Source organism: Dermacentor variabilis, chromosome 3, assembly GCF_050947875.1.
Source record: "Dermacentor variabilis isolate Ectoservices chromosome 3, ASM5094787v1, whole genome shotgun sequence".
NCBI lineage: Eukaryota > Metazoa > Arthropoda > Arachnida > Ixodida > Ixodidae > Dermacentor > Dermacentor variabilis.
Window position 1 is genome coordinate 150,724,370 of NC_134570.1, and position 72,089 is coordinate 150,796,458.

A 72,089-nucleotide genomic window follows, 5' to 3' on the forward strand; every position below is an offset into this window, starting at 1 on the left:
AATCTAGTGACCTAGATGATTTAATTTCTGCTGGAAGATCTTGCACTTTCTGGCGTTGACCTTTACATCGTGCTTCTTTATCTATAGACGCATGAGCACTAGCTCAACTCGCTCTCTCGGCACTGTTCGTAGTTCTCGGCAGATATGCCGACATCGTCCAAGTAGCAGGCGTTTACAGGTAAGCCGCCCAGGATCTCATCCATTACTGCTTGGAATGCGGCAGACACGCACCCGAAGCTATAAGGCAGACACTCGAACCTAAAAAGGACCAGGTGCGTGTACACAGTCAGCAGTTCTTGTACTAGCTCGTCTAATTCAAGCTGTAGATACGCCTATGACAGGTCAATGATCGAGAGCATGGTTTCACCTTGCAATGTCTCGAAAATATCCTCTCGTAAGGGCAGAGGGTAGTGGTAAACTTCTATTGCAGTATTGACAGTGACGCGATAGTCACCGCACAGAGCGAACCCTCTATCTTTCGTAGGCATGACAAAAGGAGGCGTCGAGCAAGCTTTGTGCCTTATTCTGTACATGACTCCTGCCTTTTCAAAGCTCACGAATTTCTGCTCAACCCGCTCACGAAGAGTATACGGCACAGGCGGCGCTTTAACTGGCTGGCATCAACGCCCTTGATAGAGCCATAACCAGGTTAAAACACTTCTTGTACATTTCAGTTAGCGGAACTGCTTTATTCAGTCTTCATGTTCATGGCTTCACGCCACCGCATTTTAATTTTGTTTCGACCAAACAATGTTGGCATCCCAGCTCCTTCGGCATCCTCTGCTATGACCAGCGGCAATGCATAGCATTGATCACGATATCGGGCATCAACATGTAGCACGCCTATGATCCCGACAAATGTGCCATTGTAAGTGATTAAGTTCACATTAGCTTGTGTGAAACAAACTGAGAGGAAAAAGAACTTCACAAACTCAGATTCGGACATACCCGACGCAGCAGCTCCCTTATCCAACTACATGGTCAAATCCTTTTCATTTAGTTCTAACATAACTGTAATAGACGGCGTGCCCTAACTTTTGTCGGTGTGAGACCACGTGAGTAACTCATTTCCCGCGACAGCATAGTCTAGCTGTTTGAGTACGTTGGTTTTACACACTTTAGCTAAATGTCCTTTTTTCTGACATTTGTAGCAAGTATACTTAACGAATGGGCAACTTACTGGCGCATGGTGTCCCGCACAGCGATGAAAGAAAGCTTTAGTCCCATGTGACGCTGTTTCTTTAGCCTTCACGAATGCACTTCTCCTGGCGTTCTTGGCGTTCTTGCCAGTACTTGCTTGTTGACGCCGTCCTGTTGCTTCTAATTGCCAGTGAATGTCGGGGACGCCCGCTAAGAGAACTTCGCTTCTCGTCGAGACCATTTGCTGAGTGTCTCTCGTCGCGGCTTCCATAGCCACAGCGATGGTGCAGGTGCGCTCCCAGGTCAGTTCAGCGTCGGGCGTGGCTAACAGTCAGCAACGTCCGGTTTGAACGCCGCCTATTAGTCGGTCCTGCAGAGCTTCCTCCAGAAACGCGCCGAACGCGCATTTGCTGCTGATTTCTTGAGATCCACGATGAAGCCTGTCACAATTTCATGCTTCTCTTGTTTTTGTTGGTGGAAGCGATAACTCTGCGTCACCACGGAACTCTTGGGCGTGTAGTGCTTTTGCATTGCATCAACAGCGTCGTCGTATGTGAGCTTGGCAGGCGTCCTTGGAAGAAGCAAGCTCCTAAACGTCCGGTAAGACTTTTCGCCAACAGCAATCAAGAAGATATGCAGTTTTTTTTCTACTGCAATGCCGTTGGTGTTGATGAAGCACTCGAGTCGCTCGAAGTATACTACGAAGCCCTCGGTGTGCAGGTTGAACCTCGACACCTTGCTAAGTGTAACGCCTGGCGTAGCCATCTCCAGTGCATTTTGCAGTATCCCATCCTCGTCGATAGTTTGTCGTAACAGACGCCGAGACGTACTTGCATAACGTACTTGCCCAGAAACTCACATCACATCGTATCACGTAAGTATGTATCAAATGAACAGCCTTGCACATTCGGAAGAAAAAGCTCTCGAGTTCAGCAACCACAACTGCAACGCAGTCTTGCGCCGCGTTCGAAGCAACGCTGCCGCGCGTTCGATGCAACACGTGACGCTTTGTCTTTAGCCAACTCTAATGATAACTATAATAATAGATAATTAATAAAAAGAAGGTATAGTGTGAAGGGAGGACGACCGACCTAACATAGCAGTCGACTGGTTTCATAAGGTAATTTCGGATTGCCAAGCAAACATTTCTGTGACTAAACCAAATAATGAAGTGTCCAAAAGATAGGATCAGAGGCACTGGTAAATTTGTGAAGCGGGATTTTGAGTAGTCGTTTTCTTATAACAGAAAAACGCCTGCAAGACAACAAGAAATTGTCTATTGTCTCCCCTTCGCCGCAGAATGAGCATAATAGTGAGGGAACCAGACCACACCTGTGTAGATCGAAAATCAACGTAGGTATACTGCAGCGCAGCTTCGTGATGGACAGTTCAATTTTTCGTGTTTGGCAAAAATCTCTGTGCCAAGAGTATAGAAGATATTGATAATCCAGAGAGTTGGTAATTGCGGAACCTGACACCACCTGCATAATGACACTCCTGCGAAATTGAGCAGCAGTAACATGAGGAGTCAAAGGGAAATAAAGGAGAATCGGGCCACTTATCGATGCCTTGGCTAGAGAATATGCAATTTCATTTATAATTAATCCTTTATGGCCTTGCACCCAAATCAAACGCACGCTTCTTAAGTACCGAGGTACCAATAAATGAAATGTCCTCATTACGCTAGAATCACGAGAAGCAGTAAGGGATGAGCCCAATGATAACGAATTCGTTGAGTAAATTCTTGATTGCTAAGTTTCTTTCTGACGTCTTTTGTGCGCGCTGCAGTTGCCCATGAATAATTACCTACTGGTCCAACTTTCAGTTATTTAGCATTCTAAACTTCATCTACTGTATTAATTGGCGGACGCCCGCACCAACCACGGGTATATAAGAAATGCTTTTGTGAAAGCTTGTGCTTCAGGATGCGGAGCCTATTTCTCTACCGATTCAAATGACAAGATTAGGAAATATATCTGTTCTGCCAGTTCATACAATTAAAGCGTGCCAGAACTGTGTAATGCACAGTGTGCTTTTGGAAAATATATAATTTCGCTGTGCAGGGTTAACCAGAAACAGCGACGTTGGAACCTTATATTTTTTTATCTAGAAGGCCACAATGGCTATGAATGACTTCGTTTTAAAATGAGCCCTCACAGCGGTGAAGGTACCCTTCGCAAAATTGTATACACTATTTCGACGAGCCCCACCACAGCTAAATCGATAGGGCCCATTTTTATTCCATCGCATGGTATGTACACAGAGTGTTGCTAGTCAGTGGATGGGGGCGGGTCATATCAGTGTGGCGCAGATTAACATTAACAACCTCAAAACGTGTCGTTGTTCCTTTATCTGTGGCCGATAAAATGACATATACTTAAAACTTTAATCTCGCTCCCACTGGGCTACGCCACTGGTCGCTTCGCCCCCCTTGGCAGGAGCCCTCTACATCAAACGTGGTACTGAAGTATACGAAACAAGTACAAGTACTACAGAAGTAAAAAATATAATGCAGCCTTAAAAATGCTTTCCCACATCAAGACCGCAAAACCAGGAGCGAGAGGCTTTTCCGCAGTGCCATGAAAGCAGAAGAAAAAGTTCGCTATTAAATAGATTCTGCATCTCCTACTGTTATCCGTTAGTATAGTGTTATGGTTATTGTAGAATGTTCCCTCAATATATACAAGTAATCAAGTGTAAGCAACTCGCCAACCAGCACGTGTCAGTGCCCAAACTAAAGTCGGTTAAAAAATGAAAATGAAGGTCAGTCTCGAATATCGACGGCTAGCCATTTTGGTATAGTAGCAACTAGAGCTAATTAATAATTAACGTTAGCAGCGTAAGGAGCAAGGTTCAAGCTTTTTTGCTTATGTTACTTATTGATGAAACGTGAAATAGTTCGAATAGCTTCACTATAAACAAATGCTCCATCTTGCTTCAATATCCTGCCCTAATTTCATTGAGATAACTCGAAACATAGCTTAAAGAATGCCGTTATTGACGTAGCAGGTGCGTTCTGTAGTTGACGATAACCATGAAACTGTTCACGGCGCATCATGGGCTGTTTATTCACACCTGCCAGAATGTTGGCTTATCTTCCTTGGCGGGTACGCGCCCTAAATGTGTAACATCATCATCATGTCAAAGCTGCAGGCCTTCCTTCCGAGGAAGTGCGTGGTTTACCACGAAGGGGCCCTGCGGTTACTCGCCGGTACTGGAATCACGTATGGGCGACGGTACAACAACAGGACGTCCACTGACGCGACCGCCCAAAACTGTCTCGTTTGGCAAGGTTACCATCTACGAGTTTCCACGGGTGCAAGGCTTTGCCTCCGTTCCCACGGAGGGTGGAATGACTCTTGGTAAGGGCTTCTTTTCAATAATGCGCAACGTCAACGTTTAAACCAGTGCACACTGCGAACAACCTATACATAAACCCAGTCATAATCCGCCAAATTGTAATTCCTACTTTAGTTACTCGCACTTCTCCCATATGTAACGCATATACAAAAAAGCGACGTTAGCTCCTCTTCTCTTCATACCCTTTCCGAGACGTGTCAGATATTCTCGCGAATAAGTACTGCGCTGTATTTAAGCATGTGTGTGTTTGTGTTCACTATTGCACATTTGTTTGTCCGGCTATGTTTTTAATGCGAGCTCTGGCTCCACTTGCTATTATGCATCCAAACCAACTATACCGTTTGTCACCTGCTGTGGACGCATAGTGAATCTGGCGTCGCCTGCTAAGTTTGAGGTCGTTGGTTCGGTCGGGGCCGCGGCGGCCTTATGTCTATGGAGGCGAAATTCAAAAAAAAGGAAAGGACGCGCCTTGGCTTAGATTTTTGTGCCCGTGCAAAAACTCGAGGGGCTCGAAATTAATTCCTACACCCCACTACTGTGTGTGCTTCACATTGAAATGCTGTTTTTGGCCGGTTAAATGCCAGAGTTTATTATCTTTCTCCCACTTTTCTCTTGTTACGAACTCGACCTCGCCGCCATTATTGCATGTCTAGACATGAGTGTAAACCTCTGACACCTCCTGTTGCAGTGAAATGTGCGCCGAATTACACTGACATGTGCCACCGTGCCTTGTACTACTTTATGAGCTTGTGGCTTAGACGGCGATTCTGCCCCATTGCGAACGCGGGTGCCGAGTTCTATGCCGGATTATGGGCCCAGCGTTGCGCGCTGAACGCTGGAGCGCTGGACTGGTGCAACATACAGGAAAGCACAGGTTACTGGTACAAAAAGTAGCTCAAGAGCAAGAAAGACGCGATGCCGGGCTGCCGTATGTGCTTTTAAAGAAAGCAATAGAGCAGTCAAAAGAAAAAAAACAGCAAGAAGTACTCTTCATACTGGTATTAGCCATACTTTACGTGAACATACGCGAAGTATAAGCTTGCGCGGTTGCTGAGCAATGAGCCCTAATTGATGTTTCCGAATGTGTAAAAAAAGAAAAGAAAAGAAATACGAACTAGAAAAAACAAGGCGCTAATGCGTTTGCGTGTTTTCGTTCAAGAGCATAGCTCTCCACACAATCAACAGGTACAGACAGACAGACAAAAGTTTGTTGACAAGGTCCTGCGAAGCCCCGCCCTAGGGCAGAGCTGCGGGTCACTCCCCCGTGGGGCGGGCAGGCCGAGCTTAACCGCCGCATCGTGGGCTCTCTGGATAGCCCAAGTTTGTCGTGAAAGTTCTGATCTCTGGATGGCAGAGCTTCATTCTTCCTCGTGATGCGATTGGGTCCCTGTAACGAGGGGCATCGAAAGAGCCTGTTTTCTATATTGCTAACATCCGCACAGTCGTGGCAAGTAGAGCATAAAGCCTCCGAAGTGATTGTATACATATAAGAAAAAGGACGAGTTCCTATAGGACTTTGTCTGAAGCATGCGTAAAGTGCACGCCAGAGATCTAGCCAGTTCGCTATGAGTGGTAAAATAAGTCCTCCTACCCAGATGATTGTGCTTAGTGATTTCGTTGAAAGTAGTGAGAGTGTCCCGAAACTCGAGAACTGCGGACTCCGAGCTCGTCCCTGCTCCCGCGGGGTGCGGGCGCTTGGGAATGGGCGATGTCATTGAGATTGGGCAAGGAGTCAAGGTGGGGGTCGAGGTGCGCCGGAAACAACGTGATGGTGTGCAGAGGTCATCTTGCCCTTGAGAATCTTGTGAGTCTCCTCGGCGATCGAACCTGAAGCAAAAGCCCTGACCGCTGATCTCGAGTCAGTGAATATTTGTGTTCTGCTGTTATTTGAGTGCTACAGCAAGTGCGACCTGCTCGTCTCTAGATGATATTAAATGCTTCAGGGAAGCCGCTTAAACAATTTGTGCGCTGTGATCAATGAGCGCAATGGCGTCGTTAGACGACTGTTCATATTGGGCTGCGTTGACAAAACATACCGACTGGGGATCGTCTTTGGTACTCTTGAGGAGGGCGAGGGGCTCTTGCCCTGCGTCTGCCTACGTTGTGTTGAGGATAAACATTGCGGAGAAACGGAGCGACTCGAATGTTGTCCCTTTCATTTTCTGTGATTTGATATTTCCTTTCTTCCATGAGGATAGGGTTGATCCCAAGAACCACCAAGATCTTCTTTCAAGACTGGGTACAGGACAGACGGGCCACTTGGACCGACTCTCCAGTGCCTCGATTATCTCGTCCAATGTGTTATGCACTCTAATTGCATAGGAAGGTCAGTGCTAGCCCGTAACGAAATGCCTAGTACACTTTTCATTCTTTCTGATGAACATGTTACATTTTTTCTTATTTTTTTTCTTAGAGGTACACCAATTGTGCACGCCTGCCACATAAACTGTATAACTCATGACGTAGGCGTGGAATAATCTGAGGAGCTTATCTTCCTGAAGCCCTCCACACCTATTCAAGACTGTCGATGAGCCTGATCATGTTCTCGGTCTTGCCTGTGAGCTTGTTGAGCGTCGTACTGTACTGCCATTGGATTCGAGGAACATGCCCTGGACCCGAATGGTGTCTGCTCTGGGGATGGTACAAGCACTTGTAGTATAGAGTTTGACGTCTATTTTAGATAAGTTTCCAGCCTCTAGGTGGGGGACCTCTCCTGAATGGCCTGTAGAGGAGGAGCTCAGACTTGCTCGTTTGAAATACAGCCTCCTGTAAGCCTAATTCCACATCTACTTTCCATTATGCAGTGCACCAGATTGTGATGTCATCAACGTAAAGCTAGAGCAGATCAGCGTAGAGCGTATGATTGATCGCTTCTATGTTCGATATCCTTTGCGATAGTTTCTTCATGGAATATGAAAAAACAGTGGTGAGACTACCACTCTTTGTGATGTGCCTCTCAGACCAAAACTGAAATTGTCGGACTTGAGGTCACCGATTTTGAGTGCGTTCATGCGACCGCTGAAGGACGAGCTTATCTATCTGTGGAAGGCCTTTCCCAAACTGAGCTCCGAGATGAAGTTCAGAATGTGAGCAAAGCACACATTGCCAAACGCCTTCTCAAGTTCTAGGTTGAAGATGCCTCTTATATCTCTTGTGGTGCTGTCAACGAATTGACACTTTATGAGCTTCATCACGTCATGCGTTGACAGGGCCGCACGAAAGCCGATCATGTATGGAAACAATCCTTGTTTCTAGATGGGTTTGGAGATGCGATTGTGCATGAAATGTTCTGCCACCTTCCCCACGCACGACATGAGTGAAGTGGATCTGAGGTTTGCGAGACTCGAGGGTCTTCCAGGCTTTGGAATGAGGATGACCGAGGCCATTTTTAGGACTCCTGGACAATCCCTCACTCTCACATTCAATTGATCTCCTCTGTCAACCATTCTATGGAGCCTTCATCATAGTTTCAGAGGGCCCGGTTGGGGCTGCCATCAGGACCAAGGGCCGACCTGCCATTTAGATTTGGGAGTGCTTCCCATTCATCGTAAGACTTGAAGCGGTTATCTATTTCGGGGCTAGATGGGTCTATGTAGGACGGATAGTCTTCGACACTCGAGTAGCCCACTGGCTGATACTTGCGAGCGAGTCTTTCGAGTACGGTCTTTACTGTATCTGATTGCGATGCACCGTGTAGAACCTTTGCTATCTCTTGTGTTTGGTTTGACTTGGTGTTGATATGAAGCAGATGCTTGAGTAGGTTCCACTGAGCTCCAAATCTCATCTGGCTATCCACCGAATTGCAGACCTCATCCCACTGTTGTCTTCTCATGGTTTGATAGTGATCTTCTATAGTTTTGTTGAGCGGCACGATATTTTTTCGGAGCCTTCGGTTTTGTTTCCGCCCTTTCCATCTGTTTAACAGTTGTGTTTTAGCTTCTAGAAGATTAGCGAGGCGGCCATTCATCCTGTCCACCTAAAGTTCAGTCTGCACTTTCTTTGTCGCCGTCCTGATATTGTCTTTTAACTGTTCAGCCCCCTACTCCAGACCTGTGTTTGTGCTCGCACCCTAATCTTGCGAAAGTAGTCACAGTCTGTAATAGTGAACTCTTTGAGGTCCCCGCTTCTCGCGCTGACGGAGGTGGCCAGCATATTGTTGTCGCTGCCTACGTCCACGTGGAGGTTAGACCAAAAGGCCGACTCTACATTCCGTATGAAAAAAGAGGTCAGGCATGGTATCCCTAGAGGAGGAATTGCCGATCTTGGTCGCAAAAGCCGGATCTGCAATAATTGGGAGGTTATTATTGACTGCGACTTGCCGTAGGTCAAAAGCCGTGCGGTTAGCTAGTGAGTACCTTCATGCTTGATGCGGAGCGTTGGTGTCTACGGCCACCAGGAATGGGAATGTCCTCGCCTTGCTAGTGCCCCTGTTGATGATTGCCGCGAATCTTTGCCTGAGGTGTTGGGGTGTGCTGTATATGTTAAATATCAGTATACTGCTCTAGAAATGTCCACTGGGGATGATTTCAACGAGCAAGTGTTCAATTTTATTGGATTCGAGATTGAGATCGTGGACTCTGAACGTACATTTGCTTGTGACTGACGTGCTGATGCGCCTTTTTGTATCACCATGCTGAGTATGTGATTTATTGCTCGCTAGGGTGACGGTATCTGTGAGCGTTTCTTGTAAAAGGATGATATGTGGCTTTTCCGGGTGGGTGCGAAAGAGCTGTTGGAGGACATTCCTTCTAAGATCGAGTCCCCTACAGTTCCACTGCCAGAGATTATTTACCCTGTGTCAAGAGTTACAAGCGTAAAGAAAGAAAGAAGACGAGAAAGATGGAGTGAAGCGAGCGCGTGGAGCCGCCATCTTGGAGTAGCGGCGCGCGCAAGGAAGGACGTGGTGGCCACGGTGCAGCGTTCGAGAATACTGCCGTACATCGCTTCTCTGGGTCCTGCCCCAGTTGCTAGGCGACGCATCGACGTCCCGCCCGAGTACCAGGCTCGGCGAGCAGATGTCCGACGTGCCCGGAACTACCGGTGGCCTGGACCTACCTGCCAGGACACGTCAGCGTTTACGCCGCTGAGCGTAGACGTGCGGAGGCTGGCTGCAGCCAGTCATCGTCCCGTCTAGGGAACTAAGCTGGGCCGGCGCGCTCCGGGAGCGCCAGCCGGCGCGAGACCCGCTCTGCCGGAGCGCGACAGCTCCTCAGCGACTGTGCCTTCGTCACGTTGGCCGGGGCATCGGTGACGCCGGACACCAGCGACGACTGAAGACGACCAGACTGCAACGACGGACCACAGAACGGAGGACGCCGATATACAGACCGAACAGAGCCGGTACTCTAAGCGCCCATACTGTAGGGTATAGACGATCGCCGCACAGACGTTAGTAAACGCGGTAGTGCGAGCGTAAAGCTTGGCAAGGGAGGACGCATTCCCTGTACAATAAGTGTCGAATGTTACCGTGTGCTACTGCTGCTAAAATAGCCAATTGAATGAATGTTGTGTGTGCTGCACCTTGCGTACATGTGCTCCTTGCGCCCGCTCAAGCTTGCGTACCAGGCGTTAACATATGCGTGACAACATTGGCGAGCCTGCCAGGATCCCTTTAACTTCGTCACGTGCCTCGGGGTGTCTTGAGCAGCGGAATGAACCTTGAACGTTTGATGACGGCTGGAAGTGCCGCGGGCATGTCGGCCGAAGCTATAATAGCGCTGTATCACGAGGAACAGAAGTGATTAAGAGAAGAACGCGCACAGGCGCGAGAGGTTGCGAAGGAAGCGGAGGAGAGAGCGAAAGCTGCGGACGGAGCGTGCATAAAGGAACTTGATGTAAGAAAAAGAGCTTACGGAAAAGAAATTGCAGCTTCGCATGAGTAACAGTGGAGAACAGGTAAGAAATAGGAGCTTAGACGTGGTACCTCAGAGAATAGCGACAGTGTTTCCCCAAAAGCTAATCGCCCGAACGGCGAGATGACCTAGATGCCTATATACAGTGTTTAGAGCAAATAGCAACTGGACGACGCTGGCGGAAGAGTGACTGGGCGATGGGATTGAGTATGTGTCTTGTGGGGGAAGCGTTGGCCGTGTACAGCCGGATGTCAGCTACTGACGCACTAGATTACAAGCTGAAGAAGGCTCTCCTACAACGCTTCAGACTAACGGCCGAAGGTTTCAGGGATAGATTCCGTAACTCCAAGTCACACGAAAGCGAGACGGGTCAGCGATTCGCCGCTCGAATCTCTAACTACTTTGATCGTCGGTTGGAAATGGCCAACAAAGAGAAGACCTTTGAAGTCTTGAGGGACAACATGATTGCGGAACAGTTCCTAGCATCATGTCATCAGGGCGTGGGAATATTCCTGAAAGAGTGCAACTTGAGGACGGTGGCGGAACTATCTGAACACGCCAACCGCTATTTAGAATCCCAAGGCCAAACGAACTTGGGAAAGGGGAAGGAAGATAAGAAGATACCAGATGAGAGACAAGAAACTTGGAGCAACATCAAATGTTTTGTTTGTGACAGGTTAGGGCATCGGGCTGTGAATTTTCCCTTGGGTCGCACTCACAGTTCGACGTTTAAGTGCGAGGGGTGTGGACGGCATGGACATACAATACAGACCTGCCGAACTAAGCCAGAAAATAAGGCTGCCTGCATTCTTGCGAGCGATAGTCCCATTGATGTTGACACCACGCAAATGGAACAGAATGAGTCTAGCTACATGGCAAGCGCTGTCATGATGGCTCCGTGGTCGGAAGACACGGAAACCTCGATGCCAGTAGTAGTGGGAGTGCTGCAGGGACGAAAAGTGTCGGTACTAAGAGACCAACAAAGAGAAGTCTGTGTTTTTTTTTCTTACTATTATGCTGTGTTTTTTCTGTTTATGCTTTGTCCACAAACTCATGCAGATACGAGATATTATTGCCCTTGTTAAATAGCCAGAGTGTTACTATGACTTTTACACTTTACGTTTTCGCTGTATTGTATGCCTTGTACAGGGGGGCTCGGGCGTCCCTCAAGTGATTGTGTTCACTTTTTGCCCGGGCCTACCCGTATGGTTGATTTTTTGGCGATATAAATAAACTTCAACTTCAACTTCAACACTGGGTCAACGTTGTTCTAGTAAGGCAATCCATGGTGCCGGAAAGAGATATCACCCGCACAGAAACACCAGTTCGATTGGCAAATGGTACAGTACGGCGAATCCCTGTGGCTCGCGTATTGCTGTTGACACCTCATTACTGCGGTTGGATTGAAGCCCGGTGTGTAAAACAACCGCTTTACGATGTCCTTCTTGTGAATGTGCCAGGAGTTGGAAGAGCGGATGATCCAGATCCCCTTTGGAGTTTTCCCAATAGCCTAATTACAGGTAGGGCGGAGCCTGAATACACCGAAGCCGGTGGCAGAGACAAAGAAAGAAGTTCGGATCCGTATACCGGAGCACTTACCATATTGTTAGTGGAGGAAAGCACAAGGAACAAGGATAGGAGGGATGTCCATATAAAAAATACTTTAGGCTCCGCCATGGATATAGCCGCGACGGAAATGAAAAAAGGCATGAGGCGGACAGTACGCTGCGATATTATTTTGAAATGTCAGGGGAATGGGTCCAGTGTAAGAAGATCCGGGTCGTACATGAGTTTGAGAAGGTTGAAGAATTACTTTACCGAGTAGTCAGAACCCACGACGGAAGAGAAACACGACAGTTAGTAGTGCCAATGAGTTTACGAAGAGCTGTCCTCGAGGTCGCGCACGACACTATAATGGTTGGCCATCAAGGAGTATGGAAGACGACCAGCCGAGTATCCGAACAATTCTTTTGAACGTGCACGCAAAATGACATCAAACGGTTTGTGAGATCTTGCGGGATATGTCAGAGAGCCACACCAAAAGGGTTAATATCAAACATACCTCTAGGGACTACGCCTATTATTGAGAAATCGTTTCAAAAGGACACAGGAATGGTCATCACAGAGTTGGTTGCTGAAAGTCCATACCAAGCAGACATCCCAACAACAGAAATGATCCCTCAGATTGCGAAGGTGACAAGCATGATGTCTAAATTGAGCGTTTGTGAGAAAAGACGGGCTCAAGAATTGAAGAGCAATGGACGTGTCATCGCTGTGTCCGACAACTTTGAGAAGTCCTTGGCATGCATGGCTGGGTCCCGCGCCAACTCCTGGTGTCATCCAAATCATGAGGTCATGTCTCGATGAGGCGCCGGAGTCGAGAGCCAGGACCAGTGCACAGCTTCCTGTCTGGCTGTATTCATGTGAGACAATAACCGGTAGGCAGGAGTTCGCGGACCTCGTGAGTGAACGTGCCACGAAGGATATCACTGACATTGTTGAGTATGTTCGTTTTAGGTAATAACACTGAAGAAGTATACAATCATACTTGGAAAGAGGTTGCTGCGCGTGCAAATAGTGTTTAGAGCTTCCGAGGAGTCTTGCTCAAATACTCGCGGAATACAACGCTGTGTGAATGGTGCTGTCGTTGACATTGACGTATTGTTAAGACTCGGCAGAAACTTACGTGATGTGCGCGTGGGTGCAGGAAGTGCGGTGAAGTGCAGTGATGTGTGAATGAAGATACGGCGAAGTGAAGTTATATGTGGTGTAGTGCAGTGATGGGCGAACGAAGGAGCGGCGAAGTTATGTGTGGTGTGGTGAAGTGAGGTGCAGTGTCCGTGCAAACCCAAGAGGGGACAAAGGGTGAGTGAAGTTTTCGTGGAGCGAAAACTCGGAAAACAGGGGGGGGGGGCATTGTCAAAAGTGACAAGCGTAAAGAAAGAAAGAAGACGAGGAAGAACGATGGAAGCGAGCGCGTGGAGCCGCCATCTTGGAGAAGGGGCACGCGCAAGGAAGGACGTGGTGGCCAGGGCGCAGCGTTCCAGGAGAAGACGGGCGGAGATCGCCTCTCTGGGTCCTGCCACAGTTCCTAGGCGACGCATCAACGTCCCGCCCGAGTACCAGGCTCGGCGAACAGATGTCCGACGTCCCCGGAACTACCACTGATCCGGACCTACCTGCCAGGACACGTCAGCGTTTACGCCGCTGAACGTAGACGTGCGGATGCTGGCTGCAGCCAGTCATCGTCCCGTCTAGGGAACTAAGCTGGGCCGGCGCGCTCCGAGAGCGCCAGCCGGCACGAGACCCGCTCTGCCGGAGCGCGACAGCTCCTCAGCGACTGTGCCTTCGTCACGTCGGCCGGGGCATCGGTGACGCCGGACACCAGCGACGACTGAAGACGACCGGACTGCAACGACGGACCACACAACGGAGGACGCCGATATCCAGACCGAACAGAACCGGTACTCTAAGCGCCCCTACTGTAGGGTACAGACGATCGCCGCACAGACGTTAGTAAACGCGGTAGTGCGAGCGTAAAGCTTGGCAAGGGAGGACGCATTCCGTGTACAATAAGTGTCGAATGTTACCGTGTGCTACTGCTGCTAAAATAGCCAATTGAATTAATGTTGTGTGTGCTGCACCTTGCGTTCATGTGCTCCTTCCGCGTGCTCAAGCTAGCGTACCAGGCGTTAACATATGCGTGACACCCTCTCATGTGCTGCCATGGTGGGACGCAGTATTTAGCTTGTATTATAGAATGGTATGGAGTGCAGCTGCTGCAGACCTTTCAGTGCCGGTACTATTCAGTTTGTCCAGCGGCGTAATTGAAGCCGTTGCATAAATGTGGCGCTCCATATTAATGCATCTGACCCCTAGTTCTTTGACATCTTTCCGCGAGTATGTTGATTACATTTTGAACGTTTTCGAGGGATTCGTCAATTTTATCTATCATTTTTTTGCAATTTACGAACACTGGCGCTCCTGTCTGGGGCGTGAACCACCAACGCCCTCTTTTTGTGCAGATCATTGGCAATCAGTTCGGCTACTTGGATCTCCATGAGAGTTTCTGCCACAGGGGCCTGAGGGGGTTGAACTGTATCTCGCTTGCTAGCCTTTATGAATTCTGTAAGTTCTGCTGTAAGCTGCCCCACTACGTATTTTAACGAAGTGCTTTCTCTTTGCAACTGTGCTATCCATTATGCTCTGGCGATTGACCTCCTGTTACATTTTTCGGCAATTCCTTGACCCGGTCAGCTCATGTGGCACGATGATCAGCTGGTTCCTGGATCTGAACTACTGGTCCACTAAAACGAGTGTGGTCGTTGAGGCGGGAGCGTGTACTGGAGGTTTTGGGGCCCCTGGAAAACGAGCGTTCCGTGGAGCGTCCTCTAGAAGAAGCACAGTGCTGGCAGCCGCCATCCTCGCCGCCAAAGAATTGGGATCGGCTCGTGGATCTGTGAGAGCTGCTGAGGGCCGGCTTGAGAGGGTTGACGACCCAGTTGGTTGGTTGGATTGTTCGCGGTGGCACCGTTCTCTTCTCCATTGTCTCACTGCAAACAGAATCTGAAACCTTTGCTTACAGATTCGGTCAGTCGTGAGATGAGGGCCTCTGCACAGGTTGCAATTCGATGTGCGTTCGTGTTTGTCATCCGGGTTGCTCGCACCACAGCCGCGGTAAATTGCAATTTCAGACGTTGGGCAAACTTCGGCTCTGGGACCGAGCCTTCCACATGCATAGCAAATGTCAGGTTGTCTGCGATGCCGTGAGCATTTGATCAAACTGGGAGCGCATTTTACGTAGTCCGCGACTTTGAGTCCATCGAGCAGGATGACTGCCATGCTTGTGTTCTTGATTTTTCTCACCTCGAGAGCTCTTAGATTCTTGGGATGAATGATGAAGCGTTGGAGCTCCTCTCGCTCGCTGGTCGGATCAATGTCGCGAATAACTCCCCTGCATAAATTTTCAGGGGATACGAAATATGCACTAAGTTCTTAGCTTTCTTGCACAATAAGTACCCCTTTCACATCGGCGTAGGCCATGGTGTCGCGCTTTGATGCTGTGCTTGCCACTAATATATTTTGCACCGTGTTCAGACATATAATATGCTCCGCCATATCCACCTCCGTAAGCTTAGCGGCGGTACTGAGGACCTGGGCAACTCTCAGGTGGCCCATCTTCCTGATGTCCGGTCCTCCACGGGGACGGATTGACTCGAAAGTGCTGTTTCAGTAGGCGAGGCAGTCCGGAAGCAGTGGTTAGCCGTTCTTTAACACTCGCCGGAGCCTGGCTTTTATTGCCATCACTTGGCGCGTCGGTGGCTCGGCTGCCCTGCTGGAGCGGATCCTTCCGGAAGCGTTTTCGCTTGTATAATGCAGTGGTCAACCCAGCGATTTCAACGACTTTGTCGGGAGAGATATCCTCACCCTCAATTGCGATTTACGTAGCCGTAACCATGTGGCTTGAGCGTGCGGAACCGCTCCGAGCTTGCCTGCCGAGCCTCTCCCGGGGTGTGGTCGCACAGAAATGTCCTCCAAAGATAAAAAAAATGTCCCCGCGATGTTATAAACTTAGTATCAGCGTAATCGTTGCGACTTTAGGCGTCGATTGGTGCCAACATGTTCAAGATCGAACCAAATTTTTGAACGTAATCATGTAGAAAGCAGCAGAAGCAGATGTTGACATTACACTCTGCGAAGGTCGATGACCAGCGAAGGTCTGTATAGTGATTAGTATATTGATTGAATAAATACACATACACGTGACTTTGTAGTTCTATTGTAGTTATTTTATGTTGTTACCATAGTGATAACAGCTTTATGGTCACTATGCTAGATGGCCACGGGCTGAAGGATGATGCTGGAATTTTTTAAAGGAAATGTCATGTCTGTACGTGACCGAGGACGCGTAGCTGGTACATTGACATCTGTACAGCAACGAATGCATACCTATCCTCCTAGTGATATCCATGGTCCGGATGGGCATTGCGCGTACGCTTGGCGTTGGCGGCCGGTCGTCGTCGGCGGTCTCCTGCTGCCGCCGCCGTGCCCATCCTTGCTTCTCTTCGCGAAGGCAATCTTCACCGACACGCTGCTCTTCTTCGTCGGACGGAAGGCGGCTAGCTGACTATCCAGGCCCGTCGACCAACGCGCGCTCGGCGTTTGCAGCTTCTTGCCGCCTTCTCGCCGATTCCCGCTTCTGCTCCCGCCGTCGCTCTTGGAGGGCACGCTTCTCTTCCTCTGTGCGCAGAATACGCGTCCTACCCATAGCACGGCCCGAACGCGACTGCTGATAACATCGATAGGCAATGTTGATGTCAGAACAGAGAGGCGCACACATTCTTGTTCGGCACAGCTAAACAGACGCACGGAATTTCAACGTAATAGCGTTTAGGGCCCCATGCCGCAAAAATTGCGAGCCAAATTTTGCAAGCCAAAGAATTTGATGCAAGCGAAATTTTGAACCACGCATCTCTAACCACTATTTCACCAACAAAGTTGCTCGTACCTTATATTTCATTCTTTACAGTTATTCCTCGGAATTTTGAGAAAGGCAGCCTACAGACAAATGTAAGGGAAAAAAAGACTGACAGCGCATATCTTTTATGTTAGCTTTTCTCAGACTAAACTTTTGAAATTGCGGAACATTAACAGGAGATCGACACGCACAAGAGGAGGCGCTTCTACCAGAAATCTTGTCTTCGTGTATATTGCTCACCGCCAGCGTTTTCCGGTAAACCTTAAGGTTACATAAGCTGCAGTTGCAGGGAAGTGTGAAAAGCAGTCAGTAGTCTTTGAATGCTATCGTGTTCCATTCTGAAAGGCAATGCTTAAGCGTCCTGCAATTTTTTTCCCAGACCATAGTCATATGCAGCGTTGCTGTAAAAAAAGAGAAAAAAAAACAAGAAAGAGGGATCTTCAATCTTACATATGCGTGCACAAGCGGAGTTGCTCACGCACCTTTATTCCAAGCTGCGACATGAAAAAAAAAACGACTCTAAAATAGTGTATTACTTAGGAGAGGAGATTAGCATCTGACGACAAATCGTATCCAGCGTTTATTATTCAACACCAACTTCACTCCTTGCATACTGAGACCAGTGTGGCAAAAGCGCAGCCATCGCAGTTTCCAGTACACGAGTCAGCAAACTCCAGCGTGAATCAGTGCGTGTGCAACACACGCCAGTGCGTCGTAGCCGTGAAACCAGCGTCTCATCCAGTGTGATCTAGCTTTCTTTCAGTGATCTCATCGGTGTCCCAGTGATTTGCAACGAGCTTCAGCATCGTCAGGGTGATCCAATCTGAAAAAGACCCGCCGGTTTCACACTTGAAACTTACTGCAATAGGAGCTCTTTTCCCCAGTCTCGGTGTGGATCGGCGTGTGTGTGCGAACCTAATGAATTTTCCAGAGGGGTCAAAGGCCTGGTAACCGGACTGACAGAGATGCACGTGCATCAGTGGTTTTGACTGTTTTATTTGTCTATCTATCTAGTGTACCCTATGCTTTTATCTTTCTCACAAAAGGGAAGGAGCAGCGAGAAAACTGCTCATGATAAATGATTCAAACATTCGTTTTAGGGAATCAGCATCACTAGTTTTTGGCAAGCTTTCTTTTTTCACCCAGACATTCTTACGGGGTCCATAAATTCCCCTTGTTTTTCCAATAAGTGATTGGATCAGCTTCTGTCAAGGGAAATATAATTTCAGTGAGATATAAAATAACTATACGGTCTTTCAGAAGCACGACTGGACGACGGCAGCGGTCAGGCAGCTTATAGTTACTGCTGATTCTCCATTTGCCATGACACTGAGACGACGAGTAAGCATTAGTTGCAAGCTTGATCGAGTGATCTGCTTTAAATATTTGAGGTTTCCTCAATTTGCAGATCTCGCTGCGGTTGCTCATTGGCTTTAATGCCTGGGCTGAGGCTAGCAAGGATGATATCACAAGTTCATAGTCCATCGGTGGAAGACACGTTCTGAATTTGTGGAATGGGAACACGCTCGTGTGCTTTTCTATAGTAGCAGCTTGAAGAAACTGCAGGGGGTGAACATGATAGAAGTTCCCCATGCAATGCGGTAAACTTCGTAACCTAGCCAAGCGTTTGGTTGAGATATCGAATCTCACAGTTGCATGAACTATGTGTCGTCTTCGCAGGAATGGACTTCAGGCATACAGAGGAATACACTTGTAGTCTTGGGCGATATACCGACCAGCCATGTCGACCGACCAGCGAATTCATGTCCAGTGAAACGTGCCTCTCGTACTGTGGAAAAGCGACACCACCTGTCTCTGCTGCAATGGGATGTAACCGCGAAATTCCACAGGTACAGTGCGACCCTTCTGAAAACGTGTATGCAAGGTTTTCATTTACGTATGCACTTGGCATCGTCAGTCGAATTTAAAAAAAATAGAAGTTATATAGTTTTATGTGCCAGAACCACTTTCTGATTATGAGGCACGTCGTAGTGGGGACTCTGAAAATTTGGACCACCTGGGGTTCTTTAACGTGCACCTAAATCTAAGTACACGGGTGGTTTTTCATTTCGCCCCCATCGAAATGCGGCCGCCATGGCCGGGATTCGATCCCGCGACCTCGAGCTCAGCAGCCCAACACCACAGCCACTGAGCAACCACGGTGGGCATAGTCGGTCGAATAACGATTTCCTTAGGGCCCACTAAAAATCGCAGTTTTGCCCAAAAGCGGAACATTGATTACACACCTATACGCAGTACGGGTAGTATGTTTATCAGCGCTGAAACTGCTGTTAAGATTAGCTTATTAACTACGCTAACGAATATGGTGTCACGTGCGCACATGCATATATGCACACACCTCACCCGATCACCACGGACACGCTCTCAGAACGATGGCGGGTTGAAGGGCGGCAGCAGCGGCGAGGGAATTCCCCTTCGTTCTGCCTGTCGCTTCACCGCAAAGTAGGCTTGCGAGAACAGAGCGCACATGAATTTATCGGCTATCTTGGGCCGCTTAGCCGTCGAGTGGATTGCCTCCAAAATTGGACGTGCGCGGCCACTCCCAGCCGCCCCCGGCTAAGGCGCGGCCAGATTTTAAGCGTAGACGCATCATGCTACGCTGTCCCTGACCCTCGGCGCCCCCCCCCCTCCCCCAACACTCCTGCCTGCCTAATATGTACGCGCGCATCCTCGCCACTTCCCTTCCTTGCGCGCGCGAGAAGACGCCACCGCACCTAGCCACAATCCTTCTCGGCTTCCCTCGCATCCTATCCCTCGCACCGACAGCATACGGCGCGTGGCCTAGAGGTTAGCGCACTAGAACCTCATTCTGAAGATTACGGCGATGCTGCTGACAGCTGGAATTCGTGCACAGTGTCCAAACAACTGTTATCGCGATAAACAAGAATACTATTGGACCTGATTGGTAGGTGGTCCTTTGGCAATACCAGCAAACCCACTATTACTAGGACAATTAAGGGGCTTGGTAAGTAAAATCGAACGTAAGAAAATCGAACACCCTTTCTTAAAGAAGATGGGTGAACGCGAAGCTTTCCCCCATTGCAAACTGAACCAAAGTCTAAAGTCCAAACACAACGACCACGCAACGAACCCATGAAATGCTGAGCGACCCAATGCTATGCATATGTGATTCCATTGGTAATTTAGGATCGTATTTTCCAGATTCTAAGATGAACCCGTGTTCACGAGAACTTTCTTTCTCCGATAAGCAGGGAAGCTCAGTTAATTCGCAAATTTCATCAGCTATAGCGGGTGTCACAGCATATCCAAAATGGCTGTCGATCCGGTAATCACTTGCACGGAGACATTTCCGCCTCTGTAGTTCTGGTCGCTGGTTGCCGCCGCTTGCCGACTATGCAATCATTTTGCAGGGCATTGCACTTCCAGTTCAGGCAGCAGCTCACGCTTGACTGCATAATCTCACACTTATAAGCCGCGAGAGGGTGACGAACCCGCTCCGTCATAATCAGTATATGAGTTAATATCAATGACACATTGAGCCACGCACTTGTTTACTTTTGATCGCCTTTGTGCCCGACTGGGATATAATTTATATTCCAAGTGGCTCTCTTTTGCAACTTTCGCAAGCGAGCCAGTCGCGATCGACGAATTAGATATTAATCGGGCTTGATCGCAATCGTAAGTGCCCGCACGACACTAATCAGACGAGGCGCTTACGATTGATACACACGATCTGTGTATATTTCTCGATTGCGAGTGGTTCGCCTCGGCAGCGACCGTAAAGAGGCGCAATTTTACAAAAGAAGAATACGAGCATTCTTGTTTCGCAGATACCCTGGTTACCCGTATGTGAATGTGAGACTGTCTAAGGGGTGATCGAGTGAGGTAAACGCGGGGGTTTTGCATCCCAAAACAGGGTTTTCGATGCGCCGTTTCACACCCCCTTCCTTTTTTTTGTTCGTCGCTTGTCCGAAGGAACACTATGACGGCTTACGACGTCTTTTGCGGTGCGGTCTGAGCGTTGCGGTTGAGAGCACAAGCGATCGCTTTTGTACTTCCCATTTTTGAAACGCCAAAGTTTGACGGCGATGTTCAAAAAATCCTTCGTAATTCGCTTTCCGCACGCGCAAGAAGTCACGAAAGACAACGACGACGAAGCACAGCTCGCTTGTTTTCACTAGGCGTGTGTTCGTTCTATCACCGGATGACTGCTTTCGGCGGTTGCTGTATGGCGCCTCCACGGTACCTGAAAGCTGCGAATAGCGGCAGGAGTGGTGCCATGCCTAGTAGACGCAACGCGCACTTCCAGTTTACTTTTTGTGCATACGCTACTGTCGCTGAACTCGTCGATTCTCGCCGCTATCAGGCATTGACCGGCGGGCCAGTCGACGGCGGCGGCGGTGCTACTATGTAGTGTTCTACGCAGATGTGTAATTTGGCTTTCCTGCATTGTTATTTTTGGAGCTCACGGACGAATGAGTGAGACATAGAAAGCTTCGCATCAAAGCCTACACTGGTATTGACAGAGCCTTTTAGTCCCTCCCCCCCTTAAGATGACTTGACGTCAATGTTTTTCATGGCGGTTGCTCGTGTTTACCTGGTTGTTTATACTTCAGTAAGGACTGCGTTTCACTCCAATGCAGCAAAAGACTAAACTTAGCAAGTTCCGAGGACTTCTAATCGTGCCACAACGGCATGAATACGAAAAAAATATATTTGAAAGAGAGCTAGTGGCATCACTGCGACGTACCGGCACTGGGATTTTGGAGCGAAAGTAAAAAATAAAACGAAGCATTGACCTTTTATCAGTTTCATAATCAACCATTGCCCTAAAGTTAGCAAAATACTTCTGAATATTAAATTATTAGTCAGCTCTTTTAGGGTTTCTCTTCAATGTTCCTCTATTCGTTGACAGAAGTTTGTTACACATTTTAATACGGTAACGTTTGCGGGCTACTGGAACGCGCTATTATGGAGCTTACGAGTTAGACCGCCCAAGTGGTGTAGCATACACAGAAAGCCTCAGGGCAACGCTCATGTTCAAAGCTTCAACAGTGGTTTGGTTCATTGGTACTTTTGTTTTGTACGCTCAGCGGACATGAATGATCTATAAACAATACCCCTTTTGCTAACGTGTATTGTTACTTAGAGTATATTTTGGCTGTAGGGTGATCATGTTCACGCTTGACGTAATTGGTACGCGTAGTACAAACACCAACCATGCTTCAACAATCGCAGTAGCAGCTACGGTAAAATACTACATAGCGAAACGTATTAGTTTATCTTTATCAGGTGACCACGGTTCGCCGCCTGACAAATGTTATTGCACAGCGCAGGACGCGCCCGCATGTACCTGAAGTTTCTCGAATGTTATCGATGGTTCTATCCGCTGTCCGTTACCGCCGAACCATGTATAATCTGAGTTCATGTATGCGCCCCGCGAATGGTATTGCACGTCCTTTCAGATACGCAGGCACCAGCGATTACTCGGAATCTTGGATTAACGATGCATAAAAGGCAACGCGCTTGATCCGCTGATGAGATTTTCGACGGTCGCCTACTATGTTCGCCACAATCGTTCTTTGAATGTAGCCTGCTTTTGAGGGCACACGTTCGCCCGAGAAAACGCTAGTTTCGTCAATCACAGTTTTGGTGCCTTCTTCAACGTCACTACCACGTGATATCTGGTGGAGCCGCTAATGCGTTCATGTACCGAACGCCCGCGCAAAGCTGGGATCCAAGCACGAAACTCGAGGACAACACCAACGTCGTCAAGGACCAGCGAGCCACTCACAGACAGCAAGTACTGCTACCGGAATAGAAAACCAGAAGGATCAAGCACAGGTCAAGAATCACAATTGCCGTTCAGCGTCCCCCACTCTGCTTGAACAACGCCAGTACCCACCAACCTTCCATGGATTATCGGCTGAAGGTCAAGAAACCTGGCTGGAGATTTATGAAAGAATCACCACATTCAACAGCTGTAACTCTGACAAACTGTGGCATGTATACTTCGCCTTAGAAGCCGTCACTAGAACGTGGTTTGAATACCGAGAATCGACCCTGACAACATGGGGCCTGCTCCGCAATGGCTTCTTGCAGACATTTACCAGTGTCGTGTGGAAGGAAAAGGCCGAAGCTCTGCTAGAAGCCCCAGTGCAACCTCCCAATGAGAGCATCGCGATCTTCACGAAGGAGATGACTCGCCTGTTCAGACACGCCTACCGTGACATGCCTGACAAGAAAAAATTTCGCTTCTTGATGAGGAGAGTCAAGCAAGAGCTCTTCGCCAGATAGATGAACAACCCGCCCAGGGCAGTTGTTAAATTTGCTTCTTAGGCTACAAATCAGTTCAACGGACGCACGGTCCCAACGAAGTACGCCGAAGTTCAACCAATGAGCACCGACGACCTCGCGAGACCATCAGAGCGGTCGTGCGAGAAGAGCTTCAGAGGATGTTACCACGATCGCAACCTCAAGTAGCATCAATTGCCGACGTCGTCCGAGAGGAGATTCAGCAGTCACTTGGAGTTCCCTACTCCCCGCGGCCTCAGCGGGAAGCGATGACCTTGACCTACGCTACCGTCGCCCGCCGCTAGATTCCCCTACATGGCGGCGCCAGGGCCCCATGAAACCGCGATTCCGTTTGAGACGCCGACACTGTCGCCACCACCACGCTGCCCGCCTGTGGGCCAGCGAAGCACACCGAAGAAGACAGACATTTGGCTTGCCCCCGTCCACCACCCGCTTTGCTACCATTGCGGAGAAGCCGGCCATGTGCACCGCCGCTACCAATACTGCGACTTGGGACTGCTAGGGTTCGCCGTCAACGCGCCGCGTCCACAGCTGGGGAGTGCCCTCGTGACATCGCCGACTACCTCACCGTGACTCAGTGGAGTTCTCGACGGCCGTCGGGTTCACCGTCACCAGGCACCCAGTCAGCTACCTGTGGTCGCAACGCCGACCACTGGCTCAGCCCAGGGCAGGTCTGCGAGCGCTTATCCGGAAAACTAAAAGCAGCAACCGATGGAGGTGCTGTTGCTGTTCGTAAAACTAACGAAGATCCTCCGACGCCGACGACAACACTTCAAGATCTAGTTCGACGACGTATCGACGAGACGCCGCCATACCGAGGAAGCCTGAAAGTCAAGAATACGCCGACGAAAGACGTCCTGGTGTAGAACTTTTCCCCAGTGCGTGCAGACAACCTTCTCTTTGTGCCTGCAGAACTCCGGTCAGAAGACCTGCAGGCCCCGCACGACGGTCAGACAGCCAGGCACCTCGGGTTTTGTGGTACACATGCAAGAATACAAGAGACTGACCGCGCCTGGTCGCCGACTTCGCCTCTTACATCAAGGCTTGCCGTGACTGCGAATGACGTAAGAGACCGCCAACAAGGCCAGCGCAATTATTACTGCCGATCGAACCACCTTGCCGACCGTTTTAGCAGATCGAGATGAATTTGTTGGGATTCTTTCCAACGTCAACATCTGGAAACAAGTGGATCATCGTGGCGACACACTAGTTCACTCGCTTCGCTGAAATGAAACCTCTGCCGAAAGAACGCTATTTCGGACCCTATGAGATCATCTGATGTATTGGCGCACAGGACTATGAGGTCGTGCCAGACGGCACTTCGCAGTCGCAGCTGCGCAGCGCACGATCTGAAGTCCACGTGGTGCGTCGATGCTCTTTTACGCACGCTGACGAATTTCGTTACTTCGTTTTCTTTGCTACAGGTGTTTCTGTTTATCACTTTCGTTTGTTTGCAGCATCGCGACGATGCCTTGTGAGAGGGGGTATTGACACATGTGCTTGCTTATCTTTATCTGGTGACCACATTTAACCACCTAACAAATGTTATCGCACAGCGCAGGACGTGCCTGCATGTACCGGAAGTTTCTCGAATGTATTATGATGGTTCTATTCACTGTCTCTTGTCACCGAACCTTGTGTAATCTGATTTCATGTATGCGTCACGCGAATAGTGTAGAACTTTGTGGAAGACACGCGGGCTCCAGCGATTACTATGGAACCGTCGATGTCATATCTATAAAAGTCGACACGCTTCAACCACTGGTCAAATTTTCGACGATCGCCGACTGTGTTCGCTGCTATTGCTGTTCTTTGAGTGTAGCCTGCTTTTGGGGGCACAGGTTCACCCAGTAAAATTCTAGTGTCCTCAATCACAGTTTTGCTGCCTTTTTCATCGTAACCACTACGTGACAATATGAATAGTGTAACATAGGTAATATAATAATTCAGAATGTCTAACCTCAAAATTTCAAGGGTGATGTGATATAAGTTTAGCGAGAAAAAGCTTGCTTTTTTATTCATTCATAACTCAAGTCTTTTTATGCTGTATCTTGAAGGGTGAACTGCCTGCGTTTTTTATTACGAGTGTAAATATGCACAGAGTGGATATTATAGGTTACCAAACTCGGCATTTGAGGCTCTCAAAGCGAGGATCGAGTTTGAAAATACCTTCCGACCTGCAAATTTGTTTATTGTACAAGGCATTGGGATTAAAAACAATGTGTGCAAACCAATTCACATGGCCTTATAATTTTGCACTTTGTGATCTCTGCTGCGTTTTAAAGATGAAACCTTTAGTGGTCTATAGCAGCAGTTCTTGACGGTGCGTGTATGGCCCAGTAACAAACGTTTTGTTCACTCTGCCGCCAATCCTGGGCCCGAAAGTATACTTGCGTTGCGCAGAGTGACCGTGGCCTTAAAGTGACGCTAAAGAGGCAAATTATTTCAGCTGTATTAGTAATTTACCCTCTGCAATAGCGAAAACGCCACTTTACTATGAGGAGACGCTTGTTGTAGGCCAATAAAGGCGCGAAAAGAAAACGCGGTGGTGAGGAGGGGGGGGGGGGGGCGCCGTCGGTTCGGACAGGCGGCAATTTCGGTCTCGTTCATTCATATATTTGCACGAAAGCTGAAGTTTGACGGCAAATTCTCTCCTTTGAAATATACACGTTGAGTAAATGCGGCGCATTAACCGCCCAAAAAAGGAAACTAAGATTTAATGACGCTTCGGCTCCTTTATGGGCGCGTTGTTTGTAGTCATTGCTCATCAGGTGTATTTACATGTTAGGGATATCGATGTTGAATTGCGTAAGCATTATAGTCGACACAAGAAATGCTGTGCAGTTTAGCATTGTGACAGAGCGGCATTGAAGAGCTACAGTTTAAGAACATCGTCGTGGGACAAGTTGTACGTGTTATGACGTTGTTTAGGTGGGAGGCAATGACCATGTTTCTGGAATAAACATTTTCGTGAAAATATAAAAACGTTTTGAGATACGCCTGAATTCATTATTCAAAAAAATTGTGAGGACACGCAGAGCCAGAATAATTCTGATTTAGTAAGTTAATTCGGTCATAATTTTCCTTCTTTTTTTGTTCAGCATACGAGTCTTTTTGTCCAGGCAGTCTATTTGTGTGTACATTATTGTAGATTTTGTTTTTCGCAGAACTGACCCTTTCCTTTGCGAACATTTAGCGAACTGTACCTAAGAGACTGGAATTTCTCGCATTTCAGCCATTGCACCAATAACCATTCCCAGTAGTTGCTTTGTGACGTCCTCTACTGAAATAGCGACGACTACATCGTTTGAGGCCCAGTGTCTCCTTTGGACAGGGGAGCTGCGCACCGCAAGTTTTTAAAATTGCTTTTGTGGAGAAACAGCGTTACGTGCCGCTCAACAGATTTCAGAGAGCACATATCACAAGTTTATTTCGCCTCTTGCTGCTTACACCAGCTGGTGGACGTTCGTCGCCACTAACGACGGGGTGGTTCTCCTTTATGTACTATATTTACAATATCCACATCTTATACAGACAAAGGCAAATGTGGAACATATGCAGTCGTTAGGTAGGAGTCAATTTCTTTCGGCGACAGTTCGCCTGACATCAGCTGTGACTGCACAGAAAGAATACGCCACCTTTGACCATTGAAGGACAGCGATCTTGATTGCCATGGGAGAGTGGTTGTCGGCGTGGGTGACGTGTGCGCACAGACCTGCGGTATGATCCATAGCAAAGCACTTTTGCTTTCCGCTTGCAGATTTGGATTGCTGATGTCCCAGCACTCACTCCTGGTGTTCAAAGACCCCTCAAAGTCGAGCAGTGAAAACACAATAAAATTAGGAAAGCACAGAACAGGTTTGACCACTCTTCCTCGGTCAAGCCGACCTTCTACTTTGACCAACGAGTTTCGCGGCGGTGGCCTCTGAGCATCAACTCGCTCGAGCCGGGCACACTGAGGACGCTGACTTTTCTAGGCGCATTCCGGGCCCTATTTTGCACCCAGACAGATCGTTTGCAGCGGACCTTACAGGGGTCGATATCGCAGCTAGCCGGACAAATCTGTCCTGCGCCTAACGAGGTGTCATGCTGTACTTGCGAATGCAAAAGCAGGCCGAGTAGCTTCGCAGTTTAGTTTTTATTGAAGCATGTATTGCCTCACTCGTGTGGGCGTGCATGTTGCAGTACGAGAAACACCAGTCACGCGAAAATAAAAATTGCTTGTCGGGCTGTGGAACCAAACCACCGACCTCCAGGTTGCGAGACCACGCCGTTACTCGATTAAGCCACCGTCGGTTGATAATACGCGCTCTTTAAAGCGGAGTATTGTGTGGAAGTAGACGCAGCGCAAGGCGCGAGCCAATCACAGGCGTCCTCTTTCTTCGGAGGAGCGAATAGGTGTGATCGCGCGTTCGCTCGCCTCGGCGCCCGCCGTTTCCCGCCAGCTCAGGCCCGGCAATCCGATGGGCAGGCCGTGTTTGGTTCGTTCTGCCGAAGAGCAGGCTGCGTTGTAGTAACCGCAACGGGAGCGGGCCACGCGTCGTGCGTTCCGCCGAAGAGCAGGCGGTGTTTGATGAACGCTGCCGTGAAGACGCTCCAGAAAAGGCTTGTCGTCGATGTGCCGACCTCGCCGCGAGGGAGCGCGAAGCCGAGGCGTTACGCCAACGAAGAGCTGCGCAGCCCGAGCGTTGCTCGCACTCCTCTTCACAGTAGTGGAAACGCGGCCATTTTTTTTGTGGCTGGCGCGACAGATTTATCTGCACTTGGCTATGTATGGGCTCATACCAACTTAGCAAGCTCTGGCGTTTGAATCAAACATGTATAGGTACATCGACAGCTATTGTTTGTAGAATGTTGTGAATCAACCTGATACAGACACAGGCCAGCGAAGCAAATGTCACATTTTGTGTATTCGATTACAGAAAGCCACTGGTTGGGATGAAGGACGGAATGGACGGCAGCAGTTGGAGCCCCTGCAATGGCGTCGTCGCCGTCAGCTGCTTCGCGCCAGTGGCGTGCAAAACCTAGATTCTTCTGAGAGCGAAGCTTGCCGAGCCATCAGGAGGTCGCGTGGACGTTGCGGCTGCCACTGTTCTGAGCGGTGCACACCAAAGCGCTGTTCCTGCTCCCTGGACGGTATACCATGCCAGGTGAATAATCGCTTTTTTACTGCAGTTATAGATACGCTCAAGAGCTTTCTGCATAGCATCTCACCATTTTAGCCGTTTTGCAGCAACGTATTTGAGGGAAGTTTCCCATAGTTTAGCCGCCGTTCTTGTGCGGCAGGGAAGGCCGGCCTACGACGGCGCAGACGCTATCACAAAGATTTATTTATTTACGATACCTCAAAGGCCGCAGTGAAGGCGTTCATGAAGCATGGGCTATTTACAGATGTGTTCAATGATCTACAATTTTTTTTATCGTTTTCTTGAAGCCGTTCTTGCTGGAGTGGAGCACAATGTCAGCGAGAAGGTCATTCCAATCTTGTGATGCTTTGATAAAAAATGAAAGGTGCGCAGCGGTTCCAGCACACGGTGGGTATGCAGCTTTGTCGTGAGATGGTATGATCTGAATAATGCTGGGCTGGCTTGATGGCTGTAATGCAGGGTGACGCGTCATAAAACTTTAATAGGCACAGACGTCCTATTCTGCAGCATGATGAAAAGCTTCCAAGGTTTGCACGAGATTTCAGTTCGTTGACACTGCCGTAGTATGTGTACTCTGAGAAAATGAATCCGGCGGCACGGTTCTGTACAGCTTCTTGTATTTTATTGTGGTTACTGTGGTGTAGATCCCCGAAAGCGCATGCGTATTCAACTTTCGGTCTTGTTCATGTCCTATAGGCAGGTTTCGGACGTAGTTCCCGCACCTACTAGGGCGCCCCTCGCGGCGGCGAGCGCGGAGCTGGCAGGATAGGACCGGCTCGTTTGCGTTCGGAAAGCCTGTCTGTGCACTGTTTCGCGCGTAGCTGTTGCCTTTTCGGAGCAATGCCGAAGTGCAACCCAAGCTGTTGCCTAATGGACTGCAAGAGCACGTACACAAACTCACGAGGAACAAGGTCTTACAGGTTTCCAAGCCGACCGTACGAAGCAGAAGTCCGTGAACACTGGATCGCGCTCGTCCGACGGCATAAGCTGTTTTATGTTCCGGCGTTAAGCCAAGAGCGTTAAGGCTGCATTCGTTGCTTTTACAGCATGATGGCGGCAACGGGACACCTGCAGTGCGTACCAGGATATGCAGCAAATTAGTAGTTTGTTTCCTCACTGTACAGCAGTAAAGATGTGGAACCCTTTCCCGATCCTCTCCCTTTCAAACAGCGCTAGGGCTTGCTGAGAGCTACGAGGAGGGGTTGCAGTTGGCTCAGCTGGCACACACCCTTCTGCGCTTATCATATCAACTAAGGGACAGTTGAGATCACCAAAATATTTGACGACGTGGTTTATTGGAACCTCCTTTGCACGCACTGAAAAATCGCAACATTAAATTATCGAACTTCCAGTAACTTGGGCGAAAATATTTTCCCAGCATAGTCTAACACAACTGGTAAGTTCCTCACCCTTTTTTGTGTTTGGGGAGAGCAACGCTAGAATACGTAGGCCCAAGTCTTGCGAGTCGTTCGTACGCCCCACGTTCTTGGATGAGATGTTTTGGGTTCGCATTTGCCGTCCTGCATGTACAGGGAAACTGCCGCTGCATGCTTGCACTTCCCTGCGATGCCAGCACGGCAATCGCAGCTCCCCGCTAGGATTTGTCTGCTGTCGCCGATCTTCAAGAATCAATGTCACCTATAATTTCATGCGTCCACAGCGTAGATAACGAAGTAACTTACGCTGAGCTTCGCGCATCTCGCTGGCGCGTTATTTTTGTTTGCGGAATACACCTAGCAGTTACTTCCCATCAGTGCGAGTTCAGCACTTCCCTCACGTCTTAGACGTGCCCAACTTCAAATAGACGACTTCCTTTCTCTAAATTCTTTTCACGAAAAATGCTGTCAAGATCTTGTAATTCCCGAAACCCGGTTAAAGTTAATATCAGCACGCTGTTTGGCGCCATCGCTACCGTTTGACAGGGCGCCAAACCCGCAGCACGAGCTGCTGACGCCGTGAGTAATCCTACCGCATTTGCGCAACGATTCGTCAGATGGCGCTAGAGGTAGGAAAGACAGGGCGCCGCCTAGCACTTTCAACGTGCCCATAGCGGGAACTGACGGAAGGAGGTGGTAGATAAAGGTTACGACGTAGACAACCAAGAACGCTGTTACCTTCATTAGTAACGTGCATTATATGAAGCAACCACCTTAAACCTGACGACAAAAGCGCACCTAGGTACTTGCACTTGCAAATGGAACTTAGGAGTTATAAATCAGATAATTCGGCGGAGGGTAATTTCGCCGGCGATGAAAAAAAAGTAGTGATGGTTTGTGCGCGTTTAATGACATGAGCCACTTGATGCAGCAGGTTTCGATTCGGTGAAGATCAGGCTGAAGTGAGTGAATGTCAGACATGTTAATTTGACAATATAGGACGCAATCATCTCCAAAGAGTCTGATATTACAAGAAATGTTACTCGGTAAATCGTTGATATATACTACGAATAACATTAGGCCCAGTTCCGTGCCCTCAGGCACGCCTGAGATGACAGGAGGGTAAGCAGAAGGCTGATTATTGGCGTTGACTAATTGCTGGCGGTTGATTAGGAAGTTACAAATCCATTAAATACAAAATAATCAAGGTTAAGACATGAAAGCTTTAGGAACAGGCGTTTATGAGGAAGTTTGTCAAATGCTGTCTCGAAATAAAAAAAAGGGCTTCGGCCAGTGTGCTTACGTCAATACTAGAGCTAATGTCAAAACATGTTGTTGAATTAGAATCCTAAATAGAATGGGCGCGATCTGCACAGTCTCGGTTAACGCCTAATTTAGAAAAAAATGAAAGACAAAGTTAACAATCGGGAAGATTGGTCTAGACTGTCGAATGTTCTTTTTTTTGCGTTCCTGATACAGACGAAGAGACTTGGGCGGCTTCGGAGCAGCTCGTACGTGATTGTTGCTCTAATAAACTTGGTGCCATGGTAACCTCGATCGTGAGAGAGCTCATCGTTTTGGTCGTTTTTCGATGAGTAAGACGAGGCCAATCATAGCTAGCTTCTAGAATGATAAAGAAGTTGAATTCGTGATAGGAAATGGCTCCAGGCTCAGGAACACAGGCTTCAATATCGCTTGTGCTTATTCCAAGGCCGTCCAATTGAAGCACCGTCACCTGTGGCAGTACGCAAAATTCGTTAGGAAATACGGAGACCACATTCGCCTCGTCTTTAATAAGCTTTACATTAATAATGATACCTATGTGTGGGACATGAGGCTAGACGCGTAATCTGTGTATCTCAGCGATCCACAGACGAATGACCTGCTCCTGTTTTTATCTCAAGAGAGACGCCAGCTTCCGATCCTTGTGAAATACCGATGTATAATACGGATAAAGCAATATTTTTCCTTTACACTAACATTAAACAACGGGGTTTTACGTGCCAAAACCACTTTCTAATTATGAGGCACGCCGAAGTGGGGGACTCTGGAAATTTTGACCACCTGGGGTTCTCTAACATGCACCTACATCTAAATATACGGGTGTTTTCGCATTTCGCCTCCATAAAAATGCGGCCGCCATGGCCGGGATTCGATCGCGCGACCTCGCGCTCAGCAGCCCAATGCGGTACTTTACACTAACATCAGAAGTGTCGTACCAAGAAGCGGCGAAATAGCTTCACTAATCGATTCATTAATCTTCATAATTCACTAATCTGCATCATTATTAACGCTAACTGAAACATGGCTCACTGATGTGATACCAGTTAATGCAATTTTTGTCAGCAAAACACGTTTTAATATTTTTCGATGTGATAGATCAAACAGAAGAGGAGGTAGTGTAGTCTTGGCAATGAAAGATGATTTGCTGATTGCGCCCGTAATTATTAGTTCATTTCCCGAATGTGTATGAGTTTCATTAAAGTGCTCTTTTATTGATATTATTATTGCTGCTATCTACCGCGCTCCTAATATGAATGATTGTTTTTCTTCCGAATGTCAAGGGTTCTGTGTGCAATATGTACACATTTCCCAAACTACTCATGTTCTGGGATTTCACTTTCGCTAGTATAAACTGCTTCACACAATCCACCACAGCGAGTGAAAGCGAAGCTTATATGTTTCAACAATCGTGTCTTGATTTCTTACTATCGCCACTTATTACTGATCCCACGCGTCGCACATCGAGCACGGCCAACATAATGGACCTAATATTAAGAAATATTCCTAACATTTGTACAGACACAATTTACTTGCACGGCATTTCGGATCATGACGTAATAACAGGACGCATTATAGGTTCCTTTAAGGAAATATACTAGTAAACAAATCAGATGTTATGGCCGAGCCAACTATGATAAAAAAAAGCTGAGTTGGATTGTTTCTCCGCTGAGTTCTGGAATCAATTTTACATGCGAATCATTGAGCAAAATGGAGATTTTGCTCAATGTAGATACGGGGGCTATATAGAAGAGATCTCGTATATCGGAGGCTATGGTGTCGCTTTGTCTTTGTCCCCTTGTGTGGAACAGCCGGCGCGTTGGAGCACGTGTCTGCCTGTGATTGTGAGGCCTACGCCTTCCCGCTGCCTTGTGCAGTGAGCCTCAATAATTTCTCCTGCCTGCTTCACATGATGCGATTTTCGTCGCACAGGAAGTGCGATTTCCGTCGTTTGCGATGAAAATCGCAATCGCAGTGCCGACCCCCCCCCCCCCCATTGTCGGCTGCGACCAACCGGTTGGTGGCTCAGTCGCACCGTCGCAGCGATCGCTGCGATTTTCCGTCGAAATTGCGCGGAGAGCTATCATGGAGCTATTTCGCCGGTTTGTTTTGTAAAATGGCGTCTGTAAAACAAGTGCAATGCGCAGAGACGTGAATTGGCGAATTCGGTACGTACGCGAAGGGAGAATAAAATACTTGTATCACACACTGCATTCTACCATTTCTATATGTTTGTTGACACGCTACGCAGCAAATGAAGTGCATTTTCACGTTTGCTTCGTACGCCTTTGCGAATTGTCAGTACTAGGTGTTCAATCCCCAACAGACGACGAGGTAGTCACAATTTTCGTTTGTTGAGTAGCATGCAAAAATCGCGCTTACGGAGCAGCTTGAATTATTTCAACCTCGGCGGGGCAAATGACAAGATAGCAAAGTACCCGAAGTTTAAACGTTATGCCGAACGCGGTACAATTCAGTTTCATTTTCTTGTCAGTTTTCAAGCGTGAATTTCCCAATGCATCTTCAAAGGTTATCTTACCTCACTCATCAAATTTTACACAGCAAAAGTATACGCTATTGGAATGAATTTTCTACAATAGCATCAAATCCGTGGCTTGAACAAACAGCGTCGTTAATTTCTTTTTGAATATTAAATGAACGTTAAGTTGCACCTCTTCACAGGAGAATTTTTTCTTCTTGCACAGGAATCGATAAACATTGACTAAGTTGCGGTCTTTGTATCCTTACTGCACCTGTATTAGCATTTGCTTTGAAAGATAACTATATCTACAGCTAGTAAATTAAGTAAATTATTCGCTTGCTATAGTGGCGCTGTGACAACGTACCCTCCTTTACCATCATTTACAGCTCGTGCAACAATGCGAAAAGCAGGCAAACAGGCAGTTATTGTGGGGATAAAACAGTAGAAAACGAGACGTTGAAGAAAAGCAAATGAAAACTGTGCAGTGAAGTCAGCCAGTTTAGCCAGTACAAGCAGTTCTTGCACGTTCACAGCTGACCAAGTGTGCAGAAACATTCATGCCTTACATGTTTCTAATAAGCTTCTAATAAGTTTGTGATCACATATAGTAGTGTATAAGCCCATATAGCGATATACGCTGTGATTATTCTTTATAAGTACTGAAATACCATGCTACTTGCAAGGACATATCACCCGAGGATTTTAGAACAAATTTCTGCATTTCAACTAGGGTATACACAATATGTGGTTTATTCAATAAAGGTCCACACACTGCGGTTTTTTGCAATGGCATACTTATTCCAAATTTTACTTACATACAGGCAAGAAAAAAAATCTATAGACAAAAATATTGTCCATCACCTTATTCACTTGCCACTGTGGCTATAGCATTTTGCTGCTAACACAAGGCGAGGAGCTGATTTGCAAGTCATGGAAATCGCATTTCCATGGGACTCATAAGTAAAAAAAAGCTCTTGCACTTAGATTTATTTCATCACCTTTTATTGAACCCTTAAACTTCATAATACTATTGCATAGGGGGGCATCCTTATGCAAATTCTAACATCAGTCGAAAGCAAATGGCACAATTATAAAACAACCACCTTTCTTGATAATTGGAGTGTGTAAACATTCATTGCATCAAGATGTATTTTTCAAACGCACTGCACAAATAAGCATAATCAGGTGTAGCAAGTACTCTTGTCAAGATGCTGGTTCTGCAGATGTATAAATATCAAGACATGAATGCTCATACTACGTTGCACAGATAGCACACAGAAAACCTTTTTCAAAAGTTGTCCCTTCTGGCAGATATGAGTGGGCCATAAGCAGCAGCAACTTTATTGTAGGGCATTATGTAATGCTGCTTATGAAAGAATGAAGAGAGTGGAGAGGCCTCTAACAGCAGAACCTCATGCTCCTCGAATAAGTGCAACGATGAGCAAAAATATTTCTGGTAGAGCACTTAAGTTAAACAGTAACTTTCTGAAAGACAGAAAATTCCACGTGAGAGTTGGAAGTACATTTGGCCCACCCACACTAACAGCACAGGTATACTACAAGAAATACTACAGCCTATGGTGTATTACAGCCCATGGGAAAGCTGTCTTATACAGAATTCAAGAATGATGCAACAAACCCTCGACAACACTGCACACTTTCTTGGCCAGTCTGCCCTCTCGCTTTCATATATGTCAGCTTACATCGACGTCGGAGAAAAGACTAGAATCAGGAACTACTCCAGATTGCATATTATGCTTCCAATAGCTGGAGAACCATACGGGCGAGTCAACATCCACAAATCCTCAGCTAGTGTAAGACCATGACTGCAGAGCCAGCACGTGGGTGAAACAATTATGCCATGCCTGGATGCAAATTCTACACCTGGTGAAAAGAATAATCTTGAAATGAGGGGGGGAGGGGGTGGACGAGTGGATACTATGGAAAATCGCAGATGGTGTGCTTGTTTCCAAGGTATGGTACGCTATGAATTACCAGCAGCACACAAAAAAAACAACTAATCGAATAATAACAGGTATTTCCGACTTTACCATGCTTGAAGACATCTATGAGAAAGAGCAAACGAATAAGCACCTAGACAGAGTAGAGTTGCAGCCTGCTGCGCAAATTCTTTGCCTCAAGAGCTCAGAACCTGGTCCCAAGGTACTATGCAAGCTAGCATATGAGATGCAAAGACGACTACCCCCTCCCTTCAGAAATAAGCTCGGGAGCACCTGAACTTGTAACACAGCAGGCCCATACCGTGCAATATGAGAACAAACAATCAGCCCAGGAATCTATATGCTACTGTCAAGGAAACAGAGGTGGTTGCTAATCATGAATATGCAAACAAACATCAGGCATACATATGACACACTGATGTGGCAACAGCAGTGTAACAGTAGTATGACACTGCATAAAACTATACCCCATATAGGTGAGTACTATTCCAGTTCATTCTACCCCTAGAAAAGCTGAACTGAAAGCAATCAAACAGCACTTGCGGTGCAGATTACACCCTGCACATCACACGATATTGTCAGGAAAATAAGGAGATTGACACGCGACTTACAAGCACATGGTCAGAAATTACAGGATACATAGCCGTGCAGATATTCCAGGACACAAGCGGGCTTATAAGCCCGACATTATAACTGAAAACTGGACGAGTTGGTGGGTATTCATTATTAACTAAAGCGCAACAGATATACAACGGACAAGAACGAAGCGCTCTGTGTGTTCACTTCGCTCTTGTCCATCGTATTTCTGTTGTACAATAGTTAATTAATTCATAAGGCTGCACAGGAGAAGAATGATACGTCCGTCCAAGGGCCCGATTTCACATCCAAATCCACGCGTACACACACACACACACACACACACACACACACACACACACACACACACACACACACACACACACACACACACACACACACACACACACACACACACACACACACACACACACACACACACACACACACACACACACACACACACACACACACACACACACACACACACACACGCACGCACACACACACACACACACACACACGCACACACACACACACGCACACAAATGTTGCAAGGTTGCATAGCTTGAAGCAGTATCAACATGATGACACTAGATATGGATAAGGACTAACTTTCAACTGAAGTTCATTGTAAAAATGTGGCGAGTCATAAAAATTACCAGAAAAAAAGACGGTGAGCAAAACGGTAACAAGGTAAACAATCTATCCTCACAACTGACGATGGGAAACTACCTCTAATTGACATCACCGTTAATAGCAGACTAAGCCCCCTTACCGTCACGGAGGCCGGAGTACTGAACCTTCCCCTAAACCTGGACACGAAAAAAGGGCTAGGCCCGGATAAAACACCCAATGCCTTCTTGAAATGATGCGCAGAGTGGATGACGAAATACCTTTGTATAATATTTAACAAATCATTATCATCATCTATTCTTCCACAGGATTCGAAATCTGCAAAAGTTCTCCCCATACATAAATCAGGTTACAAGGACGTCCAGACCAAGATTTGGCCTATTTCACTTACGAGTACCGTCTGCAAACTTCTGGAACATATCATGCTAAAACTTATAACCGTTTTCTTAGAAAAGGAGAGTATCATATCGCCATATCAACATGGCTTTCGCAGAGGCCTTTCTACAATCACTCAACTACTGGAGCTAACCCACGACAGATCATTTAATATCGACCAACACATTAGGTACAGGCCCCATAATTGACTGGATTTGCGACTATCTAACTAACCGTACCCAGTTTGTGGAATTGAACGGACAGATTTCCCAGACAGCCAGGGTAACACCGGGAGTCCCCCAAGGAAGCGTTCTGGCTCCCCTTTCATTTCTAATTTTTATGAATGACCTACCCGCAAAAATCGCAGGAAACATCATGCTATTTGCAGACGACTGCATTCTTTATCGAAATATTATCTCACATGATGACCACATAACATTAAACGACTTCAAAGTCGTGTTTAACTGGTGTGCCCACTGACAGATGACGATCAATACTAAGCAATCTGCTGTTCTTTCAATCACCAAAAAAAAGTAGCTCGGCCTTTATGTATACCATTCACGACGTGCCACTAATGCGAGTTCATGATCACAAGTAGCTCGGATTAACGTTAACACATGACTTCAGATGGAACTCCCATATAAATAACGTTACAGCAACTGCAATGAAACGCCTTTCTTTCTTGGAAGACACCTCCGACTAGCACCACTCGATACAAAACTTCTGGCTGACGAAACTTTCTTCAGGTCAGTCCTTGAGTACGCAATTGTTATCTGGTTCCCATACACTAAACAACTAATTAAAAAACTGGAAGGTGTACAAAGGAAAGCTCTACGGTATATGTACATTAAACATAAATTAACAGACTCGCCCACCGAACTACTTAACAAAGCCAGAATCCTAACAGTGCAAAACCGGGCTGTACTAGCCCATTCTAAACCAGCTCCTACACAAGAAACTTAATATTGATACCTCTCAATTAATCTCCAGAAATGAAACACGGCCAACGCGACCTAAACACACACAAACACTCAATGAGTATTCTTTTCATCCGATTGCGTTAAGAATTCATTCTTTCCTTTAGCAATAAGAGAGCGGAATAAACTGAGTGAATCCATTAGTAATAGCTCCTCATTAGATACATTTGCTAATTCAGTGGAAAAACATATCCTCACCTTACAGCTCTGATTTACATACTCCGGTTTATTGCTGATCTTCATAGTCTAACACTTTAATCTATGAGTGTTCTTTTTGTATGATGGATTATACGCATGACTGCATCCTGTTTGTCATGATCATTAGGTGTTTTATATCACATGTGTTTTCAGGTGTCTTCTTTTTTTCTTTCTTGTTTGGTTTCTTCTTTTCTCAGAATCTTCTCCGTTATATTATATTGTCCCCAAATATTGCATTTGTGATGAAGTGCTTAATTCATTTGTTTACCGAAGCCAAAACCTTTGCAATAACACACTCATGATTATATCATGTATTTATATTCTTTGTTCGCAAATACTACCATATGTACTTGCCCTTCCTGTTATAATCCCATGAGGGATTGACAGTACGCGAAATAAATAAATAAATAAAGCAGTAGCCAACATTTCGACAAGTGGACTTGCCTTCTTCTAGGTCCACTTGTCGAAACGTTGGCTCCTGCTTTCACCTTGTTCTCGTTTTGCTCATCTTTTTGAATTTCCATCTCCCGCATTCCCCGTGTTTTCTCCAGAAAAAGAAAGACATCTTTGAAAGCTAGATAAACATAGGTGCTTGATGGAGCCAAACATAAATAACGATGCTACAGAAAGAAAATACAGAAAAATTCGAAGTGCAGGAAAAAAATCATTACAATTGCCAATCCTGCATGCCAACACCTTTCAAGAAACACTGTTGTTATTCCAATAGACAGACCTACAGCTTGCTTATGCAAGCACATTCTTCCAGTTCCATGCTATTGTGAAAAAATGAGTTTCTCGGAAGACATCCACATGCGCAGTTGGTGGTGACAATGTTTTTTTTTCCCTGGACTTGTATATCTATATGTATTTTCTCCCTTTCCCGCTTTTAATGTTTGGTCTCATCAAGCACTAGTTTTTATCAGGTTTTATTGCTGTACTGCTTTCTCGTAACCTTTATCGATCACTGCATTTTCACAATAAACCTTTTAATAAGAAGTTAGCGCACCGTGTTCTTACGCTAAAAGATTTTATAAGGTACACAGAAGCATCATAAGGGCCACTAAAATGACTTGTTGCAGTCTAAAAAAAGTAATGAATAGCCTGGCTGCAAATGGCACCAGAGAACACAAAATACGAACAAGAAAACTGAGACGATCTAAAAACCAAATGTTTAATGTACACACCGAGTAAATGCCGGCTGAAAAGCAATAAACCAAACATACACAAAAAGGAGAAGCAATAATTCATGTGTATTTCCCGACAGGAATTGCATACATTTCTAACGAAAGCCGTGCTGACAACATTCTCCCAGTATGCTTAGATCTACAGTTTCGGTAATTTCTCTCGGCAGCCGATCAGCACAGAATGCTAGCTTCTTCGTGTACAATTGCCGCTCAGACGTCGGGAGTGCATTGTGTAGCAGGAAGCTAGAATTCTGTGGAGATCGGCTGCCTAGAGTAATTATGGAAGCTTTAGATGCAAAGACACTGGGAGAATCTTGTGAGCATGGCCTCTGTTGCACTTTCTGAGACGGATACGTTTTCTGTTGGGATCTGTATGAACACACATCAGTTTTTGCTTCTGATTTTTGTGTAACTTTGATTTCTTGCTTGTCAACCAGCATTTACTCGGCAGGTTCAATAAACTTTCATTTGATAGTACGCCTCATGATAGTCTTGGTCTCTAGCAGAAAAGTGTTCATTCTTTTAACAGTGAAGCTGTATATGCCTAGGCAAAACACTCATGGTCCGATCCCGAAAATCTTAGCGTAGGGGTATGAGCCATCGTTTAGGGGGGTGTGGGCCATTGCATTCGTCTTGCGTGATGGACGGAGAAACTTCTTGTTCGGTAGACATGGAAATGCTCATGCATTTCAAGCATACATTTATCTATGTGTTATTGCAGGAAAGGGACACATAGGGGGACGGGGTTAAGACAAGATCATGATGTCATAATTATCTCGCAGCAAAGGTGTGGTGGGCCATTGGCTAGACCGATAGTGACGTCGTTTCTCTCTAGCAGCAGAGCGCACGTGCAGCAGTCTCTCTCCGACTTCCCAATAGGTTAAATAATGTGTCAATCTATTTAATTAAAGGAAATGTGCACCCGCGGTGCGTCACTTAGTAACTACAGTGCATAACCGAGTCATAAATACTATGATTAACGCATTAAAAAACACAAATGCGTAACATAATTCAAAGACTTTCATGGACCCGCTGGATTATCACAATGAACCACTCATTGCACTTTCCATGATGGTGACCTTGCAAAGCGCAATGTGTGGCATTCCAAATAAACAATGTCATAAACCCAAGCCAAACGTGTGCATAACCTCATTAAGAAACAGACATAACCAATAACATAGAATGCTTTCAATAAACCATCGGAATTAATCCAGTGATAGAACACCGGGGCCGCTCATTTCAGCTTCGCTGGTTCATCATCTGTCTGTACAGGGTGCATGGGCAGTAATTTTACTGGTATTGCTTGTTAAATATTGTGTAATGTTGAGAAAAACTTCACTTCGCATAGATTCCAACATGTAAACTAAATCTGCTGCTTTTTTTGCTTATTAATGCGGTCGTTACTCCATGGCCACAGTGTAGATTTGAAAACAAAGTTCAATATGTTCGTTTATTGCAATTTAACAATATGCGTAGCTCACTGCGATTGCAACACCAGAACTTGATACAAACATGCGCACTATAATATGCTGACAAATGCTCAGGACAAACTCCAGAACGTTTGCATCCTGATGCTTATACAAGCGAACAGTTTCATTCCATGGCAGTCAATGAGAGGGAGAAAGAAAACCTAATTGTGTTCGTGGAACAAAAGCGCATTGATAAGCTTAAAGATATAGTCATTACTTAACACTTTCGAAATGAATAATTATAGCTTGCTAACAACATTGATGCAGCATTTCGACAGCAAGAAAAGGAATCAGTTTTTCCAGCTCTGAACATTGAATTGCAGGTAATACAAGCAGCCATAAAATGCTGCCAGTATAATCCGTTTGGGAATACCAAATTGGAATAAACATTAAGGCTTGCATTTTCACTTTCTCTGGCTGAGTAATCTAGTTTGAAATGACTTTCATATGCATGTCGTAACAATGTTGATCTAATACAGCTTAACTGCATGGCTGGTTTAAGAAATATGGATGATTGCTAGAAAGTAGTGAAGAAAATATTGACGCGAAATAAGTTTGCACGTGATGACACGTGTCCCTTAAGGCGAGAATGACGAAGTTCGTGGTTGCGAGCGCGCTCTCTGAGGACGAGCGATCGCTAAAGCCAGACGGTTTTTTTTGCCAATCTGTCGGTGGTAAACTGTTTTATTTGTAATAGCTGGGTGACATTTCAGGTGGACGTGCGGAGTACGGTCAATGTTAAGATCTCCGGAGCATACCCCAGACCTAAGCCCGGCGAGTAGTTCAGCCGAGCTTACCCCTGTGCATGTACGTGCCAGCCGACGTCTCCAGGGACTCCAGCCAAAGCACGGTCTGCTACCCGAACGAACTAGAATGACGAACCAACCACCTCCTGCCACTCCTGCAGCATCGCACGTTGTCGTCAATCACATCCGGACGCCGAATCTCTTCCACGGAAGTGCTTCAGAGGACGCCGACGACTGGCTTGACCATTTTGACCGGGTTGCCAACCTCAACGACGGGAACCACGACCGTAAGCTACGCTACGTGTACTTCGCTCTTGAAGATTCCACGAAAACGTGGTTTGAGAACCACGAGGCGACACTCACGTCATGGGAAGAATTTCGTAGGCAGTTCCTCAACGCATTCGCCAGGGCGTACAGGAAGGAGAGGGCGGAGTTAGCGTTGGAGGCAAGAATACAAGGCCCGAATGAGTGAGTGACGGCGTACGTAGAAGACATGAATCGGCTTTTCAGACGTGCGGACCCTCCTATGACTGAAACAAAGAAGGTGCGCCATCTCATGTGCGGCGTCAAAGAGGAAATCCTTGCTGGCCTCATTCAAAGTCCGCCGACGACACTTGCAGAGTTCCATGACGAAGACACTACTATGGAAAAGGCCGTTCAACAGCGGGCCAGGCAAAACAACCGCGACGCCATGATTTCAAGGGAGCTCTCTGCCGTTACCCTCGGTAACGACTTTGGCGCCTTGCGAGAACTCATCAGGGCTGTCGTCAAGGAGGAACTGCAGAAGATGCAGACGACCACTGCCCCTGTGGCACAACTTTCCATTCCGCAAATGGTGCGTGCCGAGGTCCGACAGGCCGTCCATATTCCTGGACAGTACGAGGCACCACAGCAGGGACCACACGCCGAAATGAGTTACGCTAAAGCAGTACGCCGTCCGCACCCTCAAGTGCGTGTAGCATGGTACACCCCACTCAACAAATGAACGTAAGCTTCAGGCCGCCTCGCAGCCCACCGCACATCGCCGAAGCGAGGACTAGGAAGAGCAACGTCTGGCACACCACAGACTACAAGCCCCTTTGCTTTCATTGTGGCGAAGCCGGGCACATCTACAGAATGTGTCCTTATCGTCATGTGGGGTTCCGTGGATTCTCGCCGAATGCACCTGGTGAGCGGCCTGGGAAATAGAGAGTTTCCACGACCTGGTGAGCGGCCACCGGAAATAGAGTTTCGTCGCGAATAGTCGCAATGTTGATCAGCGATGGCAGGAGCCCCGTTCGTGGTCTCCTGCTTGTTACAGGTCACCATCACCAAGCCAAGCCTTTACTCGCGGCGCTGTGAGACGCCACTCGCCTAGCCCAGCGGGTCGGGAAAACTGAGTTCAGCGACCTCCGGAGGTGAGGCCGATGACGACGACCGTACGCAAGATCCTGCACTACGACGAGAACGACGAAAACAACGACACAGACGTACAGACGAAGTCAAACACCTACGAGAGGTAGTAACGTCGAAGATTCCCGTCACCATAGACGACGAAGAAATAACAGCGTTAATCGACACTGGAGCGGACACCTCAGTTATGAGCATGGACCGTGCCTGCAAGCTGAAGAAAGTTTCTACCCAGTGGACTTGGCCGCAGATTCGCACTGCAGGAGGCCATCTGTTAACCCCGGTAGGGAAATGCACAGCGCGAGTGAGCATTCGTGGGTTTACGTACCTTGGAGATTTCGTTATCCTCCAAGTTGTTCGAGGGACCTAATTCTGGGAATAGACTTTCTGCAGGCTAATGGAGCTGTGATTAACTTACAAAAGTCGCGGGTAACGTTTTCGACGGCGCAGGCCTTAGCAGGGAGCAGCACTGACGACACGTATGTCAAGGCCTTGAGGATTGTTCACGAAAATATCACGGTGCCGCCAAGGAGCAGCGTAGTGACCCTCGTCACCTGCGACGCATTCCACGGCTATGAGGTTATTGTCGAGGCAAATATCCCGCTGCTGCTCGAAAGACACATATGCGTCGCCCGGGGTCTTGTTCGAATACAGCATAAGTGCTCGCAAGTTTTGTTGACAAACTTCAGCGATGAGTATCAGCACGTCCCTCAAGGTACAGCTGTTGCTTTCCTGAACGACATTGCTGACTTCTCCGACACCGGTACGTTACAAGTGACTTCACCGGATGCACCAACTCACGCCAGCCTGAATACCCGCGTCCACACTAATGCTGACTTAGCAGATGTACAGAAGTATCAGCTGCTGGGCCTACTGACAGAATTCTCCGGCTGTTTTTCCACGGAGTGCAAAGTCCAGCGCACTTCCGTTACGCAACACCGGATCGTTACAGAGTAGTCGGCGCGGCCTGTTCGTCAGCATCCGTATCGCGTGTCACCTATGGAGCGGGAGGCGATTAAGTGTCAAGTTCAAGAAATGCTAAATGTTGACGTCATCCAGCCGTCGACAAGTCCGTGCGCATCGCCTGTCGTACTAGTAAAAAAGAAAGAACACACTCCACTTCTACCTTGACTACAGATGGCTTAACCGAGTCACCAAACGCGACGTTTAACCCCTGCCACGGATCGATGAAGCTTTGGACCGTCTGTGTCATGCTCAGTTCTTTACTTCGTTAGACCTAAAGTCAGGCTACTGGCAAATCGAATTGGACGAGCGTGACGTGAAAAAACCGTCTTCGTGACTCCGGATGGGCCGTACAAATTTAAAGTGCTGCCTTTCGGTCTCTGTTCCGCTCCTGCTACGTTCGAACGAATGATGGACACTGTACTCGTTGGACTATAGTGGCAGACGTGTCTAGTGTACCTAAACGACGTTGTTGTGTTTTCCAGCACGTTCGATGAACATCTCGCCCGGCTATGAAGTGTCCTTACCGCAATACGGAAGGTCAACCTCACCATCAAGCCAGAAAAATGCTACTTTGGTTTCCAGGAACTCAAGTTTCTAGGCCATGTGGTCAGCTCCCAAGGAGTACGACCAGACCCCAAAAAACTCGCTGCCGTTGCCGAGTTTCCTCGTCCTAAAGACAAAAGGCTGTTCAGCGGTTCCTGGGCCTCTGCGCTTACTACCGTCGTTTCGTTGAAGGCTGCTCAAGGATTTCTGAACCGCTCACGAGACTGACGCGACAACATGTGCCCTTTGCGTGGACGGAAGACCAAGGGCAGGCCTTCACCGAATTGCGTAAACGCCTTCAATCCGCTCCAGTGCTGGCGCATTTTGATGACACCGCGGCAACTGAAATACACACCGACGCCAGCAACGTAGGACTCGGGGCCATTCTGGTTCAATGCAAGATGGCGCAGAAAGTGTAATTGCGTACACGAGTCGTAGTCTGACAAAAGCAGAAGCTAATTATTCAACGACCGAAAAAAAATGCTTAGCAGACGTGTAGGCCATCAGCAAGTTCCGACCCTACTTATACGGCCGGCCATTCCGAGTGATCAGCGATCACCACTCGCTCTGCTGGCTTGCCAATCTACGAGACCCGTCAGGTCGCCTCGCTCGTTGGAGCCTCCGCCTCCAGGAATACGACATAACTGTTGTCTACAGATCCGGCCATAAGCACGGCGACACTGACTGCTTGTCACGTTCTCCTATTCCCTTGACATCCTCCGACTTGGAGCTAGATTTGCCGTTTCTTGGTGTCGTCGACGTGGTGCGCATGGCTGACTATCAACGTGCAGACTCTGAGCTGCTTCCAGTCATCCGATATCTCGAGGGAGTTGACGTTGTTGTCCCACGCCCACTTTCAGGAGGATTGACATCGTGCTGCCTGCGAAACGATGTCCCGTACAAGAAAAATTTCGACAACAGCCAGGAAACGTTCCTTCTCGTCGTTCCGACGGCACTGCGCGAGGAAGTTTTACAGGCGTGTCACGACGATCCCTGTGTAGGCCACTTAGGCTTCGCGAGGACATTAGTGCGCATACGGCAAAAATACTATTGGCCACACCTATTTTCGTCGGTTCAGCGCTGTGTGCGAACACGCCGTGACTGTCAGAGGCGTAAAGTTCAACCCGTCAAGCCTGCCGGCCTCCTTCAGCCTTTGGATCCGCCTCCGGCGCCGTTCCAGCAAGTGGGAATGGACCTTTTTGGGCCGTTCCCCACGTCCTCCTTGCAAAATAAGTGGATAATCGTGGCAACTTACTCTTTTACTCGCTATGCGCGAAATAAGTTTGCACGTGATAACACGGGACACTTAAGGCGAGAACGACGAAGTTCGTGGCTGCGCGCGCGTTCTCCGAGGGCCAGCCATCGCTAAAGGCAGACGTGTTCTTGCGAATCTGTCGGTGTTAAACTGTTTTAGTTGTAATAGCTGGGTGACAACATGACATCTAATAGTATTAATAATATAACAGTAATATTTATTTGCACAAAACAGGCTAACCGCGAGCGACGTTCGAGGCTGAGCAGAAAGCTGGAAAACCATACGGCAATAGTGCCTGCCGTGAGCCTACGATTCTGCATTATGGATAGCGCGAATTGATGTGGTATTCTTGTTAAAAGTTCAGAGTATACTACCAGCGCGAGACACAGGACAACAAAGTGGATGAGAAGCGTGTCCTTTAGAATGCTATGTCACAACCTACAGGTTCCTGCAAAAGTTACGGTAACTGCTCAAAACATTCAATGCGTCGCCTTCTGCGTTTTTAGAAATATTTAGAGAGGACTGCCACATATATATTCACAATAAGCGCACGGCGATGGACGAACCAGGCTAGCGCTAAGGTTGCATTTCACAACACAATTTTTATTCTACGTCCAGTAATCACACAGATCATTTGCGGCTTCGTTCAGGGGCATACGCGGACTTTCGGGTTGGTGCTTGTCGTTGCGTTTAGCGCAAGAAAGTGGCTAGGAGCAGGCACCGCATATGCACAGTCACGAGCAATATACACACATCATTTCTCCAGAAGCGGACACCGAGCACGGGTAGCGCGAGGATCATGGGCTGTCCCGACGACTTCGTGGCAGCCGAATTCCGAATACTGCATATGCAGTGAGGGTAGCTATATCAACTTGTCGATAGGTCATCTTGTAGATTGTTGTAGCGCAGGCAGAACGAAACGGTCATAGAAGGCAGATGAGACAAGACACAGCCTTGAATCACCTGCGAAGCTATTCGCGTGTACCATGTCGCACTGAACTTCAGAGATCGCCGTTGCGCATTCCAAACAGACTTTCACACGTTTTTATTTAAACTAATAAACGTGTACTTTATTTGCTCTTAATCAAGAAAACTCATTAATATTATAATATTCACGTTTTATTCATTACAATAAACGAATTATTCAGCGTGTGCCACGAAACCTGGCAGTAAGCAATCCTGGGCGTCGCACCAATTGCATTGTTGAGATCGCAATCTTGTGAAATGGGCCCTCTAAATATCGCATTGCGACGCGTGCGACTGCATCGATTTTCGTCGTCCCAGTCGCAGCGTGTGAAACAGCCTTGAATTGTGGAGTCGCAGGAATTCAAGTCCTAGATTGGCCATTCACGGCGGGAGGCCTAGGGTTTCTTTGTAAACTTTACGGCGGAGTGCGTCAATTTTTTCCAGTTCTCTAAGTCTAAGTGGGAGGTACGGAGTCGTGTATGCCACAGGGCTTATTATTAGGGCTTAAATGAATTGGAGGACGTCTTCCTCCTTGAGCCGACGGCGGCGCCACGTTGCTCTGGCAACCATCCTCATCACCTGCAAGGCTATTTGGGTTATGCGTTTGATAGCGTAAGTGCCGCCCCTGTTTCGATGGACATAGTGGCCTATACAGAGTAAATTCTGTACTTCAAGAATTGATTTGCCGCAAAGAAGAATATTGATTTCTAGTTGATTCTTGTGTTTGTTTCTGCTTTTTCTGCTTAGAATGAGTAGTCCCGGTTTCTTTGCAGATAGTTTAGACGGCTACTCTGTGCGTAGTCTTCAACTGTGTCCGTGGTCTGCTGTAGGGCGTCCTGTTGCCCTACCACGTTCCCCAGAGTAATCCAGACAGTGATGTCGTCGACGTAGAGAGCGTGGTGGATGCCTGGGATGATAATGAGTTCGACCGGGAGACCCATCATTGCTATGTTGAAGAGCATGGGCGACAGCACTGCTCCTTGTGGTGTACTTCTGTTAGGTGTGTTTAGGTGATGGTTTCTGTGCGGTTCGTGCGGAACGCAGTAATGTAGTTGTGTGTGTTTGTCCGCAGTAGGTAGGCTGTGGCTGGCAAGTATGGCGTGGTGGCCTACGTTATCAGACGCTCCTTTGAGATCCAGGGCCAGCACCGTGCTCGCACAGTGAGGGGTGATGTGGTCAAGGGCCTCTTTTTTTTCAATTGGAGTAGAATATACTGAGTAGAGAGGTGCTTCTTGAAGCCGAACATAGGGTCCGGGAGGATGTGGATAGTTTCCAGGTACGGTTGAGATCTCTTCAGAACTACATGCTCGGATAAATTTCCGAGACACGACATGAGCGAAACGGCCTTAGGTTCGTTAGATTCGGGGTCTTTCCTGGCTTTGGGATGAGATAACGTCTGTGTGTTTCCACTTTGCCGGTAGGATACCTTGTTCCCAGTGGTGCTTTAAGAGCTCGAGTAGTGATTCGATAGATGGCCATCTAGGTTTCTCAGAACACGGTTGGTCATTTCGTCTTCTCCGGGTATCGTGTTTCTGGTAAAGGTATGTAGGGCTTCTCTGATTTGGTGCATTGTGATCGGTCGGTCCATATATTAATTCGCGGTTCCATTGTAGGATACTGGGGGTCCAGAAGGTGGCAGAGGAGTACCCACGTTTATGCCGTGTTTTGCATTCCCTGTGATGCAGTGCAAAATTGTTGCCAGTTCTGGCAAGTGAGTTCGGTCGCGTACTCCTCTGCTTGAGTAGTGAGTTTCATAATGCGGATCCTTAGTTGCCGGTCCTGTTTTTGCTTTCGCCAGCGTTTGACAAGGTTGTGTCAAGCGTCCCATAAATAAAAGAGATGAGTATCTGCAGCTGGATTCTGTGGATAATGTAAGTGTTTGTGAATGTTTGTCTACCGATGCCTGGAGATCTCGAATTCATTGGTTTAGATCGTCGATGTGTCGTAGTGTCCAGCGTTTGCGAAAATTGTCTCAGTCAGTGTTAAAAAATCGTCTCAATGTGTTAACGGGGAGCAACGTGGGTATGTATTGCCGTGATGTGGATTCAATGGTCGCTTTCTAGGGGTTCCTTCTGCGTTTGCCCACTCTCCGTGTCTTGTTCCACGGACGAGTGTGATATCGGGAAAGGTATCCGCAGTGACGCTGCTGTCTATCTTAGTGGGCTATTGTGGGTCAGTGATTATGGTGATTTCGAGCAGGGTTTCCTGTTGCCCCAAGCGCGATAAGCCGCTTTGAAGCCTCCAACGAGAACCGGGCAATTGCGTTTTGCGGTGGCATGTGTTTTGGTGATTAGACAACCGAATTGAGCCTCTTTTGTTTTAGCGGGATTGTATAAATTGAGTATGAAGAGACTTTACTCTTCTTTCTTGTTCCGCAGAATTTACAGAAGGATGTCGTCGATATCACTGCCGTCTATTTCTGTGTGACCATGGTCAATATCTTTCAGTGAGCGTTGCAACGGGGCTATTGACCGCTGGAGTGCGCGAGCTATACTGGGAAAGAGAAGGTTGTTTTCCCGTCTCCTGCAGGGCTAGAACTGTTGGTGGAACTTTCACGTTAGGAATATACGGTCGCAGTGTGCCTTGTTTTGGAGCGTAGCTCCGACAACTCCCCTGCCATATTGTGAGGGGTGGAGTTTAGGAGCTTGTACGTTGCGGCTTCGTCTTGACTTGTACAGGGCTCGGATTGCGCCTTGAGGTAGGCCGCGCGGCGGACAAATACATTGGGTTTTTTGCGGCTGTGTTCTTTACAAGGGAGCAATGTGGCAAGTGCTACGTGCATCTGCTGTCTGATGGATTGTTGAATAGTCTCAAGTTGGCATCCAGTTTGCCGTTAACTTGGGTGACACTCTCAGCTATTCGCGTAAGTTTGTTGGAGAAGTGGGCAATTTTGTTGGCTAAGGTGGAGTGAGCTGAGTCAGTGCATGCAAGGAAGAAGACGGGCTATATACCTCGGCATTGGTTGGGCTAGAGATGGCTGGTGAGGTCTGGAATTGTGCTATTTCAACCTTGAGCTTAACATGTTCTTGCTTGAATTGGTTAATTTTCGCGTCTTTCGGTGTGTTGGCTTGTTCTAGGGCATCAGGTCGCGCCATGATTTGCTGTTGGAAATGGTGGCTGTTTATGGAGTGATTGGAGATCCTTGAGGTTGTGACGTATGTTGCGTTGTTGGTAGTTAGAGTTGATGATTTGGGAGGTTCTTTAAGCATCCGTGCTGGCCAGCTCACCTCTTTTGCCCAGACGCACTGTGTGTCTCCCTTGATCTGAGTCCCGTTGAGTCTTGGAGTGGACGGGATCTCGATCGGGACTAGCGTTTGCGTTTGCTGTGATGCGGATCTCGATCGGGATTAGAGTTTCCTTTCTTGGGATCTCGAACGGTATCGAGCTCTCAGTTAGTCTTGGCAGCTGAGGCGCGCGGTGTGCAGCGCCGAACGTCTGAAACGCGTTGGCCAGTGCTTGGCAACAGTGGCGTTTGATGCTGCACATAGAGTGCATTTCGGTCTGCAGGTGTGGTCTGGTGTGGGGTCTTGCACACCGCAGTTTTGGCACACTTGGAGGTCAGGCGCGGGGCAAACGTCCTTTTGGCGGCCAACTTGAAAGCACAGCCTACACGCTTTTTTCGTGTGGCAAAAAGGGATGGAACGGAGTCCTCGTCCATTGTAGTAGGCGTAAAATAGTCTGATTTTGCCCACGTATGCGACGACTACGCTTGGTGAGCACCCGAGCTTGCAAGCTTTTAAGATATGACGGCCGCGGGCATGAAGGTTGTCTAGTAGTTCACCTGAGGGTGTGCCTGAAGTTATGCCATGTATGACGCCTCGGGCTGAGCCATAAGGAGCGGCGATATAGGTAGTGGCAGTGTATTCTTTTGTGCAGAGTCGTAGAGACATGGTGCATCGGATGTTCATTGCCAGCGCTTCCTGAAATGTGTTCGGGATTACAACTTCTTTTTTTCAATGTCTTGTCTGACCACAAGATTGCTGAAGTGTTGGGGTATTGGGTGTCTGCTAGCTGTCTTAGCACTCGCCGCGATTTGTGGATATGTACAGCGGGCATGGTGTAGTCTGTCTCGTGGCCGGATGACTTTTACGTCGCTCTTATGAAGTGGGGACTGGCGTCGAAGGCGTTCATCGTGAGGCTGGGTAGTGGCTGTTTCAAGTGGTGTTTGCACTGCCTTGCGTCCTTTGTACTTCACAGTCATCCAGTCGCTGCCAGGGACGCCTACGTGGGTAGTGTCTAGGTCCGTTTCCATATTTGGGATGGTGAGCAGTCGAGGTATCTGGTCCGAACTAGCGGTAAAGCGTGCAGGCGAACGAAGGCGGAGTGTTGGGGCCGCTGCAAAGAGCTCGCAGGTGGTGAGTCGTAGACGCCGGGGACGCGCGGCTGACCATACCGTGCGTGGTGCGTCAGGGGCCCCCGGCTGCGGGCGGCGAGTGGGGTCTGGGTAAGTGCTCACGGAGCAGTAGCTAGGCACGTCCGAATTCGACTGTGCGCGTGGTATTCCTCGCAATGTCGGAAGCCACGACTCGGCCAAGCAAAGCCGCAGCCGCAAAGGTTTGTTTGGCCTCCACATCCACACAACTCTGCCAGTTGACAAACTTCGAGCTTAAGCAGCTAGAAAAGACGAAAAGACAGCGGCAAGAAGGAACACATACACAGATAACTAGTGGTGTTTGTCGCACGAAGTTCTACGACCCAAACTCTATATAAGTGTTCTCTCTATCTCTCCAAACAGAAACATTTCTGAGCGATGTGAGAGCGGCAGATCAGCCTCGATCACCTTCTCAGTTAGCGCGTCATGTTGTGTGCCATGTCCTGCTCGACCTCCACCGACTCTGTTCGCATCGAAGCATGCGAGTGGTTTTCTTCTGCCGCGTCCTCGTTTTGCCGGTTTCACAATGATATAGACGAGTCCAGTGTAAAGAGGTAACGGAAGATCACATTTGAGCAGAAAGTCACTCTTGTCAAGGCTATCGCGACTGGTGCTAAGGAATCTGTTAGGCACAGAAAACACCATGTAGCGGCTTAGTGTGTCGCAAACCATCCCCTCCTTTGGTCATTTGAAGTCGCGTGCACATCTGGTAAATATTGTTGTAAAGGGTAATAATGAATATAACGACGTAATGAACATGAAGTAACTTTGGCTACTCCTGCAACTTTTGTTAAAACAAGACTTCACTGTAGTCCTCATTTTCATTAATTGATTCCTGCATTCAGCCGTGTAACGCGATGATAAGCGGCGAAAATAATTGTAGCGACATTCAGCATGGAATGCCACTTTGTTAGTACCAAATGTGTTTAAAATATTGTTGCTTAGATATCCTTTAAGGGGATGGTTGGTGTTATTGGGGCGCGTCACAGAAGCCAGTGTTGTGGCTTATACGTGTATGGTTATTAATGAACTACCAAAAAAGAAAAAAAAGATAGAGTAAGCACTTTTATTCATTGTTGAGCGATGCTTTCCGTCCACGTGACTTACAGGTTGAGCGGGATGGATTTCCTTGCGCCTGCTCAAAACAGGCATGTGAAAATCCGTGTGGTCGCCGCCAATACAATCCTGACACCACGCGTGAACATTACCGGCGCACATTCAAGCGCCTAGAATTTGAGCAGGCTGCTGGAGACGCTTCCTGCTCTGGTCTCAGACTCGACGCATGGAACCAGGATCCCAGAGTCGAAGACCCCGAGGGTATGTGCTATACCTTCTACCCATGCACTTGTGATCAAATGCTCTTACGTAAACCAATTGAATAATTTTATTAAGCGAAACGTTTGATTGTTTGCGACTGATACGTGGTTATAAAACACGAGATATTAGACTGATGAGTACGGGAACTGTGCGCAATAATTTCGACTTCGTCAGAAACTAGTCCTTGCTTTCTATAAAATAAGGTATCTGAGTAGACTCGAGCTTTTATCAAAATTTTATTGACGAATGGTGTTTTAGTAGAGCCATAGAAGTACTGCATTAAATTTTCATTGCGCTGAGCGGCAGTCTTTCGCAGAAGCATTCTTCTGCACATTAAGGGATGCGGAGCGGTATGCTTGAGTTACAGACGCCACCTTTACAATGCTAATAAAAAGCGCTAAAGAAAAGACACATATACCTTATCAACAAGCCATGATTATTATCGTAAGAGGACAGCAAACAAAGAGAAATGCGGATTTGGGTGCCAAAGATACTGAAAAGTGAAGATGCGGGATTTTATGCGAAGCATATTACTAGACCCAGCTCCTCAGGCGCGGCGGTGTCGCCTTCAATGACCTTTAGTGACCCCATGCCACACCACGTGACACCGTGACGTCACGACAGAGGAGAAACGGGGCTCCAACTCGCGCCGTCGCTCGCGGCATCGCCTTCAAGGCTGACCACGTGACACCGTGACGTCACGACAGAGGAGAAACGGGGCTCCAACTCGCGCCGTCGCTCGCGGCGTCGCGGCGGTATATAAGCAGCTGCGCTTGTTTCTAGGTGGCTTTGGCACAACAATTCCAAGATGGGCTGGGTGGGAATCGAACCAGGGTCTCCGGAGTGTGAGACTGAGACGCTACCACTGAGCCGCTACCACTGAGCCACGAGTACGATGCTTCAAAGCGGTACAAAAGCGCCTCTAGTGAATGCGGTGTTGCCTTAGAAACGAGCTGTTTCTAAGGCTCAGGCGTGCGTCGCTTGCTCAGGCGCACATTTCGTTGCCGCGCCGAACGCTGCGTTGCTCGACGCTCACCGCGTCCAATGCGGGGCGCGTAGGCGCTGCGCCGTAGCCCATTGTCTTACACCCCTTGGCGGGTCGACGGGAACGCTGTCGCGTTCCACTCTTGAAGGCGAAACAGAGTAACGCATGAGTTGTTTCTTCGTCTAGCCGAACCAAATATAGCCAAGCAACAGCAGTTCACCAGGCTAAACAGTGGTTCAGCAACTAAAATAAAGGCTAGTATGCTTCGCATCCTGGGCTTAACCTTAGCTAAGCCACAGCCATTTTTTAGGAAGTTGTGGTATGTGCAGTAAGAGATCTTTAAGGCCTTTGTCTACTGCTCAGCTATTGAAACGCGGTACTCCGAGCGCATGGCTGCAGGCGCTTTTTTCGCCATCGGTGGGCGCTAAGGGGCCCGGGCATTGTTGTACGTTGGAAACGAAGGTCTTGTGGGATATTGACCGCATTTGCCGCCCCTGTGATCAACCAGCACTTTTGCCGTGACTGAAAGAGAAGGAGCGGCCATGTTGTCCCGGTATCACGTTTCACAGCTTTGTTAAATCAATGCTCTTAGTCTACGTGCATTTTAGTGCTTGCCAGAGATTTCATTTCTGTTCATTCTTGTTTATTGTTTATTGCCACCGTTAATGCAAGGCATTTATGTAAATATATTAGGTAATCCCACACAAGAAAGTGCAGTTAAAGGATATTGGATTGGATAAACTTTAATAAAGTTTCTGCAGGACGCACGTCAGCGCGCTGCGGGCGTCTCCCACGCAGGCACCGACAGGGAGTACGCGGCGGCCGCTGCGCGAGCCTGCGGGACGGCCCATCGCAGGTCTTGGAGTAGCAGGCTTCGCAGGGTCTTCTCGCACTTGTCCGAGGTAGAGTCAGGCGCAGCATTTCTACACTTTCAGAGCACGTGTGCGAGTGTCGCCGTGTCGCTGCAGGAGGGGCACGCGTCGTCGGGTAGCCGTACGGGTAGATGATGTGTCACGTGGCGGGGCTGGGATAGGTATGTGCCTGTTACAAGCGTAGCGTTAGCGCCTTCAGCCTGTTTAACTTGAGGTGCGGGGGCTGAAAGAGACGTCGCCCCAGGTAAAAGTGTTTAGTGATTGCGTTGTACGTTACTGGTGCGTCCCTGTTTGCCTCCAACTCGTCGAGACGTGGTTGCCCGGGGGTGACAGCGCCGTCGGTAAGCGCGCGCGCAGCGTCGTGGACTCTCTGAGTGCGGCGCCCGGGATCCGACCCAGGTGGGCCGGAAACCGAGATGAGGGTGTGGTGGTTCAAGGTGCTCCGATCAGCGCCGCGGAGGGCGCGTAACGCCTGGCCGGAGACAGCGCCTCTCTCGAACGCTTTTATAGTCGTTCTGGAGTCGCTGAATATCACCTCTCGCTTGTCGTCGAGCACTGCCAGGACAATGGCCACTTACTCCGCCACCTCAGAGTCACGTGGGAGTACCGTGGCGGCGTTTAGGGTTCGCTGCGACGACGAGACCGCGACCGCAGCGAAGGCTCGGTTGCCGCGGTAGGCGGCGGCGTCCACCAACGCGACCTTGTCCGCTTTCTTGTCTATGCGCTTGAGGAATGCGGTCGCCCGGGATAGGCGTGTGCGTCAATTGTGTTCCGGGTGTACGCTTCGCGGAATGGGTGCGATCGTGATCAGGTCGCGGAGCTCACGATGTTATTTGTTTTAAAGCTAAGCTTTCTTTGTTCCTTCGATTTTCTCACTGCTGCTGCTGCTGCTGTGGGCTGCTGCAGCTGCTGCTGTCCGGCACGCTGCTAACGCCGGCCACGTCAGGACGTAGTTGAGACGCACGCCACTAAACTAACGCCGGCCGCGTCGGGATGGGGTCGAGACGTGGCCATGTTACAAAAACGTAAGAGGCATGCGCTATTGGTGTTTTGTTTGATGACATTTGTTTATTAGCGGTCATTCTCGAAATTCCCAATAATAACTGTGTAAAGAATGTGAGATAAGGAGTGCGCCACGGGGACTGCCTGCGCGGTTGTGGTTCGGAGTGATTATTCGCTGAGCGATGCCCGCGGCGTCGACACCGGATTCTCTGCGACACGGGGTCCTTAATGCTATGGCGTTAGTACATGACAGGAGTGTGGCACAAAGACGACAAGATTTGACGACATCGGATGTGACATCACGTGACCCCTCACAAATGCTGTGCAGGAGCTGCCGTGCTTGTCTCCGTGTTCACCCGCAACAGCAACGACAATATAGAGGGAGGAGGTGGGGAGAATGTTAGCGAGGAACTAGAGAGAGGAGAGAGAAATAGAGGAAGCAGTTTTGTTAGCTACAACGCTACCGCCCAGAATGTCGCCGAAGCGTGCATTTACCCTCGTATTCAGAAACGCATCTTAACTTGAAGCCCATGCTTGACTTGACATAAGCGACGCTTGGTGAGAACGCGCCCAAGACGCTCATTGCGTTTTCTTTGGTGCGCTCGTGACAGGTGTCATTCAAATCAAGTCGAGCCTGGGCTTCAAGTTACCATGCATTTCTGAATACGGGGGTTAGTGCCGACGAGAAGGAGGCTCGCATAAAGTGTCGAGCGGAGCAAGAACAAGAAACACAAGCGGAGTAGGCAAGGTAACATTTTACATCCCGTCACCAGTGTCGCATGCCGTCAATATATATATCACCGCCCAATAACGTCAATGAACCCAAATAACAGATAACGCTTCGCTTAACACCGATTCCCGCAGTGCGTGGGATCTGCATATTTTTTTTATTTTTTTTTTGATTACCATTCATGCTCTCAACATCGGGACGAGCGGTGCACACGTCCCGAAGGTAGGAAAGTTTTAAAACAACATAACCTGATCCCTGCCATTATCGTAATAGAAATTACATCTGCATTGCTGTTTTTCTACGTGTATATATCTGTGCCTTCGTAGCCTAAATAGTGTTTTTCTTTACCTATAGGGTTTCGGTCTCGAAATTATATGCAAGGCGTAACTATGAGCAAGTTTCGCGAAGCAATAGCACATAGTTACTGGCGTGCGTCGATAACATCGTCTTCCTTTATTTGCATAGACCTGCTTACTCAACTAGCACACCACTTCGAGCAGGCCTGCTCCCTCACGGAAGGCGCTACGACTGGGAGCTACTAGCTGGCGTTCCTATTGTACCTGTCCAGAACAGTTTCCTTATGCCTGGTTGTGCTGTCGGCGCACAACGTCGAAGAATTCCCGGAATCCAGCTGAGCCACAGTGCCTCTGGCTCGCACACATGAGAATGTCTGAGCAACTACTCTCCCTTGCGTGTCTGTTATTTCTCGATTATTAGCATTTCATCGTTGAGGTACCTTTCGCTAGACATATGTCCAACATATTTTTTGCTATACGACACAGTCATTGTGTTGCAATCACTTCGCGTTGTTAATCGGAATATGATCTGCATCGCGATAGTAATTTACATGTGTTGCACACATTTTAGTTTCGTGACAACTGATTGCCTCAAGGGGCCGCCACCGAAGCAGGGTTTTGACAATTGTCATTGCCACACTGACTGATACACGGTGAACTGTCGTATGCACATCAGCAAATCTTACTAAATCGAGTTCAAGCACCTAGAACTCGCAGGCTACGAAAAATACTGTAGCAGGGAGCCCGATTATTTTACAACCTGGTCTTCTATTGGCACCCAGAGCACAGTGCACAAATATGTTTGCATGCACTCCCAATAGTAGCTTTTTTTAAGCACGTTTATATTTTCAGATGCATACGCAATGTTTCATTCCGATGCATACACAGCGTTTCCTTACAATGCATACACAACGTATTTTTCAGTAGGGAGTGAGTCATGAACGTTTGCAACTTGGACGACGGAAGCTAATTAGAGTACAACGGGTTGGCTGCCCTAGAAATGGGGCAGGCGCCATATCATTGACGAAATATACTTAGAAGAACACTGCCTGTAACATTAGACACAAGAACTGCTGGATGTTTAGCTAAACTATTGTCCCTCAGTGGTAATTGGAGTTATCGTATCCGACATAAGCTACACTTTTTGGTGTCGATTTTCTGAATGTTTCATTTTCATATAGCTTGTAGGATTCTAGTTAAGCTCGTGTTTTAGTGACATTTAGCAAAATGTTTCTGTTGTAAAGTGAGAAATTTTATGTAATGTACGAGTACATTCGAACGAATAAATGTACGTACAATGTTTGTGAACAAATTTGTTCCTTTCTACCTTTCCTGGAAGGTCAGAAAGTCCTTATTGTGAAGACAATTTAATGTTAACGTAATAGCGGGGGATTAGTTGAACCAGCGTTGCCGTTGTTGTAAGAAACATTGCCGAAGGCAAGTTTTAGTGTAGCGTTGGTAGCCTCCCAGGAACGCAGTTTACCCTTACCGCTACGTCACCACTGGTGTGTGGAGGCGAGTGCCATCTGGTGATGCTGCAAGGAACCCGGTGGCGTGTGTGCTGCTCCGTGTTCATTACCAGTCAGGCCGCTGCGCCCATGGTAACGAAACCCAGCCAAGGCCTCGGTAGCAGTAGAAGGTAGATATTCAAGTTTTAAGGGACAGGAAAAATGATTAAGTAGATGCATAAAAATGCTAAAATAAGAAGCATGTACAGCACATCTGATAAAATGAAGCAAGCTATGGCACTTCGTCACCACCGCGTTCCATAGAGGACGCCGATAAATTCCTTGTCAGGCTTCGAAATGCTCGAAATCAGAAGAAATCTTGAGAACGTCGCAAATTTATTCATAATAATACGTCCTCTAAGCGACTAAAAGAAATCCGTTTTACACTTATTTCCTACCGACGAAGCAAATTCTGCAATAGCAACGCAAACGTTAGTTCGAAGTGGGCGGCAGGGACTTGCGCCATATTGTCACGCTTTATACGCTAACCACGCAAAGCCGTCAAAAGACAAATACTCCGGCGATATTTCACGATGTAAAAGGTAATGGCACCTTTAGCTTCCCTTTAACTCCTGCCTGTCACGCATCTCATAGTACAAATGTTCCGCAAATTCGAAAATACTTTTAAATAGCGGGGACAGCGCAAAAATGAACCTCGAACCTCACCTAGCACCCTTGCGAACATATTCGCCTGACGTGACGAGCTGGACACCAGCGGGGAAAGCCTGCAAGGCGAAGAAAGCGAAGGCGGGCTCACTGAGAAGAGCTGATTCGTGACCGCGCCGGGCCGTTGGCACATTGTCGTCGGTTGCTAATCTTAGCTGCACCAGTTCCTCGGACCTTCGAAGCGGTAACATCTACGATTCCGACGAGTTCCATAGCCGTGAATCCGCATTCCATCCACCACCATGAGAGCCAGCGCCCAGGACGACGTATCGCACTGCGCCATGAAGACTAAACCTAGCCCTGACAACTGAATTTATACGTGCTGCTTGCTATTTTAGATGTTCTACACCTTTGCAGGAGGCATTTCGCATACTCCTTGTTGTGGAGCGCCGCATTCGGCATTTGTATGTTGCGATATATTGCACAATCCCCCAGGAACAATGCGTTGCTTAGTGCCCAAAACACTGACCGGTGCGTTTGTTTACATCGAGATGGTACCGGCGACCTCTCGACGTTCGCTTGAAATATAATTGAAGCTGCGCATCGATGACATCAAATGTCAGAACAAACCAAAAGACGAAGATTTTGTGAACGTAAGCATTCTTGCATCATTCAGCCGCGCTGGTATGAGCGAATACAGCGAGTGTGGACACCGCAGTAAGCTTTGTTATGCTACCTATCTATATGTCGTACTCTTATCATGCAAACAAGTCGTGTGTTCTATGAAGTATATATAGTCGCGCAAATAAGTCATATGCCGCATTAAGTAGATATAGAGTGAGAGTTTAAGCGTTGTCTAAATGAACGGTCACACGCGCAGTTATCTCATTGACACGCCAAGCCAGTACGTCCGCCGTTGGCAGGTCAGTGACGGCGAGTGCCACTGGCAGCCTTCGGGAACGGCAAAGCCCTTACAAAAAATTTTATAGAAAGTCTATAGACAGGCTATAGACATTTGTCTATGAAGTCTATAGACTGTCTATAGGCATTTCATTTGACAAGTCTATAGACTTATGGCCATACACTTTCTATAGACTAGTCTATAAAAAGTGTGAGTCTATAGACTGTCTATAAACTTATCGCCATACACTTTTTATAGACTACTCTATATAAAGTCTGAGTCTATTGACTGTCTATAGACTCTCTATAGACTGTCTATAGAATAATGAAAATTCATTTGTAGACAATTGTCTGCAGAATGTCTATACAAAAGTGTATAGACCTATAGTTCTACTATTGTAGACTGAAATCTATAGAACGTTTATAGAAAGTGTCTATAGACTATCTATAGACTATTCTTGTGGACCAATCTATTGACTTATGGCCACACACTTTATAAACTAGTCTATAAAATGCCTTAGTCGATAAACTGTCTATAGATTAATGAAAATTTGCGTTTGTAGACAAATGTCCGCAGAATCTTTATAGACAAAAGTGTATAGGGTTATACAGTGCAACTTTTGTAGACTGAAGTCTATAGACGATCTAGAGACATCTGTCTATAGACATTTTATAGACCAGTCTGCAAAAGTAGAACTATATAATCCTATACACTTTTTTTCTATGACATTCTGCAGACATTTTTCAACAAACATGAATTTTTATTAATCAATAGACAGTCTATAGACACAGACATTGTAGAGAGAGAGAGGGAGAGAGCACTTTAATGATACGAAATGCCGAGAGATCGGCCTGAGGTATATTCCTCTAGCCAGCTAGTCGGCATTGGGGGAAGGGGAAGAGGGAAAGAAAGAGGGGAGAAAGAGGCGCATGATGGGTGACGATGACGATAGAAGGAAGATGTAGAACATATGGCAAGCAATTTGGCAGGCTCAAAGTCTGCAATCCAGGCCCGTAATTTTTAAAAAGTTCAGTAATGCCTGGATGGCCTTGAAACTCGATTGAGCATCTTGTGAGGGGCCTAAAATAACGTCCTCCGACAACGGTGTGCTGTCGAGACGCGTAAGGTCGTTGTCCAACCTTTAACGCTCTTCCACGTACTTAGGGCCGTCATAAAGCACATGACCTATAGCCTCAATCAGTTTGCACACTCACAGTGTGGAGACTCGGTGCGTCGCATGAGGTGCACGTATCCGCGCGTAAACGCTACCCCCAGCCTTGTTCTGTGCAGAAGACTGCCACAGCTGCGTTGAATGTTCGGCGGTAGCGTAAAATTCATGGTAGGGTCCAATCTCTGTTGTCGTCTGTGGCGATTATCCGGATTGTCCCAGTGCTTTGATGTCAATTTTCGGATGACACTGGAGAGGAGACAGTTGGCGTCCGCTCTTGAAAAAGTAATTGAAAGCAGTGACCCTCATTCTTCGAGTGTTTTCTTCGCTTCGGCGTCGGCCAGTTCGTTGCCCTGTATACCACAGTGACTGGGAATCCGCTGAAATGTGATGTGGTGGCCGTTTTCTTGCGCTAAAGTGTAGAGCCGGGCAGTTTGAAGAGCCAACACTCTGTAACCGGGGGTTGAGGTGCAACGTGGAACACGGAGACATATTTTCAGCATCTGTGCCTGGGCACTTTCCAGCGTACGCAAACATGACGGGCTGATATTTGATAAAACTGGCAGGCTATACCGAATGTATCCAACGTAGGGGGCCTGGTACAGTCGGAGTAGCGAATGCTCAGATGGACCCCACTTCATACCGGCCAGAAAGCGAAAAACTTGAGCAAGCCCAGTTAATTTTTCCTTTAACATTGTCACATGTTTCGACCATGAAACACCGCGGTCATTGACAACGCCGAGGTATTTGTGGTGGGTGACATATGGGATGGCATTTCCATTGATCATAATTGGATACCAACACATAATTTTCCGTGTGAACGCTATCGCAGCGCACTTGTCTGGGGCCAGTTGCAGTCCTTCGCATTGCAGATACTGAGACGGTAAAGAAACAGCTCGCTGCAATCTGGCACTAATTTGCGGTCGCGTGAATGCGGATGTCCATATGCTTATGTCGTCTGTGTAGGTACTGATGCTTACTGTATCAGGAATTATTTCCGCAAGGCCAGTAAGGGCAACATTGAAAAGAGTCGGGCTGAGAACTCCTCCTTGAGGCGTTGTACATTGTATACATACATACAGACATCGTATAGAAAAGTCTACAAAGAGTGCATAAGGCCATAAGTCCATAGCTATCTGTATCTACAAGCTAGTTTACATTTTTGTTTACATATGGGAGCAAAAAAATTTAGAATTTTTAAAGCATGTGCACCTGTTGCTTTTCATCTGCACTTATGCATTAACGTTAGTAGATTAATAATGCTCCTGAACCAGCTGTACTCTCATATACGTTGCATAAACAGAAAGAAGTGAAGTGCTCAATCATGGAGTGCAATAAAGAAAACAAGTGCACCGGCAATGAATTAACTATTTTTATTGCACGATATAATAGATGAATTTCTTAACTACATGCCTTATGCTATTTTGGAAAGAGACTGAATATTTACACTACTGCCCCTTGGCAAGCATGGTCGCCAGGCTGGCCTTGACCTTTGTGTGATTAGTCCCAAAGGTGCTGCAAGTGTATGCTGCAAATAAGTAGATGGAGCAATATGAGGCAAAAATAACAAGTGCGTATTCCTTGTACGTTCATTAAGCAGCTTGATATATTTGCTCAACCATATAAGTCAGTACTTCATGCGGGTTAACCATGACTAATGTCTGCTTGTCAATACAAATCAGTACCAATATACTATGTTATGATATGGTGAACAATTAAACAGTCACAACTGCTGCTCGTGCTAGCTACAGTATGTTCCCTTTTATGACAAGTTCATGTATGATGCATTAATGTATTTATCCGAAATGATCTCAATATTTATTGCTGAAAAGTTACCCAGTTGGACTATCTGTACATATTTTGGCCGGTTGTTAAGTATGCCCGTGCAGAGGGATATGCTCAGAAGACGTGACTGGAGTACTCACAGAATCATGCCAAAATTGTAATTTATTTTGCTTAATACACATTTAAATGTCTTTCTCATACTCTTAAATGAATGGGTCATTGGCCATAACTTCAACAGAAGGCAGATGGATTGATTCCATTGATATGCTCACTTGGCTTCTTAGAGGCAATGAGGCCTCTTGGGCATGCTAACAGGTTTCCAAGTTAGGTACACCACATTAGCGCCCGAAATACCACGCGAGCACTTTGTGTCATTGCACGACAGCTATGCCCTTCATAGGAAACAAAAATAATACTATAGTTCGAATCAATTCTATCACATTAAAATATTTAAGGTGCTTTCAAAGCAGAAAATTTTTCTAGGGTTTCGAGGTTCAGGACCTTTACTTAACGTAAAAAATTAATAATTCATTCAGAAATGTCATGTCAGTATGCATGACTTTCAATTTTTTTTTTAATAAATGGGACCAATTCCCTCAACTTTTTATGAGCTGAAACGTTTTAAAAATATATTTAACAGAGATATTCTCTGGAAACATTGTATGACATATAGCAAGACAAGCATACCTATGTGGTCATTTCAATATTCCCCGATCTTTTTCCAAGCCTTCCCTGGCTGTATTCATGAAATTTTTTGGGCAAATATATGACGCCCGCAGCTTAAGTGCAATAAAGAAAAAGATATTGTGGTTTGATGCTTGCCAAGTACTGCCAGTCCATAATATTTAGATAAAACGAATAACACGTCAGTCACTTGACGTGCAGTCTTAGATTCAAGTGAATTGAATCCCTTGTTTAATAAAGCTGACAAGGGCTTGGGAAAGTTCGTAATTGATGGCCACACGAGTACAGCACGAAAGACAAGGAGACAGAGACACACACGTAAAGCAAATGCAACAATGTGTGTGGAACCTATTAAATGAGTTATTTTTACGGTTCACTAGTAGTTTTCTATGTAGTTTGCTCTCATCAGTTATGCCTCTAGTTAACTTTACCTCTGACTAAAGACTACACGGCAATATGAATCAGTACCATTATGATGTTTCGTTATGTTACAGTATGATGAGCAGTTAGACAACCGTAATTGTCGCCGGCGTCTGCAACGATACGTTTCGTTTCAAGACAGGTTCATGTGACACACATTGTACTGTACTTATAGAAATAAAAGAAATGCGAGAATCCCAAACGATTCTTATAATAAGAATTGTTGAAACAAATACACCCGGCTAGACTGTGCATATTTTTCATGTGTTAATGCAATATGCCTGTGCCGAACGAATAAGCTCAGCATGGTGACTGCGGTTTTGAACAGTCACGTTAAGAATTGCAAGTTATTTCCGCTTAGAACAGTCTGCAATGTCTCTTTTCTCATACTTCGAGATGAATACATTTGACACACTTTCAGTAGAATGCACATGAATGAGGGCATATTGATAAGGTTATTTCAACTAAAACATGCTACGATCTCGTAGATGTGTTGATAAGGATACAACAAGTGCAATGTCCACTAAATTACTTGTATAGTCTGTGCGTTATCTACTACGTAGAGACCACCAAATGGATAATCTGGCGCTTTTTCCTTCTGTACAGCTCGTATAGTATACACTCTGTCCAAGACGACGGCATTAAATGCAACAGTTACGAAAACCGGAACACTTATTACGCACGACAAGGACTTCATACCATGCACGACTGGCACAATGCGAATGTGCACCAGCAGCTGCCTAGTGATTAACAGCACGTAGACTGCATAACACCGAAGCACCGAAAGACGCTTAACGCTTTTCATATAGCCCGAAAGATAACTTCTGCTGCGAAACTGTTTATAAAACAAACAAACAAGATCTTCCAACTACCGTCAAACGCAATGCCTTCAATTTCAAACATGTAAAGGTGCTTCCCGGAGTGACTAATTTATTGTTCTCTGATTTTTGAGGCTAAGTTGCGAAGCTGCGAGTGAATCAGCTTATCGCAGGTTTCATGCTGCAAAAGCGTTTGAGGTTGCATATAATTAGATTAGGTGAATCTAGATATTTCTTCTAGACACTTCTTCAAGTCTCGTGTTTTGCTTGCGGTAATTTCCCAAAATAATTGAAATTGGTTGCCAGGAACCTTAAACATACTGCTACATTAATCTATACGAAAACGGCAGCGCACACACTGCTGATGCATGCCCCGTAAACACGGCCTTTCATTCGAGTGCGCTAGCAGTTATTCATCTATAAGTCTCTGTTTGAAAATTAATCATACTAACACCATTTCGAGATATATACGTAAAGCGTGTCACGAGAATATCACCACACATGCGGTGCAGCATTCATCGCGGCCGGATTGAGCGCCACGAAATGAGATCTACCGCACTGGCTGCCCAACACACACAATCCGCTTAGTGGCAGCTCAGTATCAAGTTAAAACACGGTGTACTTCCTTTTTTACGCACATCAACTATGACCCTAAAATCAACAAGCGTGAGAAGTGAAACCCAGAGCGCGTTACCGTATCATGAAAACGACAAACCGATACTATGCCCAAGTCACCTGCGGTACATCCAGCCGGTTCGCGCTGCGAAATGCGCTCACCTAATCATGAGCTATTGACACAAAACATATTTGATAATGCTTACCGTTCAGTGTAGTTGGCGTCTGATGTCACAAAGATGACACGCATACACAGACACCAACGTTCAGGCAGACACCGCACACCCCTACAAGCGGTTACGTGCCTGGCGCACTCATTGAGAATTCAAATTCACGCGGACAGATGGCGCACCGCCGCGCATGCGTAGGAGCTCCGCGCGCCAGGGCTGAGCAACTTTTTCCTTTTCTTTTTTTTTCTCTTTCTCTCACTCTCTCTCTCTCTGCGCGGCATGGCCGCCGGAACGGGTTGCTTTTCTTTCCCATTTTTCATCTTTTTTTTATGCACGAAGAAAATGCGCTGGCAGGTTGTATTACAAATGCTGTGGGCTATCCTATGAGACTAGAACGCACGCATCGATGAATGCGCTGTTTGAAAAAGCCGTTACAGGGCCCTTTAGGCGCTTGTATTATCGCCAGCGACGATGATTAATACAGCGCATTTGTAGCATATTTTCCAGCGTACCGCCAAATGTGATGCCCGCAGGTATGTTAGAGCTCATTTTCCTTTCCGATGATAGGTCAAAGCAATCAGTACAGCAATGCGGTACTCATATGCGTGGCTGCGCAGGCATACTTCCTGTGAAATACTGGGTGGGCTCAGACAATTTCGCACACATTTTAAGTGAATAAGAAACTTTTATAAATTTATACTGCAGGATATCAGTCAACGAAAAGCCGCCCGATGTTAGCGATGCAGCCGAGATATGAAGACATTGTGAAATGTATCTAAGAAACGGACGACACACAACGCGCACACCACATGCGCGACATCGGTTCATCGCACACTCACAAAGTTTGCACTGTCAGCTACAAACATTACCAGTCTCTGTGCAGTTAGCTTGATGCCTGTTTGGAATCACTTGTAGCTGAAGTTGGCGTTCAGAACATATATCATCACGATTGCAGTGGCGTTTTGTTTTCTTTATTCTACTGCCGCAAAAGTCATGCTACGTCAACTGTGAAGACTGTCTTGGGATTGCCGATAGCGACTACGTAGTTCATATCATGTGGGCAACAAATGCGGAGGTATACACTATGTGTATACTAAAGTCTACAAATAGGTTCTACAGCCATCTCAGCTGTACACATCTTTAGTGGCTTATATCAAACGCAGCTCCGCATTATCCGCCAGTACCTGCGCTTGGTTACAGCGTACACCGGTTGGGCTGAGAATAACGATGTTTCTCTATAGCCAATCTATAGACGGCATGTAAACATGAAGCAATAAGAATTTTACAGTATGGGTTGTTTTATATTTCATCTCACGCCTTAGAACAATCGCTTTGCGGGCTGTTGGCACAAGTTAACGTGACCTTTGGTGACGTCCAGCCTATGGCCTTCACCGGTGGGAATATAGGAAACCATGGAAAACAATTCGAATTGCAAGGAAGTGTACGGGGTGTTTCACTTAACTTAAGCCAGATTTTAAAATATGCAAATGCTACGTAGCTGGAGACAACCAAGTTATGCTGCTTGCCATCGCTCGGAGACACTCAGATTATTTTGTTGCATTCCCCGGATTAGATAATTAGTGTTAATTTCTCAATTATTTTAATTAGACGCAAACTCTGAATGATGAAATTGTAGAGCAACAGCTTTCTGTTGCTCAACACGTGCTCCATAAAAGTGTTTTTCCGAGCGTGAAGAAGCCCGCGATTGCACGAATGTGACTCGAGCGGTCGGTCGCGCAGCAATATGTGTGCGTGTGTGCGTGTGTGCGCGTGTGTGCGCGTGTGTGCGCGTGTGCATGTGTGTGTGCGTGTGTGCGCGTGCGCGTGCGTGCGTGCGTGTGTTTGTGAAGAACTACGAGGAGTGGGAATACACAAGAAGAAATATACACCTTATCGACTCTTGTCTATATATACAGTCTAAGGACGCATAATTCACAATAAATAGAGGCTGTATTGACTTTTGCCCATATGTAGTCTATAGAGAGGAAGTAGACAAAAAAGAAATAAACACCTTATCGACGTTTTTCTATAGACCGCCTATAGACTGCAAATTGACACTGCTGCCGCTGCTGCCAAGTGATCGGTGGTGGTCAGTCGGTTCCTCGATTTATATCCGCAGCAGCTGATGAGGGCCCAATGTGAGTGCAGGGCTCACGTTGCTTCATGTCACCGGCATGATCCCTTTCAGGTAGTCTTTGCGATGAAGGCAGCCACGGTGAATTTCGCAGACAGCGGACTATCGGCCCGACGAAGGCAACCGGCGTGCAGGGAACTCTGCGTGTGCGAAGAATACGTCCTGTTAGCGCGCTGCAATCTGGCCGCTGCCGCTGCTGCCAAGTGGCCAGATCCGGCCAGTTAATCATCAGATGATGATTAGCTAGGAATGCACACTCACCATGGTGAGAATTTGCTTGCCATGTCATCTTGTAGAAAGGCTGCAACTGCAGTTCAAGCAACGCATCTCGACCGTACCAAGTGCTCACATGAACGTTTTCGAGCAGAATAAAAAAAAAAAGGAAATCGGTAAATCTGGATACTCTCAAGCCATACTCCTTTCTGTACATCTGTCAATGGAACAAAAAGCAATTGTAGTATATCAATGAAGCTGTGTAACAAATGGCTATTTATAATCTCCGAAATACTGTGTAGTCCTCATCATAAAAAAATACAGACAGTTAGTTCGTTACCAAGAATTACGGAAAGCAATAGGGCGTATTCTAAGTGTAGCGTGAACTGTTCGTAGTTACGCCGTTCTAGCCTTACTTCCCATCGTCAGATCACCAACACGCCGATGACGACACGGACGAACGCTGGCGCCGCCGTCATGCAGCTATCTCGCCACCATGACACACGTGCGAGAATCGACCGCGTCGTCTCAGGCAATGTGCGCGTAAGCTAGTTGTTGAAGTCATCCCCGGTGTGTTCAGTCAGTGCGCGTGCGCATGCGCGAGAGTCTTTATGCGCCAGACTTGCATCAGCAACACGAGGTGCACGACGGTCAGGGTGAGCAGCGTGACCAGCAGGAGCGTCGGCGAGAGGGCGCCACAAGGGTAGAGGACCCGATTCACTCGGACCGCCGCTGCTCGTTGCAACCGCTGGGGCACAGGCAGAACCTCTGCACATACAAAAATAGAGCCTATTTCACGTCGAACCCCTGGAGTAAAACTTTCCGTCCCCTTCAGAGTGTTGTTTACTGCCATGGGTGACACCCTTACGCCTAAAGAAGTATTGAGGAAATATTTCAGCACCCTTCCCCTATAAGAGTTCTGCTATGATACTTTAAGCTGTTCATTTTATTGCGTATGTGATGGCCCAAGACCTTTAACCGTAGGAAAAAGAAAGGTGAGCCTCAGAGTGCCCAAAATAAGTTATTGGAAGAGCTTTGTACAGCGCGTTTCATTTGTTTAACGCGGAATGCGGTCACGTGCGAGTAAGAAATGGGATATTTTGGCAATCGTCGCAGCTAGCTTATTCGTATGCTATGCTGCTACATAGGGCATCACAACGAGTAGTAGTAAAGGAGGTTAACCAGGTGGCTGGAGGGAGTAATCAAATGGTGTGCAGGAACTATGAACCTTTCACATCGCGGAGATTATGAAGCGGGCTAAAACTTATGAGTGGAAGATTTAATAAGGGCGCGAAATATCTGTCATAACAGCGTTATATATGTCCGATAATTTTGTGTAGTGCTTAAAACATTCAGCTATTGTGCTTTATTCCAAGTGGATTACAAAAGAAGGGACACACGAACCATAATCGGTCGGATAAAAGACTTGGTTTTACGAGTTTAAACATGCTTAGAAGCAGTACGTAAGTGGCGCTATAAGTACGCGAGACAGCTATGTCGATGTGCGTGGTGGATGATGGCATATCAGAAAACCGAATTCCTTTGAATACTGATGCTCAAAACTCTCGGCAGTCAGAAAGCAATTGAACGAGCACGCAGAGTAAAGGTTGATCATTGTCTGAGGACAAATAAAAGGTTGTATACTGAGGCTACTATTCATGTGCTATTTTCCACCCCAATCAGAAATACTTCCTAAATAATTGGTGAGGACGACATGATCGATGACGTTCAGTGGTATTATCTATTCTCGGCACATTGGCACAGAGCGTTACTGGGAGTCAGAACGGCGGTAACATAAAGTGAATTTCACTCACAATTTAAATCTAGTAACGGTAAGACAAGGAATGCACATGTCGGCTTGGCGATTAATATAGACCGAAGACGTAATAGAGCGAAGACGTATGCTGTCATCATCATCATCATCAGCCTGGTTACGCCCACTGCAGGGCAAAGGCCTCTCCCATACTTCTCCAACTACCTTGGTCATATACTAATTGTGGGCCATGCCGTCCCTGCAAACTTCTTTCTCTCATCCGCCCACATAACTAACTGCCGCCCCCTGCTACGCTTCCCTTCCCTTGGAACCCAGTCCGTAACCCTTAATGACCTTCGGTTATCTTCCCTCCTCAATACATGTCTTGTCCATGCCCATTTCTTTTTCATGATTTCAAATAAGATGTCATTTACTCGCGTTTGTTCCCTCACCCAATCTGCTCTTTTCTTATCCCTTAACGTCACACCCATCATTCTTCTTTCCATAGCTCGTTGCGTCGTCCTCAATTTAAGCAGAACCCTTTTCCTAAGCCTCCAAGTTTCAGCCCCGTACGTGAGTACTGGTAAGACACAACTGTTGTACACTTTTCTCTTGAGAGATAATGGCAACCTGCTCTTCATGGTCTGAGAATGCCTGCCAAACGCACCCCAGCCCATTCTTATTTTTCTGATTATTTCATTCTCATGATCCGGATCCGCAGTCACTACCTGTCCTAAGCAGACGTATTCCCTTACCGCTTCCAGTGCCTCGCTACCTATCGTAAACTGCGGCTCTCTTCTCGAGACTGTTAAACATTACTTTTGTTTTCTGCAGATTAATTTTTAGACCCACCCTTCTTCTTTGCCTCTCCAGATCAGCGAGCATGCATTGCAGTTGGTCCCCTGAGTTACTAAGCAAGGCAATATCATCAGCGAATTGCGAGTTAGTAAGGTATTCTCCATTAACTCTTATCCCTAATTATTCCCAATCCAGGTCTCTGAATACCTCCTGTAAACACGCTGTGAAGAGCACTGGAGAGATCGTATGTCCCTGTCTGACGCCTTTCTTTATTGGGATTTTGTTGCTTTCTTTATGGAGGACTACGGTGGCTGTGGAGCCGCTATATATATCTTTCAGTATTTTTTACATACGGCTCGTCTACACCCTGATTCCGCAATGCCCACATGACTGCTGAGGTTTCAACTGAATCAAACGCTTTCTCGTAATCAATTACGTATGATGTAGTTGGTTGTAAAAGCAGTCGCTGGCATATTAAAAAATGAAATGATCCTGTGGTACCAAGTCCAGAGGCCGCTCCTCCACAAAGATTGCTTGCGTTGGCAGCCCTTCGCGCTGCACAGATTTCCGCGTGGATGAAACAAAAAAGCACTCACCTAGCAGCGTTTCATCGCTAACTTCCGAAAATTGACTTTATTCTCGACACCTCGGCAAGAGTGGGTACAGCTTGTTACAGTGACAAAAGCGTGGCCGTTTGGGCGAGTTGGTATGTCATGACTGTTTTAGGCTTGTAGCGCAGCTCAGAAAGAGCAAAAAAGGAAGGAGGTAGGGCTAATCAAAGGGAACGGAAAACAGAGTGAGCGCTCTATTTTCCACGTTCCTTTTGATTACCCCTGCCTCCTGCCTTTTTTGCTCTTTCTGAGCTGCGCTACAAGCCTAAAACAGTGACAAAGGGAGTAGTGCCGTTTCTTGGCACAGCAAGTTTCTCGCTTCTTATCTACAGGCATCCACCGTAACCCACACGAAAATTCACGCCCACTCTATGTTTCGAAGACCCAAATAAAGGGAAAAAATACAATAGATCGATAAATTCTCTGCTCAATGGCTTATGTACCTGCGGGGCTTCAATCAAGTTTATTTCTTTCTATCTCTAGGCAGAAAAAAAACGCTCTAAATGTGCGCGGGACACATTTAAGGGGACAAAAGTCCCTAACATAGCGTGTTCACTACATCATGAGCGCTCATGATAGTTCCTACAGTCATGACTCGAGTGAGAAATCACCCACCGCCCACGTCTAAGTACCCAGCACATTTCTTAACACCCCGCAAAGCTAAACTCAAGGGCGTAAAACACTCATATATTATGGCACACTTAACACTACTATTGCATCGGGTGATTGCGGTAACTGCCTTGCCATTATTGGTACATGTCCCTAAACTGTCACCCTAGGTCAGAAAGGTTGCACAATAATATCTTAATTGAAGAGATTCTCGTTTTAGTACTATGTACGGAGCACCTGCAGTACTTGGACCAGGCACTCTGTTGCAGGGAATGGCTGTCACATTAATGCGAGGTCACAATAATGCGGCACAGTCGCAACGGCGTTGAACACAGATTATTTAAGCCCGTATAGCTTGTTGCAAGCTCCGTCTTTCTGCTTGAGTTTTGTTAGCCTTCACTGAACTGACGTTGATGTTTTGTCTCAGCACTGCTTGATGTTCCTTAATATTAAGTGTGGCTTCTGTCTTTGTTAATTTGCAGCTGGCATTGTTCATTTCTGGCACCGAGGCAACACCTCGCGTGTTAAAATAATGCACGAACCAATTCGTCTGAGAAAGGCGCTTTGGCGGCCTTTCCACACCTAAAGCCATCCGCTCTTTTCGGCATCCTCTTTTACTACCTGTCACAAGAAATTCATATGGAAATTGTGAGTATAAGAAAATTTTGTTATTGCTGTATATTGAACTGAAAATTATTTTTATTCCTCAGAAATTAATCACAAGATATGTGAATGACCGAAGCGCTGCTTTGTTCAACTGCTGTTTTATTTTAGCTGCACATCGACGAAGGATATACGCACAAGCCACGCAACAAGAGTAAACATTTAGCCCTATACCTCGAAATATGTTCCGCATTGAACATGCAAACTATCATCAAAGGTATAACATCTTCGGATAGTTGCGAGCCTTTCCGGTTTATACCGTAAGTAGAGCCGCACATCCATTCAGAACGTCGAAAGAGATACAGTTCTATGGCCAAGTGAAGTGCCTGCCTTTTTGCGTACCTGTGCATTAGTTGTGTCTGGTAATCCATGACGAAATCTAGTTTAGTGTTCCAAAAGTGTCCG

General features: G+C 47.1%; 1 protein-coding gene across 1 annotated transcript; it reads left to right on the forward strand.

Annotated features, from left to right (window-relative positions):
- Nucleotides 1-4,312: 4,312 nt before the first annotated feature.
- Nucleotides 4,313-42,892, forward strand: LOC142574809 (cysteine/serine-rich nuclear protein 1-like). Its single transcript, XM_075683819.1, has 4 exons — nt 4,313-4,502; nt 18,511-18,680; nt 28,050-28,277; nt 42,836-42,892. Exons 1-4 carry the CDS (start codon nt 4,367-4,369, stop codon nt 42,890-42,892), a joined length of 591 nt encoding a protein of 196 aa, XP_075539934.1. The 5' UTR covers nt 4,313-4,366.
- Nucleotides 42,893-72,089: the final 29,197 nt, after the last annotated feature.

What these genes read in the sequence shown, in the direction of transcription:
- LOC142574809 (XM_075683819.1), top strand. Translation starts at nt 4,367, where the DNA reads ATGGGCGACGGTACAACAACAGGACGTCCACTGACGCGACCGCCCAAA. An exon ending in GTAACCGCGAAATTCCACAG is followed by an intron (nt 18,681 to 28,049) that starts GTACAGTGCGAC and finishes ATTCGATTACAG; the next exon opens with AAAGCCACTGGTTGGGATGA. An exon ending in TGGACGGTATACCATGCCAG is followed by an intron (nt 28,278 to 42,835) that starts GTGAATAATCGC and finishes TGCTTGTTACAG; the next exon opens with GTCACCATCACCAAGCCAAG.